This window comes from Tetrao urogallus, assembly GCF_951394365.1.
Source record: "Tetrao urogallus genome assembly, chromosome: 18".
In the NCBI taxonomy this organism is placed as follows: Eukaryota; Metazoa; Chordata; class Aves; order Galliformes; family Phasianidae; genus Tetrao; species Tetrao urogallus.
This window is the reverse complement of record NC_136831.1, coordinates 8,559,650-8,628,772: the sequence shown is the minus strand read 5'-3', so window position 1 is coordinate 8,628,772 and position 69,123 is coordinate 8,559,650. Positions and strand designations below refer to the sequence as shown.

At 54.1% G+C, this 69,123-nt stretch overlaps 4 protein-coding genes across 4 annotated transcripts in view; 3 read left to right on the top strand and 1 right to left on the bottom strand.

Annotated features, from left to right (window-relative positions):
• Positions 1 to 3,926, top strand: part of USP43 (ubiquitin specific peptidase 43) — a gene marked incomplete at both ends in the record, with an annotated part of 6,808 nt that extends 2,882 nt beyond the window's left edge. The window contains 10 exons of the mRNA XM_079544289.1: positions 1 to 13; positions 577 to 637; positions 713 to 818; positions 1,205 to 1,302; positions 1,382 to 1,459; positions 1,533 to 1,659; positions 1,765 to 2,083; positions 2,500 to 2,658; positions 3,126 to 3,263; positions 3,346 to 3,926. The exon at positions 1 to 13 is cut by the window's left edge and continues 111 nt beyond it. Coding sequence (XP_079400415.1) covers positions 1 to 13; positions 577 to 637; positions 713 to 818; positions 1,205 to 1,302; positions 1,382 to 1,459; positions 1,533 to 1,659; positions 1,765 to 2,083; positions 2,500 to 2,658; positions 3,126 to 3,263; positions 3,346 to 3,926 — 1,680 coding nt within the window. The remainder of the gene's footprint in view (positions 14 to 576; positions 638 to 712; positions 819 to 1,204; positions 1,303 to 1,381; positions 1,460 to 1,532; positions 1,660 to 1,764; positions 2,084 to 2,499; positions 2,659 to 3,125; positions 3,264 to 3,345) is intronic.
• A 1,751-nt stretch (positions 3,927 to 5,677) lies between these two features.
• Positions 5,678 to 18,971, bottom strand: ARHGAP44 (Rho GTPase activating protein 44; the record flags this gene model as incomplete). The annotated part of the gene is made up of 22 exons (XM_079544131.1): positions 5,678 to 5,820; positions 8,454 to 8,837; positions 8,926 to 9,041; positions 9,314 to 9,691; positions 10,590 to 10,811; positions 11,081 to 11,098; positions 11,542 to 11,722; positions 12,647 to 12,738; positions 12,992 to 13,105; positions 13,187 to 13,267; positions 13,657 to 13,738; positions 14,290 to 14,401; positions 14,512 to 14,639; positions 15,081 to 15,162; positions 15,270 to 15,338; positions 16,193 to 16,310; positions 17,047 to 17,123; positions 17,723 to 17,834; positions 17,916 to 17,992; positions 18,089 to 18,193; positions 18,665 to 18,704; positions 18,880 to 18,971. 22 exons carry the CDS (start codon positions 18,969 to 18,971, stop codon positions 5,678 to 5,680), a joined length of 2,823 nt encoding a protein of 940 aa, XP_079400257.1.
• Positions 18,972 to 30,858: 11,887 nt separating this feature from the next.
• Positions 30,859 to 41,865, top strand: FBXW10B (F-box and WD repeat domain containing 10B; the record flags this gene model as incomplete). The annotated part of the gene is given in 14 exon segments (XM_079544482.1): positions 30,859 to 30,871; positions 30,874 to 31,041; positions 31,424 to 31,630; positions 31,728 to 31,855; positions 32,295 to 32,417; positions 32,920 to 33,044; positions 33,504 to 33,707; positions 34,650 to 34,771; positions 35,190 to 35,338; positions 35,945 to 36,087; positions 36,834 to 36,989; positions 37,883 to 38,076; positions 39,020 to 39,130; positions 41,027 to 41,865. Coding segments are annotated over 14 exon segments (2,682 nt in total).
• A 1,536-nt stretch (positions 41,866 to 43,401) lies between these two features.
• LOC306953304 (Golgi apparatus membrane protein TVP23 homolog B-like) lies at positions 43,402 to 48,662 on the top strand (the record flags this gene model as incomplete). The annotated part of the gene is made up of 7 exons (XM_079544195.1): positions 43,402 to 43,413; positions 43,841 to 43,923; positions 45,259 to 45,403; positions 46,128 to 46,217; positions 47,375 to 47,506; positions 47,595 to 47,723; positions 48,630 to 48,662. 7 exons carry the CDS (start codon positions 43,402 to 43,404, stop codon positions 48,660 to 48,662), a joined length of 624 nt encoding a protein of 207 aa, XP_079400321.1.
• Positions 48,663 to 69,123: the final 20,461 nt, after the last annotated feature.

The window sequence follows — 69,123 nt, the reverse complement described above, 5'->3', positions numbered from 1 at the left end:
GAGGCCCCTGCAGGTACTGGGCACTGTGTGGGGCTGGTGGCATTGGTGGCGTCCTACTGGTGACTGCTGGGAGCCCTGTCCCCATGCCGTTGGTGGGAGGCAGGTGTGCTGCGCTGGGATTGGTGGGAGGAAGGTGTCTGCCCCACTGGGATTGGTGGGAGGCTCCAGCCCCGTTGCTGTGATTGGTTGGAGGCAGGTGTGCTGTGCTGTGATTGGTGGCATCTGTGCCCTCTCTCCCAATGACGGGTGGGAGCTGTGCCCCGTCTGCTGTGATTGGTGGGAGGGAGGTGTGTTTTGTCGCGATTGGATGGAGGCAGATGCATGCTCTGCTGCAATTGGTGGCACCTTTCTCCTCCTCTGCTGTGATTGGTAGGAGCCTTTTCCCTCACGCCACGATTGGTGGGAGGCAGGTGTCTGTCTTGCCGTGATTGGTGGGAACCTCACCCCTCGCGCTGCGATTGGCGGAGCCGTTGGCGGGAATTTTCCCACGCCCTTCGTGTCACCCCGGTGTCCCCATCCCTCCCCCCAGGGGGTTCCCACGGGCATGGCCGCACCGCGCTCACCCTCTGCCCGCAGGCGCCCGCCCTGTGCTGCTGCTGCTGTGCCACGTGGCGGGCACCGGTCCGCACCGCGCCAGGTACCGCCCTGCCCTGCCCCGCACACGGCCCCCCTGCGTGTCCCCATGCCCCCAACCACATCCCCACGTCCCCAGGTTCGGATCACCGCTGGTGCTGTGGGCGGAGCGTGGTGCTTCTTGGGCACAGCTGCAGCGCGACGTGCTGGCCCCGCTGCGCGGCATGATGAGGAGCGCCGTGCAGGTGGGTGTCCCCATGGGTTGTCCTTGCGGGGGGCCGTGGTGACCCCACCAGTGGCCATGGTGTCCCTGTGAGCGGCGTCCCTGTTGCCCTGGTTGGCCATAGTCACTGGATGTGGCTGCAGTGTCACCCATCCCTGCCACATGGGTGCCATCGCCACCAAGGTATCCGCAGGGCTGACGGGAGCCCGCAGTGAATCACACACTGCAGCCCCGTCCCTGTCCCTCTGGGTGTCCCCACCATGGGTACAAGAGCAGAACTGAGGTCACATGGGGATACTGAAGTGTGGGATAGTGCTCCGGCCCTGCTGGCACTAGCATCCCAGAGTGAGGGCGCTCCCCCTGAGGGACCTGAGGGTCCTTATGTCCCCTCACTGTGCTGTCCTGCAGGGCACGGCGCCGCTGTTCCGCATCCACGTGGCCAGGGAGCCCAGTGCCTACCTGTCCCCACAGGACCCACACCCGCTGTGCCACGCGGCCATTGACAGGTGAGGGGGGGTCACACCACAGCCCTACAGGGATGGGGAGGCCGCACTCCACACCTCCCTTTCCCTTTGGGGCGCTCAGGGCGCTGCAGCAGAGCCCCGCTGGCGGACCTCCCCATGTCGCGCTGACAGTGGACTGGGACATTGGCACCAAGGAGCGGTGAGTGCAGCGCTGGGGGGGGACCACAGCCCCGTGCTCCATCCCTGACCCCCCCTCACCTCCCACCCTGCAGGCTTTTCGGCAGCGTGCAGCAGGAGGTGGTGCAGGATGCAGACAGCGTGCGGCTGCAGCAGGTAGCACACCAGCAGCACAGCTGCACTTTGGATGAGTGCTTCCAGCTCTACACCAAGGAGGAGCAGGTGGGTGCACCCAAAAAAGCCTCAAACGCCCTGTGGTGCTGGGCAGGGAGAGGAGGGGGAGGGACAAGGCACTCCTTTTGGGATGCTCACAGTATGTGCCTCCAGCTGGCACCGGATGACGCATGGCGCTGCCCGCACTGCCGGGTCCTGCAGCAGGGCACAGTGCAGCTCCGCCTCTGGACGCTGCCCGACATCCTCATCATCCACCTGAAGCGCTTCCGCCAGGTTGCCCAGCGCCGCCACAAGCTGAGCACGCTGGTGCGCTTCCCCTTGCGTGGGTTGGACATGGCCCCACACCTGGCCCCGGGGGGGGGAAGATGGCAGAACTCCCTGCGCCCAACTCGGAGCTGCCCCCCGGATGCTCTGTATGACCTTTATGCCGTCTGCAATCACCATGGCAGCATGCAGGGCGGGCACTACACCGGTGAGCGAGGGGTGCTGTGGGGCGGCAGGCATGGCACAGCCATGGGGGGTGGGGCTAGGGGTGCTGTATGGGGGTGTGCAGTGAGATAAGGTGTAGGAGTGGGGGTCGCTGAAAGGAGAGTGCCATGGGCACGGCTTGGGGCCAGGGTTGCGCTGCGTGACAGCAGTCAATGGGGGAAGGATGTGGGGCTGGGGTGCATGGTGAGGACATGGGGTGTGGGGTCACAGGGTGCTGCAGGGGAATAGTGGGATAAAAATGTGTTGTGTGAGGGGTGCAGTGGGGAAGAGCATGGGGCCGGGGGCATTGCAAGGGGTGTGCGGTGCGTCAGAGCAGCGTGATGGGCTCCATCTCTGCTGTGGGGAGGGGAGACCCGAGGGGCCCTGCTCCCTGCTCCCCCTCCCTCACCCCTGCCCCAGCGTACTGCTGCAACTCCCTGGACGGGCGCTGGTACAGCTACGATGACAGCACGGTGGAGGGGGTGCGGGAGGACGAGGTGAGCACCCGCAGCGCCTACATCCTCTTCTACCAGCGCCGCAACGCCATCCCTGCCTGGTCGGCCAGCAGTGCTGCCAGAGGTGAGCAGTGTCACCCCCCCCCATCACCACCTTGGCAGCACCCGCAGAGCAGGCACACTGTGCGTGCAGAGCACAGCCAAATGCACGTGCACACACAGCACGATGCGCCTGCACGCAGCACTGCTGGATGCACACTCGTGCACTCAAGATGTGTGCGTGCTCTCACAGCACAGTTGCATGCAGCTACATGCGTGCACCTGGACACCTGTGCGTTGCCATCCATGAGCAGTGCAGCAGGCAGGCACATATTTGCATATAGCAGGGCTCCATGCACACACATGCTGGTGTGCATCAGCGTGCACAGCATTGTGCAGATACCGCACACATCCGCATGCTTCTGTGCACACCCCTTGCATGCCTGCATATGCACACTGCTCACTGCAGCTCCTGCATTGCTGCACCCCCCAGCAGCCCCCAGCCCCACTCCCTGGCACTGTGCCCCCCCATGCAGCTCCCATTCCCCACAGGCAGCAGCAGCTCGGCCCCATTGAACCACTGGGCAGCCCGGCTAGGGGGCACCAAGCAGCACAGCGCAGGATCCCAGCCTGCAGCTCCCCGCCCATCCCCACCCTGCAGCCCGGACCTTGGCACCACACAGGAGCAAGGTGAGCCCCCCCCCCCGGCCCTGAACTCCGCAGCAGCCACGGTGCAACCACCCCCTACTTCCCTCATGCTCTCTCCTTGCAGGTGGCTTCGAAGCCCGGCCGCCGGTGCGGGTGGTGCAGAGCCGCAGCCTCAGCGTCAAGCTGCCACCCCCCGCCCGCTGCAGGGCCCCCCCCAGGGCTGTGCCCCTGCGGTGGTCCTTCGCCTCGCGTCCGCGGGTGGCCCCCGGGCAGCTGCTGCCATACATCCCCAAGGGGCCGGTAGGTGGGGGCAGCCCCCGTGTGGAGCAGAAGGCCGTGCTGGGCGATGCTGCAGGCAGCACACAGAGCACGGAGCCCCTCCGCTGCACCCCAATACCACGCCGGGCCCACAGCGCCGGCCCCACTGGGATCTCGTGCCCCAAAAGCCCCCTGTGGAGTGGTGAGCAGGAGACAGGCCCCCCCCGGGTGGGGCAGGAGGGCACCCCTCGGGCACAGCACGACCCCCACAGCCCTGACGGGCCCATCCGGCGCTCACAGAGCTCAGCCTGCCTCCCCCCACGGCCCCCTCACCCCATGCGGCGCTCAGCATCGCTGGGCCGGGGAGCGGGGGGCACTGCGGGGATACGGGGCAGGGAGCGCACGGCAACCCTGCGGCACGGGGCCGTGCCTGAGTCCAGCTTCTGAGGAAGGGAGGGGATGGTTGTGGGGCTGAGCTGGCAGTGGGTGGCACCCAAAGCATTGTGCTGTGGGGTCGGGGCATCTCTACGCTGTGGGCATCCCACACCTGGGTACCCAGAGCCTGGAGCATTGCACAGCTGCATGTATGGTTCTAGGAGCATCCAGCACCAAGAGCGTTGTGCAGGGGGGGGATCTGCAAACAAAGCATCCTTGTGCTGGGAGCATCCTGCACCTGGGTACCCAGCACTGGGAGTATCGTGCCATGGGCCGTATGCAGTCAGGGCATTCCTGCATCATCAGCATCCTGGGGCTGGGTGCACGGTGCTGGGGGCATCCAGCGATGGGAGCATTGAGCTCTGGGCTATCTGGAAGCAGGGCATCCCTGCGCCAGCAGCATCCTGCATCAGGGTATCCATCACCACCTGTGCTGGGATCATCATGCAATGGAGTGCCCAAAATCAGGGCGTGCCTGCACTATGAGCATCCTGCAGCTGGGTACCAGCCCTGGGCACATCCCACTCAGGGATCCCTTCGCACCCGGCTGTGCTGTGCTGAGTGTCTGCACCCTTGGCCCTGTGCCTTTCAGCCCACGCCTTACTGGGAGCAAGCAGGGGGTCTGCAGGGCCGAGGGGCTGTTGGGAGAGAGAGTATTTATTCTATACAGAGAGTTCTATGCAGAGATGCTGTTTGTTTTCTACAAGCTACTGGTGCTGAGGGTTGGGCTGCGGGGCTGCTTGCACACTCAGGGCTATGCAGTGCGTGGTTCTCCCGCAGCCATTTCTATTAAAGACATGAAAGGAGCGCGCTGTGTGCCGCGTCCACCTGGGGGACGGCGCTGGGGGTTTCTTGGTGCTTTCTAGTGACTTTTCTGGGACCTTCCAGTGTGGTTGCTTTGAGGTTTGGGGGTGGCTGTGAGCCGAGCAGCCCCTGTGCTGCTTCAGTTTCCCTCTGTGGGTGATGCATTTGAAGCTGGAGGGGCACATTCTGTCCCCAAACCCGCACAGCCCCCCTCGTGGAGCGGCCCCTTCCCAAGCGCGTGCAGAGCCGCGGGAGGCGTTGAATGAAGGCAGGCTGGGGGCTGAGTTCCACAGCGATGTGCACGTTTATTCCAGCTGCTCCTGCCCCCCACACCCGTCCCCGTGCTGTGGGTGACGGTCAGATCGCGGCGGTGCAGAAGCAGTGGGGCCGGGGGGTCGGGGCAGTGCAGCACAGGGGGGCGGAGCGGGGCCACGAAGCGTTCCCATGGACATAGTCCGTTTGTACACCAAGATCGGATGGAATGGCTCAAAATAAAACAAATATATATATATATATTTCTATATATACAAATATATAATATATATATATCTATGCCCACCAGATATATATATATATGTCATCTCTCTGAAAAGGATAAAAGGTGACTTTGTCTTTGCATGCACAACCAAAGCCTCTGCTCCACGCCACCAACCCACGACGACAGCAAACAGGGGACGAGGCCGTGCCCCACACCCGCCTTATTGCTATGGGGCCATCCTCATATCCCAGCCACGGGGGTACGGAGCGGGGAGACGAGACCCCGGGCTGCTGCCCCACGTCGGAAGGGAATGGGGCTCCGGTGCCTCTCCAGCCCCGCTGCCACCACGAGGACGTGCCGGGGGGGGACATAGGCACCGAGTCACAAGGCAAAGTCTGGATAAGGCGAACCGAACCCCACTACGGAGCGGCAGCACCCGGTGCGGGGCTGGGGGCCGCAAGGATGGGCGGAGGGGACGCCGTCATAGGGCCGTGCTCTCCGAGTCCTCCTCCTCCTCTGCAGGGCCCTTCAGCTGCACTCTCTGCGCGGCGTCCAGCGGGTCCCGGCGCAGCGTGGCCTCCGCGCCCCCCAGGTGAATGGACGGCAGCTCGAAGTGCAGCAGACCTGCGGCAGGCACAGACAGCGGCGTGAGGGGCTGCCGAACGCGGCGAGGGGGGCAGGTACCGTTGTGTGCCGTGATGGGTGCTGCGTGCTCAGCACTGTGGCCGGAGGGGAAGCGTGGGGCTTTTGTCCCCACCTGTGTGTCCCCACACCTGGCAGCACGTTGCTGGCCTTTGCTGAGCCTGGAGAAAGCCGCCCCAAGGACAACTGCTGCTCCTGCCTGGCTCCACCAGTAGCTGCTGGCTTCAAGGCAATGCCTGCACGCAGTGCTGGGATGCAATGCCTGAGTGTGCCAATATGGGAATGCAGTGCCGGGGAAGCACTGGGTGCAATGCTGGAGTGTAATGCTGGGGTTACACCAGTGCCTGGCTGCACCAATGCAAGATGGTTGCACCAATGCAAGAAATGCTGGGGTGCAATGCCGGGGTTGCATCAGTGCTTGGATGCAATGCTGGTGTGCAGTGCCTGGCTGCACCAGTGCGGCACTGCACCAGTGCCTGGATGCAACACTGGGGTGTAATGCTGGGGTTACATCCCAGGGGTCTCTGCCTGGATGCAGTGCAGCGCCTGGGTGCACTGACGTGTGGATAGAAAGCCGGGGTGCAATGCTGAGATGGCACCCATGCTTGGATGTACTGCCATGGGGTGAGCTGCTAGAGCACCATGCCAGAATGCACCCTTGCCTGTGTGCAGTGCTGAGATGCAGTGCTGGGGCAGCACTCATGCGTGAGTGTGCTGATGGTTGGACACAATGTCTGGGTGCACCCACAGCTGGGCACAATGGGGACAACAGCAGGGACACACCAGTGCTGGGCTGTGATGCCCACCAAGCCCAACCCGTCTCCACACAGCTCCCCTGTTCAGTCTGCCCTCACAGGCAGGGCTGCACGCAGAGGACACCACCGCCATCCCAGCTGCCAGCTGTGTGACCGGGACAGCGTCCCCAAAGCATCCCCACTGCCAAAGCGTCCCCATGGGCAAGGCATCACTGTGTGATGCTGAAGCTGCACGTGGGGGCTCGCTCTTGGGGACAGCACTGCTTAGGAGATGGGGACGCTCATGCTGACCCCGGTGCTGCCCCCCACACTTGGCTCTGCAGCACAGACAGCACAGGGGGCACAAAACCCAGCGCCACCAGGTTGGCACACAGTGGTTGTGGCATCAGAGCTGTCCTGGGGACCTTGCCAACCTCCTAGACACTGCCACCTTCCTGGGGACACTGTCACCTTTGTGGAGGCATTGCCACCTGCCTATGGGACATTGGCATCTTTCTGGGAACACTGCCATGTTCCCAGGGACACGGCCACCTTTTGTGAGGACACTGCCTTCTTGTCTGGGAACACTGCCACCTTCCCAGCGATGTCACAACCTTCCTGAGGACAATGCCACCTTCCCAAAGATGCTGTTACCTTTCCAGAGACATTACCACCTTCCTGAGGACAATGCCTGGACCTTCCAGGGCACAATTTCCTGGGCACACTTTCCTGGGCACACTGCCACCTTTATTGGGGCAGTGCCACCTTCCTGAGCACACTGCAACCTTCCCAGGGATCTTGTCACCTTCCCAAGGACACTGTCATCTTACCAGGAACCCTGCTGTCCTCCTAAGGACACATTGCCATCTTATTGGGCACACTGCCATCTTTCCAGGGGACCATGCTACCTTCTTGAGGACCGACCTTGTCATTGTCCCATGTGCACTGCCACCTTCCCCAGGACACTGCCACCTCTCTGAGCTCACTGCCACCTTCACAGGGACCTTATGACCTTCTCAGAAACTTCACCACCTTCCCAAGGTCACAGTCACCATCCTGGACACACTGTCATCTTCCTCAAGGATGCTGCCACTTTTCCAAGCTCACTGCTGCCTCCCTGGGCACACTGTTGGGCACAGTGTCACCTTCCCAGGGACCCTGCCACCTTTCCAATGTCACCGTCACCTTCCCAAAGATGCTGCCATCTTCCTCAAGTTGCTGTCACCTTCCTGGGTATATTGCCATCTTCCTGGGCATACTGTCACCTTCCTAGGGGCCTTGCCAACTTCCAAAGACATCGACACTGTCCAAGGATGCTGCCATCTTCCCAAGGTCACCGTCACTTTCTTGTGCACATTGTGACCTTCCCAAGGTCACTGTTACCTTCCTGGGCACGTTGCTTCCTTCCCAAGGACCTTGTGACCTTCCCAAGGTGGCTGTCACCTTTCTACGCACACAGTCACCATCCCAGGGACCCTGACACCTTCCCAAGGATGCCACCACCTTTCTGAGTACATTTCCAACTTCCCAGGAACCTTGTGACCATGCCAGGGACTTTGCCACCTTCCCAAGATCACTGCCCCACTCTCGATGACTGTCCCTTTCCCAAGGTGACCATCACCTTCCTCGACACATTGCCACCTTCCCAAGGACTCTGCCACCTTTCCAAGGTGACCATCACCGTCCTGGGCACATCATCACTTTCCCACGGATGCTGCCATCTTCCCAGCCACGCTGTCACCAAACCCCAGGGCGCAAACAGCCATCCTGCAGACTGGGCAGTGCCGCAGGGTCCCCACGGTGTCCCTGGGCAGCGGCCGTGCCCAAGAGCGCTCTGAGCTCCCGGCACAGCCCGGCTGCGTCCCGCGGCGGCTGGGTTACCTGTGGGCACGCTCTCCCCGGGGGCCACGGCGTCGAGCAGGGGGGGCTCCGTGGGCTGGGGGCTAGAGCCGGACGCGCTGGCCGTGGGGGGCTGCGGCGGCGGCAGCGAGGGCCTCTGCCTCGGCTTGGGGACGGGTCGAGATTTGGTTACAGAGCTGCCCAGGGGAGGAAGAGGAGGAGGAGGAGGAGACGGGGAAGGTGCGGCGGCTGGGGACAGCTGACCTGAGGCCAGGCAGTAGCCTTGCGGGTAAGCGAGTCCATAGGGCGCGGGGGTGCCTGGCGGGGTTGGGGACAAGCTGCCGGGGGACGGCTGGCCCGCCGGCGGCTCCGATGTGCCCCCTGAGGAGGGCGCCTTGGGTGGGATGGGCGCCAGCTTCTTGGAGGCTGCGGGAGAGACAGACAGACAGGAGGATGGAGAGACGGATGGACAGCGGTCAGGGGACTGGGGGGTGGCACACAGCCGGGTACCCACCTTTGCGTGGGGCGCGCGGGCTCTGCTCGGCGGGGGATGGTGGCGTGGCCATGGGCTGCTGCCCCCCACCCTTCTGTGCTGTGGAGATGGGGGATGGCTCCTTGGGCTTCAGTGTGCTGTGGGGACAAGGGATGGCAGTGAGAAGGTTTGCTCCCAAAGCCCTGCACCCAAAGCCCAGCACCGGCAGCATCCTTGTGCAAAGCACGCAGCTGGCGTGCCATGGGGCCACGGTGCTCAAGTGCACCCACTGAGCTGCTGTGCTTTAATTGCAATTTAAAGCAATTTCTTAGCACAAAGGCCATGCTGCAGCCAAGCCAACTCATGTCCAGCAGCCATCTCCCTGGAGACAGCAGGGATAAGGGACAGCCATGGTGGCAGGGGTAGTTACCTGGCCAGGTCGGCTCCCGCAGGCATGCGGCCGCCCCCGGGGGGAGAGGGCAGCATGTGGGACCGGGGGCTGGGGAGGAGCAGCGGGGCAGAGATGGGGAGCGGGCAGTGCCATGGGGCAAGAGAGCGTGGTGTGGGGACCAGCAGGGAGCAAGGCTTGGGGCGAGGGTGGGGGGTGAGTGGACGGGGGGAGCAGGAGGAAGAAGAGGAGGAGCGGGAGGGAGGAAGGCTCTGGCTGCAACCTGGCCAGAGGCGCAGTGCAGGTTGTGTCCAGGGCAGGGGACAGGGATGGGGACCAGGGGCCGGGGGCCCCCGCTTGTCCTCAGGGCAGGGGAGGCTGTAGCAGCAATCCGGCCAGGCGGGCGGCACACCACGCGTGCTGCAAAATGTCCAAAAAGATCACAGAACAGCAAAACGATAGAACAACAAAATAAAAAGAGACGTGAGCAGAAGCATCAGCAGGAGGGGGAAGTGAGAGCAGCAGCAAGGCAGCAACACCAGGGGAGCAGGAACGGCCCCAGCAGGGCTCATGGGGCTGCTCAGAGGGGAGGCCAACATCAAAACAGGGGGAGCCTGGGGGACAGCCCCTTCCCCACAGCTGCAGAGCCCTTTGGACTGGGAGCTCCATCGCTGGGATGGAGCCCTTGGCATGTCCCCCTGGTCTGCAGGTGCCACCAGCAGCCCGGCACAGGGATGGAGGAGGAATGGGGTGAAGGCAGCAGCACCAGGATGGGTCAGCATGTTACAGGGGATGAGAGCAACGCAGAAGCAGATTGGCACAAAGGGCACTGAAGCGAGGCAGCAGCGGCACAGTGGAGGCAACCTGATGGGCATCCCCACTACAGGGAGAGGCTGTGGGGTACCCAGGGTGGGACTGCTCTAAGCATTGCCCTGTACCAGAACACAGCTCTTGGGTCCCTAACAAAACCCATGGGTGCTTGGCCAGCACTCTGCCATGCCACACAGCAGTCCTGCAGGGTGGCAGGAGAGGAAGGCTCTCCATTTTGGGGCAGGATGGCACAAGATAGGTGCTTTCTTCCATTTTGACCTACATGAACCACAGGAGGACATGGATTTTGGGTAAAGAAAGAACTCAGGGAACACTAGGCTCCTTTAGGATTTTGCTCTGATCACTGCAAGCCCAGCAGCTTACAGCTCAACACTGTGAGTGCAAGAGCCCCGTGGGGAAACCCAGCTCAGCTTGGTCCCAAGGGGGACACCAGAGGGACACCACGGGGACAAGCGTGCCGCAGACACATAGGGACACAGGTCCATACCTTGCCCGCTCGGCTGCGGGCGGGAAGCCAAAGCTGGTGGCAGGAGATGAGGGGCTGGCTGACACATCAGGAGCCTGCTCAGGGATGGGTGAGTGCGGCGTGGCGGGCAGCTCGGCGGGCGGTGCAGGTGGCTGCGTGGCCGGGGGGGTGGCAGGTGTCTTGCGTGCTCCTGAGGTGCCTCTACGTGCCACCCACGAGGTGTCCATCACCCTGACACCCATGCTGGGGACAGAGATGGAGCCTCAGCATCCGCACGGCAAGACGGGACCGCGCTAAGGCACCGCCGGTGTCCCAGCCCAATGCAGCTCCCATTGAGCCCCTGCAAATGTTTCTTCCACTGAGAAGCTGCTGGAAATAAATCCCCATGGCAACAGGGTGGGATGGCTTTGCAGGACGGGCTGGTGACACCAGCCATATCACCCTTTGCCTTGGTACCAGGGCACCAGCATCCTCCCAGCACCCGCCCGGAACTGTTGTAGAGAACACCGTACCTTTGGATTTTCCTAAGGCTGCATGGACAGAAACAGATGGTTATTAGTGGTAAATAACCTAAAACCAGACATGAGGAGCTTGGAAAAGGAGCTAAGAAGACATGGGGCTCGGAGTGTGGGCACGGGTAGGACGTGGTAGGAGGAACATATGATGAAGATGGGGAAGCCTCGGTGCAGGTTTCAGAACTGGGTCCATAGCACAAGAAGGGCACAGGAGGTGACACAGGGGCCAGCCTGCTCCCACCCCCAGCAGGTTTGGGGCTGCGACAAGCCCAGGTCTCATCCAAGCATCCTTAGATCTTATCCAAGTGCTCCCATATCTCATCTCAGCATCCCTGGGGGAAGAGTGCATTCCCAGCACGGGCTGCAGGGTCCTCCCATTGGAACCACCCATCTTGCAAGCGAATCCAACCCTGGGGAGCAATGCCAGCTCCCCGTCCCCAGCCCCAAACAGGCCCTACCCATCCTTCTTGTAAAACTCCAGCATCATGTTATCCGTGGCCACGCTGAGCGGCCGCCGCGCCTGGTCGTGCTGCTTGCGGTCAGCATGGTCCATGTCCGGGGAGGGCATGGAGCTGTAGTTGGCATTGTGGTTCACGTGCATGGGGCTGCCATAATTGCCAGTGACATTGAATTCAATGTCTGCGTGGAAAATGAGAGATGGACATCAGCCCGCTTGTCCCCAGCAATGGTGCTGGGTGCAGCAAGGATGCAGGGTGGAGGTGCTCCTGGCACTATGTAAACCACAAGGTTGCCCACAACGGAGCCATGGAGTAGCTGGGTGCATCCCACTGCTCGCATAAATCACGTTGGTCCTCTCACCCACCCTAGACACATGAAGCTCATCCAATGCTATCCCACCCCATTCCATCCCACTGCATCCCATCCACCTCATTCCATCTCACTGTATCCTATCCACCCCATTCCATTCCATTCCATCCCATCCCATTCCATTCCATTCCATCCCATTCCATTCCATTCCATTCCATTCCATTCCATTCCATTCCATCCCATCCCATCCCACCTCATCCCATCCATCCCATCCCATCCCACCTCATCCCATCCCATCCTATCCCATTCCATCCATCCCATCCCATCCCATCCCATCCCATCCCATCCCATCCCATCCCATCCCATCCCATCCCATCCCATCTCATCCCACCTCATCCCATCCATTCCATTCCATTCCATTCCATTCCATTCCATTCCATTCCATTCCATTCCATTCCATTCCATCCCACCTCATCCATTCCATTCCATTCCATTCCATTCCATTCCATCCCATCCCATCCCATCCCATCCCATCCCACCTCATCCCATCCATCCCATCCCATCCCATCCCATTCCATCCCATTCCATCCCATTCCATTCCATTCCATTCCATTCCATTCCATTCCATTCCATTCCATTCCATTCCATTCCATCCCACCTCATCCCATCCCATCCCATCCCATCCCATCCCATCCCATCCCACCCCATCCCATCCCATCCCATCCCATCCCATCCCATCCCATCCCATCTCACTGCATCCCATCACATCCCAAAGCAGCATGGGGCCCAGCCCACCTCCAGGAAAGAACCAGTCGGCGTGCTGGATGAGCGGCTCAATGATGCCCACAATCTGCAGGGAGACGGTCGTCATCATCTCCGTGATATTCCTGCAACACAGCAGGCAGCAGCTCGATGGCTTGCCATCTCACCATGCCCCAACCCCGCTCCCTGCTGAGATCTGCAGCCCCTCATCCCTTGGCTCTACCACCTTCTGCTCTGCAGCACCTCCTGGAGTGCAGGAGCTGCTCCCACATTGTAGGAACAAACCTTCTGGCCCCACACCCATGGCCCAGAGCTACAGCTTCACCCCCATCACCCCTTTGCACCCTTGTATCACGCAAGCCCATGGCCATACGCTACCCTTCTGCCTGTGGCCACAGAAGGTTGGGACCCAGCACGATGGCCACGTTGCTCGGCGTCATTTTGTTCATGTCCTGGTACTCAGTCAACTTGGCCAGGAATTTGATCAGGTACCTGGAGGGGTGAGCGCAGGCACGGTGAGGTGGGACGTGCCCTCTGCAGCCCCAGCACAGCCCTTCACCACCCCACACTCACCTGATGTTGTTGTAGTTGGCCTTGGGCAGCTTCTCGCATGCATTCCATAGGGCCTGCAGCCTCTTCTCCTGCTCTGGGATGCTATGGGAGGGGAGGAGCTGTGTGTCCCCAAGTCCCCGAAACACCAACCCACTATGTTTCGTGTCAGGGCACTCATTCCTTTACCCAGCCACTGTATAGACGATCATCTACATATATATCTACACCAAGGCCACCCTTGCTGCTTAGGCATGGCATGCCCAAGGAACATCACTAAGAGCCCCTGGACACTAACGTTGGCCACTGGGTCAGAAAAAAGTCAAGGAAATTGCCCAGATGGATGCACAGGAGTGCCTGCAGACTCTGCACATGGGCTAAAAGCCCTTGTTCTCAGCACCCTCGCCCCAGGGGGAATTGCCATGGGTCAAAAATCTGCTTGTTAGGACCCTCCTGAAATTCAGTCCCAAGACCACTTCCCGTTCTGGACTCACTTGGAGGCCTGGATCCACTCCTCGTACAGCTCGAATGTCATCAGTGGCTCTGGCAGCTCGCGCAGGTAGGACTTGAGTGCTCCTGCAGCACATTAGGTTTCATGGAGGCTCCTTGAAACCCAGCACCCTCTGAATTTTCACCCCACCTCTCCCCTCGTAGCTTCCCCCTCTCACTTGTACCTCCCCCAGCCCGTCTCCTTTTTGCCAGGCACATGCCCAGCACTGTCTTGTGCTGTGGGCACCCCATGCCCTCCAGCTCAGCACAGCCCCATGAAGGCCCTCGGTGCCTTCCCTGATAGGAACCAGAGCCCACATTTTGCAGCGCAGCAGGGAAGGGAAAAGCTCATTTGCATTTAAACCAAACTACGGCTTAACACAGCGCAGCAGGATGGGCTCTGCATGGAGGGAGCATCCTGCACCACCACAGAAGCAGCAGAGATAAGACTGTAAAATCCATGCATGTCCATCCTGCAGAGTGTCTCCTGCTCAGCACAGCCACATGGGGAGGGAAACTGGGGTCACTTGAGGCACATGCACCCAGTGAGATTTGGGCTTGAAAGCAGCCCCTGGGTGCAGAGCAGCACCCTTTGGGGACTGAGGCACCCCCCCAGCCAACAGCCCCACAGTCCCCACCTGCAATGGCATGCGGGTCAGCCGAGTACTCCTGCACGTCCACCACGCAGCAGTCCAGGGCAGCCTTCAGCTTCTTCAGCTTGGAGGCAGAGGGAGCCACACGGAACAGGCCCTTGGCACAGCACACGGGACAGCGTCGGCGCCGGGGGAAAACCCCCAGATCTCCCCTGGCCACTCATCCCCCTGCACGGGATGCAGCCAGGCCGTCCCCACGGCACCCACCTCCTCCTGCATGCCGCACTCCAGCAGCATGGTGACACAGGCCTCCACTGGGAAGGCGATCTCGCGCCCGCTGACAGCCAGGTGCTCCTCCAGTGGCTTCCCAAAGGACGGCTTCTCCATCCACGCTTCTGTGAGGGCACAGGGCTGACAGGTCGCACCCTGCGTCCTCCTCACCCTCGCCCTGGGCTCCAGCTCAGGTGTTCAGCAAGTACTGAAGTGTTGTTGCAACACCACAACCCTGAGTTTTCAGCCCAGCCAATTCAAAAGTGTCTTGTAAAGGTGAAATCCATGCAAAATGAAATCACATTTCCTGATCCTAATGCATAGGATCGAGAGGGAAGAACACAAAGGTCACTCCCTACCCAGACCTGGGTGGCTGCAGGGGCGACAGTGAGGTGACCCCATGGGATGGGGACATTCCCCCAGCTCAGGGACAAGGGGGATCACGGCTGCATCATGCCACACTGCGGGCTGATGCCTCAGCCTCCTTGCAAAGCCACCCTGCAAGGCGAGGTGATGGGCTCTGCACCCCCAGCTCACCATTTGCCTTGAGCCCTGCATGCACTCACCCTGCTGGGCCTTGATCTGAGGCAGCACGTTCTGCAAAAGTGCCAGTGACTTCCTGTGGTACTCAGCTTGCACCTCGATCAGCTGCGGAGAGATGGCACAGACTGCACCCAATGTCACTGCCACGGCAAGGGCACGGGGTAGGGCAGCTGCAGAGCACAGCGGGATGGGGGAACCAGCACAGTGCTCACCGTTTGGAAGTAGTTTGCATAGTCTATTTCTTTGGCCACGAAACTGTACATGTCAGCCGAGAGCTGGTCCTGTGGGAACACGGAGGCAGGAGCTCACACCAAGCACCAGGATGGCCATCGCTGCCCGTGGGTGACAACGTGAGCACTGACCCCAGGCTCCCTCCCTGCATCCGCAGCGCAGAGCTGTGCCCAGATGCCACACAACCAGCAGCATCACTTGACTTTGCCTTGTGCTGCACTTCATCCTCCTATACTTTGGTGTTTGCAAAGACCCCTGCCCTCATGCCTTCTCAATACACTGTGCAGCTCCTTCATTGAACTACAGAACATCCTGAGTTGGAAGGGACCCACAAGGATCAAGCCCAGCTCCTGGCTCCACGCAGGAACACAATCAGCATGGGGATGGAGCAGATTTCTGAGGCCACTACAGTACTGGCCGTGTTCCTGTTAGGGGCAATCTGTCCCCAACAGAGCTCAGTGTAAGCAGTGAGGAGCTCCCTGACCCCTGGGGATGCTTTCAGACTGCTGAAGTCCATGGGATGCAGGTGACAGAGGAACCACAGCTGGCAAGCATCACCCAGATCTGGGATGGCACCTACTTTTGAGGGTGGCACATGCTGTGCACAAACACCCTACAGTGTCCAGTGAGCGCAGGAAGAGGGTCAGGGCTGTGACAGGGCTGCTCTGGACAGGGGACCAGCAAGGGGAGGGGTTTCTGGTGGTCAATGGGTTCAGCAGAGGCAGTGGGGTGATTCACTGCAGGCTTCCCACTGGGCTGCAAACGGGATGCTACAGCCCTGTCTGCATGTGGAGCAGGTTTCCCCAAAGCACAGTGCCCAAAGTGCCCCCAGCACTGCACCCTTCCCCCCCACACTTCTGTCACAACCCGGGCTGACCCCATCCCAAGCCCTGGCCAGCAGTACCCTGCAAATCTCCACTCTGTTCGCTGCCTCCTCCATCTCCTCCCTGAGAGCATCGGCTTTGGCACCCGACGGCTGCAGGTTGCTCGACAGCCCCGAGGACTTTGCAGACTGCTGCCACCTGTAGGCACAGGGCCGTGTCAGTGGGACACAGGGGACACACAGAGCTTGAGGGCAGCCTCAGGACCCTCTGCCAGACCACAGTGGTCCCCAGGGCTGAGCACCATGGTGAGGGTCTCAGCCTGTGCTGAATGCATGCGATAATCCCAGACACAAATATCTCCAGCTTCAATTCAGCAATCATTTCCAGAAGGAGCCTCAGGCAGGTGGGATGAGAAAGGGAAGTAATGGGGCAGCAAAGGGGCACTGATGCCCCTGCCCTGCAGACAACCCTGCACTTGTCTCCTTGTGCAGGAATGGGCGAACTCAGCAGTTTTCCAGGTGTTTGCAAACTGCCTCAGGAACAGCCCCATCTGCAGCCCCCAGGCCCCACCACAGCATCACCCAGAACATGGGGTGACACCAGAGGACATCCCACAGCCCCAGCAGAGCTCTGCCACCCCAGCACTGCTCTACAGCAGTAGACGCAACCGACTCTGTGCCTCCATGCAACAATTCAGCCAGACAGAGAGAAGAGTTAAAAATAAAGACTTGGGCCAGAAAAAAACATCTCCTCTGCAGCGTGCATGGAAGGAGAAGAGCAGAAATATTGGCTCATTGCAGAGCTTGACTTCAAGGCACACAGAAGCACAGCTGTGATCTCCCAAGGCTGCTGGCCCTTGGCCAGGGCAGCACTGGAGAAGCCCCCACACAAGGAATGATGCTGGCCCTGCAGCCAGCTCAGCCACGGTTCCCACCTCGTCCTCGAGGAGTCCATGTCCAGCACCAGCTTCGCTAAGTGCTTCCTCTGCTTCTGGATATTTGGGATTTCCACCTGCAGCAACACACGGGTGGAGGAGGAGAAAAAAAACCGTGGAATCACTGCAGCATTAGAAAGGCAGTGCAACCAACCCCTCCTCTGTGGTGTACAAAGCCCCTTGATCCCAACACACGTGCAAAAACCCCATCCCTAAAAGAAGCATCCTTTGGTCAGTGGGGCCTCCTGTGCCAGGAAGGCCAGCTGAAGGCAGAAAAAGGCTGCCAGCATGTGCCAGCACAGCAGCAAGTCTTGTCATGCACCAACAGTGAGTGCCAAGGGCTTTGCAACGCTCGAAAGCCCCAGAGCTCAGCCTGGCCCTGCTCGCCTCTCCCGGTGTCAGCTCCATAAAGTTGAGGGAAGATGAAATCAGAATGGAGCCCATGGCATTTCACAAGACATAAAAGAGGGGGGGGGGAAAGAGCATTTGGCAAAATTAAAAAGAAAAAAAACCCAGAGAGTTGGCATCAGGAGGAAAAAAAATCTCCGAACAACAACCTTGCTTGGAAACGTGTTTCAGCAATACAAGCGCACACGCCTCTGCCTTCAGGAAAGCAGAAAAGAGCAGCACAAGGAGGACAGGAGAGCCCACAGCGGGGACAGCCAGCCATGCCCACCTCAGCCAGCACGAAGAGCGGCTCGATGACGTCCCTCTCCACCTGCAGCTCGAATTGGATGAGCTCCTGCGCCAGCTTGTCCTCCGCCTCCCCGCACAGCCGCAGCATCTTCCTGCAAGGCACGCACGGCTGGGGCAGGGGTGGGCTGGGGACAGCAGTGACACGGGGACACGGCGACGCCAGCACCTCTTACCCCAGCAGGGAGTCATCGCCCAGCACGGCCGAGCCCTCCGTCAGGCACTGCGCCAGCGTCGTCAGCGGCAGCTTCTTCTGCAAAGGGAGCGCGGTGCCGTCAGACCCTGCGCACCGCAGGCAGCCCGCGCCTCGGGCACGGCACAGACATGAGCACCCGTCTGCAGAGCTCACCGAGCGCTTGTCGGCATCCACGCCCTGCTGGCCTTGCAGGCACGCCGTCAGCTTCTTGTGGGTGCTGTGGGACACCTGCTTCACCAGCTCCAGACGCTTCTCCACCTGTGGGCACAGAGGTGGCCGTCACCGCCCTGTCCCGTCCTGTGGGGCTCTTCCAACCAAAGGGAGTTTGGCTGAGGGCTTCTCTCCCCAGGAGGACTTTGCTTGATCCAAACTGGTGGACCTCCCCACACCTGGGGCTGAGAGCTGCCCGGTTTGCCACGGCCTTGGCTGAGCTGGGAAGTTGATCCCAAAGCTCAGTGAGATGAGTCACTGAGGATCAGCAAACACGATCTGCCCAAGAACAAAGCCGGGAGCATCGAGGTGGGGGGGTGGAGGGGGAACAAGCAGTGAAGCAGAAAGCACAACATCTGGAGGATCATCTGGGAGAACAACCAACCCACACAGTGCCACTGTACCCCAGCATCTCCCTCCCCAGGTGTGACCCCCCCCCAAGGACAGCCATGGCCAAGAACTGCACCCAAAGCCGATACAGCCACGTCCCACACCCAGAGCCAGGCAGCAGCACTTCACCTGCAGGAGATCTTCACTCAGCACCTCTGTCTTCTCAGCCCTGCAGGAAAAGGTTGAAAATTAGAGGTTGGTGATGGGACTGTGTGAAGTCCTGAGGGGAGGGGACTGTCCCCCTCTGCTCCAGATGGGGCAGTGTGCCCAGCCCCGGTGCAGTGCTGAGCTCCCCTGGGGATGGGGCTGTTTTTGCTGCAGAGAGGCAGATGTGCACAACTTACCCGCAGACCCAGCAGCCCCTGCATGCACTGATGCTGCACTGCTGGGTGATAAGGGAACAGTTACACCATGGCACGGTGTAATGTGCGTTCATAACCTGAGGGGCTTTTTTACAGCTTTGGTAAATCATTACTTCTTTAAAAACCAATCTGTGCCACGATGCGCTTGGATAGAGTGTGGAACTGAGCTAAAATGCAAAGGTCAGTTATGCTCTCCATGTTCAGCACTGGTTAACATGAGGCTGCAGCACAGCCACATCCTCTGACCTCCGTCCTAACAGCACCCAAACTGTCCCAGCTCTCCTTGCCTTCCAATATCTGAGACTGTTTTCTCAGCAGTGAGAGACCGAGCTGCAGAGGTGAAGCACTGAAAAGGTGGAAACAGAGAGCAAGAATGAGGAAATGAAGAATGTGAAAGTGGAAGTGAATCATAGAATGATAGAATCATAGAATGGCCTGGGTTGAAAAGGAGCACAATGCTCATCCAGTTCCAACCCCCTGCTGTGTGCAGGTCGCCAACCAGCAGCCCAGGCTGCCCAGAGCCACATCCAGCCTGGCCTTGAATGCCTGCAGGGATGGGGCATCCACAGCCTCCTTGGGCAACCTGTTCCAGTGCAGTGAAGAATAAAGGAAAAAAAGCTGAAAGGCTGTGGCAGCAGCACAGCTCCCAGCAGGGCAGGGATGTCTGTGAGGTCGTTGGTGAGCACGCGGAGTTCAAAGCCTTTCTGGAAATGTGAATTAACGGTGCTAAATCTGGCTTGCATACGAAACTTGTCACAGTGTCCAATTTAAGGCAGTTTATTTGAAGGAGGCACAGAGAGCCCATCTGGTTCCATTAAAAAATTGGATTTAGATGCACGCATTGCGATCTCCTGTATTTGGAAAGCAATGGATCAGCTCTTCAGCTGTTGGGGGTACGGCCCCATGGGTCCGGATGCTCCTCTGGGACTCCCAAGCCCTTTCAGGGAGCTGTCACTCTGCCTTCCAGAATGAAATCCCTTTGGTCATCCATGCCTTGCATTATTTAAGCACCTTCAAGGCACTGTGCAAACACCTGTGCCCAGGTGTGGAGATGGATGAAGGCAGCCGTGTAGAAAAGCAAAGATTTTTATGCCCAGCCATAAGGGCAGGTGAGAAATGAGCCATTGGGGAAGGCGGTCACTTTGGATCCCTTGCATTTAAAAAACAAAACAAAACAAAAGCAAGAGCTGCTCAGATTTTACTCATTTCCTGCAGATCTCCTTCAGTTCTTTTGGGCAGAGATGGAAACTGTACAAAATTATCCCGAATATGAGAGAAAGCAGCAAAAACCCAAAGGCAACAGAGGGCAAACCCACGCACAGCACCCACACGGTGCTCCCCACCCCAGGCACCAGGAGCAGAACACATTCAGCATCGTGTACCTGCTGTACAGAAGCAGATAGAGCAGATGTGGTGCTCTATTCTACTTCCATGGAGAGGAAGGAGAGAGCAGAGAGACATGAGAGCATCGTGCACATTCACCCATTCACAGCTCTGGGAGCAAAGCATGGCTGCCACCTCCTCAGTGCCCCATGCCCACTTCAGCCCCAGGTGCACTGAGCAATTTGCTCCTCACTCACGTCCATGCAAACAGCCATCACCATTCAGAAAATGCTCCAAAAAAAGCAACACTTTTTATGTGCTTTCTCCTTTTCTGGACAGCATAACGGTGGGTTTGCACTTTGCCTGGGGCTGTCCAGCTCCAGCAGATCTCTCCCAGCCGTCACAAAATGCCATGTGCTAGGCTGTAATGCATGTGCAGGAAGCAGAAAACAACACTGCACATGGGCTAACAAAATCTGGCCTTGTTCTGCTTTCAAGCACTTGCAGCACAAGAAAACCTCCATGCCCGTAACACCCGGCCCAGCACCCACACCCTGCCTGACCGCAGGGCTCTGCGTGGGTTGGGAGCCCACCAGCAAACAGCCTGGCTGTGCAGAAGGGGGAGAAAAGAAGGCTGAGAGTCCTTTTCCCGCTCCTCTGTCTGAAGGTTCCTGTTTCTGTTCCAGAACACTGAGAAAAACCCAGAATCGATTCATCTCATCCCTGTTTGCTCCCACCGGCAGCGCTCCAGAATGTGGAGATGACACCCAGGGGTGTGAGAACCAAGCAGCATCTCCAAACGCACATCAGCCCGGAACGAGCCGTTCCAGATTGCTTTTTCACACGTAAAGACTATAAGGAAAAAAATAAATCACATCATCTTACTCCACTGACATCAGATTGTATTGCAGCTCTGAGCCGGAAAAATCCCATTCTACCCGTGATGTTTCCAGCACCTCAGCCTATAATGAACACGGATTTGGAAGGGCTGCTGTGCCTCCTTCCTGCTGCGTGCTGGCTTTACTGTCCCCCACGGGTGCCTCCAATAACGCTGCCCTACAAAAACTTGCTCACATCCAAAGGAACCCATTGGGAAAGCAGGCTGGCAGCAGCGTTGCTTCTTGCAGATGAACCCCGTGCCCCAGGAATGCCCCCAGCCCCCCCAGCGCCCAGACTACGCACTGTGCTGGGCAGGGGGGATTAGCAGCTCTGTGCACTCTCCCATCTTTCCGCCAGGCACAGAGCACGCTCCTCCCCTTCCCCTCCGCACTCCCACCCCAGATCTGTTTTTCTCAGCACAAATCCAGGCAATTCTCAGCCTCGGTCACCATGCAGACTCTTGGGTCGCTGCGAGCATCTGGGAGAAAGGGGACAATTAGTACATGGAGCTGGAAGCAAACGAGCGGGGGATGCAGCTACAATTTGCTTGGCGTTGGCTTCTGTGAAAACTAATTGTTGCCACCGGAAATCAACACCTATCGAGCAAATTAATTTGATTTAGTGATAAACACGACATAATCTCCCAAGACAAAATTGCGCACTGAGCCAGGAGCTGCAGCGAGCCGTCTGATTCCCTGGAGCATCTCATCCCAGCGCCAGCAGGCAGAATCCAGGCTTCCACATCACAACATGCTCCCAAACCGGGGTGAGATGTCTTCCCCGGGGCTGAGCCCTGCTGCTGTGGCACTGGGAGGGGTGGAGGAGCGCTCCAGATCCTGCCACGATGCCCCCATGTATGGGCATCACTATACAGCTATGCTTCACCACAGAGTGAGCTCTGGGGATGAACCAACCAACCAACACAAGAAGCACAGCCTCGTATTTTGGCCATTTCAAACCCCATTCAGCATTTTGCTGCAATATTCTCCCCAAATGGGAAAACCATCCCCCAGAGTCCATGCAGCTGGGATACGGGTCTGTCAGCCGCGGGGGCTGCATTGCATCCCACGGACAGCCTGCAGTGCCAAGGACGGGTTCCCAAGGACAGGAAGGAGGGCAGGGTTGAGCAGCTCCACACCTGCCTCCAGCAGCTCCACCTGCAGCCCTGGGTGCCGGCACCCCTGGGTGAGGTTTTGCCACGCACGGTTCAGCGTGCAGCTCGGGTAACCCAGGGCACTGCTTGACTCTGCTGATGGGGAATGAGTCAGAAGGAGGCTTTAATTAAGGCGCAGCCCTGCGTGCAGAGCTGCTGCCAGGACCACGCAGAACCAGGGCCAGACCCTGCGTGCATCTCCTACCCCCACCCCAGCACACGGATTTGGTAAATCCCTGCAGGTTCGGGGAGCCGGGAGGAGCGACGGTGATTTATGTGCAATTTGGGGACAAAACATTCAGACTGCTCCATTAATATTTCATTGCTCCATTCGCCAGCGCTGTCGGCTGAGGAGGATAAAAATACCCGGCTGGCTGCCTGCGTCCTCTGCCACCACATCTCTGCTCCCCGAGCCCAGTGAGCCCAGGGTCTGCCTGGGGTGGGCAGTGGGATGAGGGGCTGCAGGTTGACAGTAAGCTGCACCCCACAACACACAGCATGCCGAGCCCTGCTGCAAACCCCATCGGAAAATCCTTGGTGATGCAGCTCGTCCTCACTCCCTCCATCCTTCCTTCTTGCAAGGCTGCATGCAGAAAAAAGCCTCTCTATTTAAAGCCTGTAGCTTGAAGCGTAGGCATCCCGATGCTTGAGGAAAAGGCTCTGCCCAGGAACAGAGCTTGCTGCCCCCCAACGCCATTCCAAAACAACCCCAATGAGGACACGTCCCCCCGCTTCCCTCCCTCCACGACTGCATTCCCAGCTGCCTGCTGTGCCTTCAGGCACCCAGGAGTGTCACTTTGCATGAGGCTGCTGCTGCCCGTTTCCTTCCTGACAGAGAGAAATCGGCACTCAGACAGTTCTGGAAAACTGGCGGGTGCTGCGTGTGCAGGAGCAGCATCACAGCCACTCCCCATGGCCTTGGCAGCCCCACACATGGAATGGGGAAGCACAGGAATAAAGCAGGAACACTCAGCGAGCATCACAGCCACTCACTGATCTCTCTTCCCTCTTTTCACCCCACGGAGATATGTATTACATCCCCTACAGACCAGCCACATCCAGGCTGGGTGATGCTCCAGGCTGGGCACCGAGTTCGTCCCAGGGATGAGCACCTCTGGTTCTCCACCTCCTTTAAGCAAAACCAGGATTCTCACAGCCCTGTGTGTTTGTTTTTATAAGAGGGCTGGGAAAAGGGCTGTGAGGGGCAGCAGGGACAGAGCCAGCCTTGAGACCAGGAAGGTGCAGTGGAGCAGGAGGGGAGGCAGCAGAGGACAACGGGAGAGGATGGCGGAGTGGGACAGTGCTGTGCCAAGTGGCCATTTCCTTCCTCACTTCTGCCCTCTCTCCTTGCCCTTCCCCTTTTTCTCTCGTGGTAAACAAAAGGAGTAAACGGCGCAGCGCAGCCTTTGGCCCCCATCCAAAGCTCGAGGTGCTGAGGAAAGGGCAGCTGTGTGGGGAAGGGGCAGTGCTGCTCCTCTGGGTGCTGCTGCTTCCTGGAATGGGGAGCCAAAGGGGCTTCCCCGAGTTACAGCACTGTTCAAAACATGATTTTAATACAGGTGCACGGCTCAGGTGCTGGCTAGGTAAAGTAATAACGGGGACAAGTGTGGGAGTGGCAGGACGGATCGGACCATTAGCTGCAAGCCTAGCACAAGCCATGGCAGCGATGTCCTTAAAGAGGGGCACAGCACCCAGCTGCCTCCCAGGCACACCCCATGGCAGGAGCACGGGGCTGGGGATGGCAGCTTTTATCCCCTGCCCCCAGCCCTAGTTCACACTCACTTGGGGAGAAGGAGAAGTGGGACCAGCACTCCTCCCATCTTCGTGGCACAGAGCAAACTGCCCTCAGCATCCCCACTGCCCGTTACAGCAACTTGAGGGATGGCGTCCATCTGCAGCACGGACCCTCCAGCACCCATCCAGGACGCAGCCCCATCCCCAGGGTGGCAGCACCGCAGGGATGTGAGCCCCACACCCACAGACCCAGCAGGTCACAAGACAGTGCTGCAGCAGAGCACGGCAAAGGATTACTTATTTATTTGCCTGCTGAAAAGCCTGTGCACGAGCGGGAATATTGCAAACATGGGCGACAGGCTGGCTGCTGCGTGTGAGCCCTACGGAGCAGAGCTTCCCCCTGGTCGGTCCCCAGCCTGGAGAGCAGAGCACAAACCGCCCTGCAACGCTCCGAGCTGCGAATTCATGCTCCTGCCTGCGTCACCTGCCACGAGCATCTCCCAAACGGCCGTTACCCGGAGCGCTGCGCCCGCCCCCAGCCCAGCAGCGAGGCAGGAGGGCTCTGGGGCTGGCGGTGACCCCATTTTGAAGGCTGACGCGTGGGACACACAAGGTGCTGGCAGCAGCTGTGTTCCTCCAGCCCAGTCCCTGCTCCTCTTGAAGGAACCGAGCCCGGCGCAGCCCCCTCCATCCATCCCCGTGCTCCTGCTGCACGGCGCCGGTGGGGAACTGCGGCCATCTGCGGCCGTGCTGTGGGGATGTGTGACTGCACAGCGCCGTGGGATGAGGCACAGAGCTGCTGCCACTCGTCCCTATCACTCATCTCTGGAAGGAGGAGAATGGAGGGATGATGGATGCAGGGATGGATGTAGGGATGGAGGAGTGGATGTAGGGAGGGATGCAGGGATAGAAGGAAGGTTGCACGGAGGGATGGAGGGATATACGCACAGCCATGGGAACACGGTGGCAGCCCCACAGAGGACACAAGGAGCAGCCCCCTGTAATGGGGTGCCCGCACACAGCCCTGCCCCAATGCCGGTGCCACCCGCCCTGGTGCCGTGTTGGAGTCGCGAAAGAAAAAAAAAACAATAAATCCTTCCACCCCCCCCCCCCCACCGCTGCAAAATCTCAGGAATTACACAACAACCGCCTGCAAAGCCGCGGGTCTGGCCGTCGGCCCGGAGAGCATCACAGCACCCACACACCCCCACAGGCACCCCAACGCGTGCCACCCCGCACCACGCCGGCCCCAAAAACCCCGCGCTTCAGCCGGGGGGAGCCCTCGAGGGATGGGTGCGGCCGCATGCAGGGATGCCGGGGGGAACACCGGAGGGTGACGGAGGGCTGGGGTTGGGGTAGGGAAGCGGTGGTGTGCGATGTGCTCCGGAGCTGGGGTGCGGGGAGGGTGCGGGCAGGGTGCAATTAAGGCGCAGGCAGGGTGCGGGCGGGGTGCAAGTATGCAGCAAGGGGTGCGGGTGGAGGTGCAGGGCAGGTGCAGGCGGGGCGCACGGCCCGTCCCCGTCCCTACCTGCCCACGGTCTGGTTGGCGAGCTGGCGCATGCGATTGAATTGCTTCTTCATGGTGGCGGCGGCGCGGGCGCCCCTTACGCGGCCGCGGGCGGGCAGAGGGGAACCGCTCCCGGCGCCCCTCCCGCATCCCCGCCCGGCGCGCACCGGGCCGAGCCGAGCCGAACCGGGCCGAGAGGGGCCCCGCCGCCCCCGCGCCTCCCTCCGCCTGCGCGGGCCCCGCCGCCGCTCTCCGCGCCCCCCGCTCCGCGCTGCCCGCCCCGCGCCGCACCGCCCCGGCCGCGGCGGAGCTGGGAAATGTAGTCCCGGAGGGATCGGCCGGGAGAGGGGATTTCAGCCGGCCAGGCTGCCCCTCGTGTCCCTGCGGAACCCTGCGGCGTTCCTACAGCATCCCACCGCATCGCCAGCACCTCCCCGTGCTCAGCATCTCCCTCCGTGCGGCGGAGGGAACTGCGGAAACTTAACCTGGAGAAAAGGAGGCTCGGGGGGCACCTTACTGCTCCTTACGACGACATCATGAGGTTGTGGCGAGGTGGGGTCGGTCTCCGCTCCCAAGAAACGAGCGACAGGACAAGAAGGAATGGCCTCACACTGCATCAGTGTAGGTTGGGCATTAGGTAACATTTCTTTGTGGAGAGGGTCGTGAAGCGGTGGAACAGACTGCCCGGGGACATAGCTGAGTCCTCGGGATCCCTGCAGGGATCTAGAAGGTGTGCAGATGTGGTGCCTGGGGACATGGTTTAGTGGTGCACTTGGCAGTGCTAGCTTAATGGTTGGACTTGATGCTGGAAGCCTTTTGCAACCCAAATGCTTCTAAGACTCTCTGGATCTATTCCCCTGTGATCCCCAACATCCTCACAGCATCCCACCAGCATCTCTCAGCATCTCCTATTGCCACTGTTGGAGCCCCACAGCTTGGAGTTCTGTCCCTGCATGGTGCAGGGTGAGCTGGGCGTTTCCCTCTGCTGGGACAGTTCCTAAGCAGTGATCAGTGCCAGCCCCACTCCTTTTATTTCCTGGAAACCCAGGGCAAATTCAGTGCTCATCCAGTGGGAAAAGCTGAGAACTGCAGTGCTAATGGACAGCACACACATCTTGGCAGCTCAGTGCGGGCAGCACCGGCCCTGGGAGTCCCACACTGTGCACTCTGCCATCCCCCCCTGTACCAGGTGCCATCTGAGGACATTTGCAGGTGGAGGGCTGAGCATGTTTGCCAAGTAACTGTTGTCCCTCCCTTCTCCCCTCCCTCATTGCCACTTTGGCAAAAATCTGTAGTATTCTTCCCCATGGTTTCATTCCCTCCCAAGCCAGTGTAATTCCATGCCACGTGCTGGTACGATGGCTGCATCCCACACTGTGCACCCCAAACAAGCTCCTTTGGGCCACTCTGTCTGCCAGTGTACTTCTGGAGTGAGCTTCTGGGTGTCTCCAAGGCTCCTTCTTTTGCTCTGACACTGCTCTGACTCCTCAAAGCTGAGGCTGCACTGTGGCGATGCTCACTGGCCATGGCAGGGCAGAGTGCTGCTCCAGGCTGGCTCTGGGGCTCACCAAGGCAGCAGGGCACCCCTCTGCCTGCAGGCTCATGGCTGGCCCACCTCTACCATCCCTGCCTCACCAGCCCGTGCTGCTGCACCTCCAGGATCAGACAGCATCGGCCCAGATTGGTCAGAGCCCGTTAGCATCAGAGCCAGGCATGCCAGTGGGAAAAAATACGGGCCAACAGCCCCATGTGAGCAGGGCACCGTCCCACTGCCCACAGCCTTGGGCTCCTCCTGACCCACATCTGCTCCTGGGTAGTCAGCTTGCCACCAAAATATGTCACAGGCAGATGCAACACTGCAGAGAAGTTCCCTGGAATGGCTTCCATGCACCTCTGTTCTCAGTTTCAGGAAGCAGAGAAAGAGGTGGTGAGAGCAGTGCCCTGCAGTCCTGCAGCAGAAGGGTGGGAAGGGAGCAGAGGTGATGGGCAGCAGAAGAAGCAAAGCTTGCAGCAAGGCTGCCCACTGTGTCAGCTGGGCAGTGTGACCGTCATGCAGCATTGAGACCTGACTGGGCCTGTCTGCATCCATTGTGCTGTGACACCACAGATCCTGAAGTGCACTGGAACTGCAAAGCCTCTGCCTGCTGCATGGCACTGCTCTGCCACATCTGGGTCACTGTGCTCAGCTTTCTGCTTCATGCAGTGTAAATAACCATCAGACCTGTAGCCGTGAGCAAGCACTGGCAGGGCACGTTCCCAGCCTGCAGCAAGCATCCCTCCCTTCCCTGCATGCCTGGCTCTGCTGTGCCCAGGGCTTGGCCCTGCCATCTGCTGCCCTGGCCGGAGATGCCCTCCTCACTGTGCAGCACATGGCACTGCAGCTATTGCTCTATGGGTATTTGTGCAGCCCCTCTGTAGGAATCCCACTCACCCCACGTGCCACCAGCAGCCACACGGGAGCCAGGACCAAACCCCTGGCCGAGGGCTGCTCTGGAAGCCCCATTCCCAGGATGTTTTCCCTATTACAGAAATGCAGAGGAGGGTGTTTGTGTTTCCAGCCAAGGCTGCAAAGCCTCACTTACCGCTGCTCTGCTCCCAGCACCTGGATTGTGCCCGGCCACAGCTGGGCAGCACAGCTCACAAGCACACACAGGGCTGCACGCTGCACCCCGCTGCTCGCAGAGGGGCAGGGAGGCATTAAGGTGCTTTGCAGATGATTTTGTTCTCGCTCTGCTATGCACAGCCAAGGCCTCAAGCAGAGCAGCTTCAGCATGCCCTGGCTGTGGGCAGCTGGCAGGGGAAAATTGCATTAGAATGGTATTAATTGCCTTAGTGCAGCACGACAGCTCATCAGAGCCTGCAGAGCCAAAGGGATGCATGAGGTCAGGGGAAGCCAAAGCTCTGCTTTGTCCCAAGGCTTTGCATCAGCACAGGAAACGGATTGTCCTGGAGTCTGTGCAGACCTCATCCTTGGAGATATCAAAGCCCAACCAGGTGCAGCTGCTGGGGATGGCGAGGTGACCCCGAGGGGCTTCAGCCTTGCTGGGTTTGTTCTGAATGACAAGCCCTTTTTTTTTTTTGTGGTGATGTCACATCGGTCTGCCTGTGGGGCTTTTTAGCTGACCCTTTCCTTCTATCTCAGTCTTGGGGCAGAAAGGTCCCATGCATCCCCTAAGGGATCCCAAAGCCCTGCAGCATGCTGGCTTTCTTCTAATCCCTGCTCTCCCAAAACCACTGTACGGAAATCACTACAACGATGTAGCAACAAAGCCTGAGGTCCATAAAAAGTGGATGGCTCACTTCAGGTCCCAGTCCTTCCAAGTGCTGAAGCAAAAATGCAATGAGTGTGAGCTCTGCCTGCAGAAAAGGGTTTCCCACTGGATTTAAACTTTGCAGTCCATGGTAATCCCCTTCCTCAAGGCTGTTCTTGTGTGGTTCTTGGGCTGATGTGGGAAAAGCTGTGCCAGGCACTGAGCGGCTGCTCGCCCTGTGCCAAAACCTGGATCATGGCATCAGCTCCCTGAGCAAAGTCCCCACTGCAGGCACTGGAGCCAGGAGAGCAGGGCATTCCGTGGGGCTGTGCAGATGGATGGGATGGGGTAAATCAGTAACTGCTGGTGACTCGTGGTGCAAGAGAGCACAAGCTGTACTGCTCTCTGGCTTCCTCTACCTGCAGCAGGATCAGGGCAGTGACACTGCCACCACCAAATGCCAACCCCTGCAAGTGAAGCCAGTGCTTCCAAAACTCGTGCAAACTTCGTGGGGTGAGCAGTAGGTCCTGATGGCAGCTGGACATGCTGTGTGTAGGGAACTCCGAGCCTCAAATACCCAAAATACCAAATACACAGTAAAGCCCTCCATCTGCGACATCTCTTGTCTGAGAACCACATGAATTCCTGTTAGCCATCAGCACAGGCTTCCAGCTTTGTTGTGGGATCCATTTGAGACCCTCAGCCCTTCAAGGATGCTGCACACACAGCAGGAATGTCCCACATGCCATTGGGTAGATGAGAAAGAAGTCCTACCACCTCCCTCAAGGCTCCACCTCCTGCAGTGAGACCCTGCCAGCACAGCCATTAGTCCCAGCTGTAGGTGTCTGTGGAGGACAGTGAGAAATCTGCATTGCCCTGCCCAGAAAGCACCAGCAGCCAGAAAACACAGAACCTGCTGTTCCCCAGCCCAGGTCCAGGAGGAGATGCACATAGAGCTGTGTGCTCCACATGGAGGACCAGCTGAAGATGCCCTACACTGCATTAGTGATCCATGAGCTGCAGCTTCCAGCCAACCCACCTCAAGAACCTGCTGCAGACATGGAGTTCTGGGGTCACAGCATCCCCAGGGTGATGTAGTGGTCCTCTGTGCCTCCGAAGGGCTGGCAGAGGAAGTTTCACAGTAGAACTTGGACTGCTGGCTCACTCCAGAAGGTCAGAGAATCACAGAAACACAGAACATTCCCAAACTGGTAGGGACCGATGGGGATCACTGCATCCAAACCCCCGCCCCACACAGCATCATCCAAACCCTGTGGCAGAGAGCAGCATCCCAGCACTCCCTGAACCCCAGCAGATTGAAGCACCTGCCCAAAGCTTTCAGCATCCCAGAACAGCCTGAGCCAGGAAAACATTCACTTTGGTTTACCTGATTTGATTTCTGATGTTTCTGGCAATACCAGAGAGTCAAATCAGGTAAATGAATGAAGTATATTATCATTATCTGGTAAATGAATGTCAGGAACACACTGCTTGCTGCAGAACACAGACCCCAAGCTGCAACCATGGGGAGTGGAACTCCAGGAAAATGCTTTCAGCTGGGGCAGGAGCACCAGAGCCAACAAAGGGGCTGAGTCACAGCCAGGCTGTGCTGTGCTTCAGTGCTGTGCAGCAGATAAGGAGTGCAGCCTGCTGCCCAGCTGCTGGGCTCAACTCCTCCATGTCCTGCACTCAGTGTTTGTCCCTGGCACGTACCCCCAGGTACGGCTCAGCACGGTGCAAACGGAGAACTCCCTCCAGGTATTGCTTTTGGAAGCAGATGGCAGAGCAGGGCACGGTCACGGCTGTCTGCAGGGAGGTGGGGATGTCCTTTGGGGTCCCTGTGTGGTTTTGGTGGTTGCTCGTACCTTCCTGCCTGCGCGGAGCAAGAAACCTATGACTTAATGGCACAGTCAGGCACGCGCGGCACATGCAGGTGTCGGGTGCTGAGTTTGCCTCGTCAAAGGAAAACAACGCCATGGCGGAGCTGGAGCCCTGCTTTCCTCCGAGCGCCAGAGCCCTGCAGCCCACGAGAAGCTGGCACAGCACGGCCCTGGCCTCTGCCCAGCACGCACGGAGCTGCCGTCCCTCCTGCTGGGTCCGACCCCGCACGGACGATGCTCGCAGCGCCGACCGGCGCGTCGCGGTTCCCCGGCAGCGCAGCGCGGTGTCCCGGCAGCGCGGGGCGGGGCGGACCGGGATGGCGGCGGTGCGGGGCTGCGGGTTCGATCCGCGCCTCGGCACTGAGCGGGGCCGGGGAGCAGCGGGGTCAGGAGGCACCGAGCTCCTCCTCCGGGCAGGTGGGAGGACGGGGCTGCGGTTTGTCGAGAAGGGAAGCGGCTGTGTTTGCCTTAACGTTACCTGGGGGACGGCGGGGAGGTCTGTCGTGCTCTTTTCTGCAGCAGCGTCATGACAAAGACTTATTTCTACTGAAGGAAATCTGATGGCTAAAGCGGGAGTACCCCACTCAGAAAACATCCCTTAACAAGAGGCTGTTTTGATATTTCCAGGACAGACAACCCTCCCTTCACCTCCCTGCTTCCCCCTTCCCTCCCCAGTGCTGCTAATTGGGAAACGTCCCATTTGCAAGGAGAAAACTGTAGGACTTCACTCCCACCAAGCTCAGCCCTGGCTGCACTGACAGCTGTCCCGTTGCTGTCTGTCCCTTCCAATGTCTTCTAGGTGGGCAAACACCAGCAGTGCGCTTCTGTCCCCCAGCTGCCAGCTGCCCCATCCCAGAGGGCCCTGGTGCAGAGGTCGCTTTGCTTACTGCATCCTCAGCCCATGGGGACATCCCTCCCTGTCCTACATCTCTTCCATCACTTTCTCGTGTCGCATACAAGGACTTCATTCGCTGCCTGCCGGTTCATCTCTCCCGGTACATCCTGGGTAAGGCGTTTCTCATTTTCCAAGGGTGGTTTCCCCTGAGGGTAACGGGTGGCTTCTCGTGGATGTTGTTCTCTGCCCTGTCCTCTTTGTTCCTCAGGGCTTCTGGATAACAAATCCCTTAAAACATGTGCCAGCGTGAGTAAATACTGGGCTTTTCTGGCCAAAGAAGTTGAGAAGGAGCACGTGTGCCAAAAAGCAATACAGAAGAAAATCCTGTATTTGCAGGTATGGTGCCTGGACTTCTGCCATCATTGTGCCCTTATTTTATTCTTTCCGATGTTGTTGCCCAAACCATGAGATAGAGGTGCCTTTCTGGAGGCCACCTCCCAGCTTCATCCTATTCCTTCCCCCATCTGCAAACTTGGGCTGGATGTTCATGCAGTTTCAAACACAACGGAATAACTTTTAGCCATGTTTAGGGAGCCTGCAACTCTGAACGTCGATCAGGACACTCTAAAATCAAGATTTGGTGATTGGGTCATTTTAGCTCTGCCCAGCGAACTTTATTTGCTCCACATAGGATGATGGAAATGCTAGGTTTCATTGTGAAAAGCCAGAGCTGGGGATTGGGATGCAGTACAGCAGAGCTTGGAGGAGAGGTTCGCTCTGGTTAGTCCAGACCAAGCTCTGCTATGATTGTGTTGCCTCTGTTGGTTTCTTCCAGGGGTTGTGCCCTCAGGGAGCAGTTTCCAACTATGCTAAAATAGTCAATGTAGCAGTTCCACAGTTAAATGAAAAGGGATGTGTCACCAAAGTGAGAGACCACAGCCCTGGAAGTAAAACAAAGGTATGCTGGAGGGGGTTTGCCTTCTGTGTCTCTTCCATCTCCGGGAGAAGGGAGGACACAGTTGTCTTGGGAAACAGAACTGTGAATTTGGAGTTCCTTTGCTCTTCTGCTTCTGGCTTGAACCACTGCAAGCAGCTCCTAAGGGCCAGTTCTTGCACGGGGGGAAGCCAGCATCCATGTCCAGAAGGATGTTCTGCTTTGTCCTAATGCTTCCCCCCAGGCACAGGAGTAGCTTTGAGGCCATAGCACTGGCAAGGCTGGGCATCATCATGGGGGACACGGCCTTCATTCCAATGGATAAAGATGGCTGCCACTGAGTGAGGCAGAAGGGAAGAAGCCTTGTTTCTGTGCTAACCAGGGAGTTACTGCATGCTGGTTGTTCTTTACTGGCACTTTCCATCTCTATCGTTCCTGCAGGGAATAAGCTGATATGGCTAATGCTAGGGAATAGCAGTGTGTTTCTGCCACTCCTGGGTAATGCTTCCCTATTTCTTTCCACCAGGAAGACAAGGAAGAGGAGGAAATCAAGCTGCAGGCAGCCTATTGTGATCTGCAAACTGACACAATCCAGCTGGAAGAGAGGAACGTATTCTGTGGCTCCTACAGTATTCGTGTCCTCACTGACCGGTACGTGGGCTGCACCTGCCTGTTTTCTGCACTACCTCTGTAGGGCCAAACAGGGCTTCTGAAGCCCTGTCCCCTTCCTTGCAATCCTTCTGTGGGTGGATCTACGGCTGGAGAAGGGTCTTGGTGTCAGTGATAAGCAACTCACAGTATCAAATCTTTTTTTCTTTCCCCTGTAATAAAGATACCAAATGGAATCACCCTTGAAGACACAAGGGTTAGGACCCATGGTATATCACAAGGCATGTGGAGCTGGAAGGAGCCCTCTCCCATTTTTAAAGCTTACCTTCCAGATATGAACCTAGGAATGCAGAGTGAGGACCATGGTTGTGGTGCTCTGCAAAGGATCCACATCCCCAGCAGGCTGCCTATCAGGTTGCTCTTTGAGGATCACTCAGCACTGAGTACTGCTAGAGCTTGTCAACTGACGAAAGCTCATCTCAATCACTCTTCTTCATCCAGATCAGACCCAGACAGAGTAATCCACTATGCTGGGGGAGACTTGGTAGCCATTGGTTCTGCAGATCAAAAAGTGAGGATTTTTAATGTGTTGTCAATGAGAGAAGTGCCACCTCTGCTCTCTGGGCATGCTGGAAGCATCAAAGCACTGCTGCTTGATGAGAGGAAAGGGCTCCTTCTTAGCACGAGCTGTGATCTCAGCATCAGGTGAGCAGCCCTGGGACTGTGCCCTGGATCCCACCTCCCTGGAAATCTAAGAAATTAGAGCTTAAATCCTTCCACTCCAATCTTTATGAATCCTCCTGACTGTCACTTTCACCATAGTAATGAAGTAAAGCCAATAAATTAAACACATCCACCATAGGACTGCTTCTGTTCTCCAGTTTCACCCAATACTGAACGATAAAGTCGGAAGATGCTTTCATATAAGCTGTGTATCACTGTACCTTAAAGCACCAGGGCTGTGTGTGGTAGGTGCCAGCAGTGAGGTTCTGCACCTGCTGAGGTCTGCACCAAGTTCCTCCATGACGCTGCAGGAGGTTTGTTGTGCTGAGCAAACCCTGCAGCCTGCTGCTGGGGTGCAGCTGCTCCTGCCCAGGTCCTGTGTGTTGACACAAGGGGGTGGAGATGAGCAGCTGCTTCATCTTATTTACCACTGAATCTCAGGAGTGTTACGCCGAGGGGTGAAAAGCTCGAAAGCTCTGGCATGGCGCGTGCACAACATCCACAAAAACAGCATTTAAAAATAAGGACGAGTGATTCAGGCTCTCCTGCCTGCCCTTCCCCTCCCCAGGAGCGTTGTTTGTTGAGTGTTCTCAAGACAAAGTCAACCTAAATCATTTTGGTACCCACCAGCAAAGAAATAACCTTACCTGTAAAGCTCTCCGTCTGAAGGTCAATCTGACACAGCCATGCCAGAGCTGAAATCCAACTGCAAATTTCCAGGCAGTTTGAGGATGGAAGAGCAGACAAAAAGTAAAAATATAATGATAAGCCTGATTTGATTGTTCTGAATCCCTCATTAACTCACTGGGATGTCTCCTGATCTTAATGTAGCGTGGATTTGAGAAGAGCTGGGCCTGTTAAGTAGGAAGTAATTAATCATCCATAAATGATATCATTAACCACTGTATTTCCTTTACCATATAGATGCTGGAATATATATAGTGGTGCTTGTATGAAAATCTTTACTGGTCACTGCAGGACCATCACCTGCTTGGATTTACACAACAAGAAGTTTGTGTCGGGGGGCACAGATGGGATGGTGAAAGGTGAGAGCCAAAGCTAGGAGCTGTGCAGCCAAGGGAATGGCAGAGAACTGGGGAGTTCTGGAGTGATACATGTGATAGTCCGAAGACAAGTGTATTAGGGTGGATTTTTATTCTTATTGTTGCTTATTTTGTTGTTTTTTTTTAATGGCTGTGTGGCTATAGGGCCAGAACAAATCTCAGGAAAGTGGTACAGCTTGCAGCTTGTTATTCACTTGCAGATTAAGCATTGAAACGATGTGCCATGGTCAGGGCTTTGTATTGAAAAGGTTTGCTTTGTAGTCACACTCTTTATGTCAACACCTGGCTCCAGGCAGAGCTGCAGGTACAAGGGGCAGATCCTTTTAATTCATACAAACAAACCAAAACCATCCAGTAGGGACAGATAATTGTCAGCATTTCTCCTCTTCAATCCTAACAGTGTGGAACTTGGACAGCGGGGTATGTCTTAAGACCCTGAAACACAGCAATATTGTTTATGCTGTTAAAATGCATGGAACCCATGTTGTCAGTGGGTGTGACAGAGGGCTGGTGAAAGTCTGGCATGCTGGCACAGGCACTCTGCTCAAAGTAAGTTTCTCAGGTGGGTAATCCTGTGCTACTTTACTGCGCTAGTTTATCATCGCTAGTTTCTGCTCCCGAGACTCTCTAAAACCAAAGCAAAGCAAAGAAATAAAAGAGAGTCCAAACTGATAAAAGGAACGGCGGAATTGTTGGTGAAAGAATAATATGAAAACTGGTTTGCAAATATCTAAGTTCTTATCTGGGATATTGCCTTGTATTCAAGCCCCTTCGTTATTTAAACTTTGTAGGTACATTTATCTCTGCTCAGTTGGAAGCATTGAGAACCTGAGAGGGGCGTGGGAGGGCTGGACTAGCAGCTTCCAGGGTTGGAGGTGTCATGGGTTATCCAGAATAGGAGGTTTGTTGTTCTCAGAAGCAGCAGCAGTTTATAAGAAGCTGGGCGGCTGCTCTGCAATGTAAAGGTTGAGGCCAGAGCCTGCTAATTAGCTTTGCAGGTGTCCAGAAGCAGCATGAATCCAGACTTCTGAGAGGAATGGCATTGAGCTGCCAATTGAGTTGCACCTTGAGAGCAAGATGACCCATCTCACCTGGGCTCAGACTGTTTGCCCCTTCCGCCACAGTCAGTTTCTCCCCTGTTTCTTTTACTCTCAGGTACTAGAAGGGCACCTAGGCCCAGTGAGCTGCCTGTCCTTTGATCAGTGGCACCTTGTCTCGGGAAGCAGTGACAGATATGTCTTGGGATGGAGCATGGTGGGAGAGCTGAAGAGGTGCCTCACGGCTTTCCGCCACCCGAAGTAAGTGTCCGTGTGTTTCGAGGTGTATTCTAAAGCATGCTGTAAAAAGAAAAACAATAAGTCTCCCTTACAGGAACACAAAATATCTTACAGTGGTCAATGCTGGAATGTGAAATCTCCTTTTCCAACAGTCCTCCACCTAAAAAGTGTTAGGCAGGGCATGGTCATAACCAACATTTGTCAATTGTGAAGATGCATGACAAGCTAGAATACAAATACACAGCTGCTGGCTCACAAACAGAAGTGACTGAAGACAGAGACAGTGCACAGTCCAAAATTTGAAGGATCCCAGCCTTCACTCAATTAGGTGTCATGCAACTTGGTCAAGAGTTGACTCTGTGCATGCTCATGGTGGCTGCATTGCATGCTGAACCCCACCTGCTGCATATTAGATCAACTTGTGGTACTTGCTTGTTACAACTACGAGAACCACAGCATCTTATTGTTCTATTTACTTTCCTAGACACAAAAATAAAATATTAAAGGTGCAGACAGCTGTAATCACAGTGGTTACTCTAGGACGAGCGTCGGCTTTGCTTGTTGGCCATGGTCACTTTGTTGATCTTCACAGGACTGGTTATGAAGAACTTCTGCAGGTCTTCCAAACATCTTGATTGCTCCTGTTGTGTTTTTTAAGCCTGTTGATAGAGGCAGGGCTTTGCATCCTTGCAAAACAAGAGGCAGTTGATTGTGTCTCCTGGTGAAGGCACGGTGACTGCTACAACGTTTGCATGTTGTGTTTTCAGGGAAGTTCTGTCTCTGGAGTTGCTCTATCTCAGAGTTGTCAGCAGTTGTGCTGATGGGAAGATCCGTGTGTTTAACTTCCTGACTGGGAGCTGCCTGAGAGTGCTGGTGGGCAGTAGCAGAGGGGATCCTGTATCTTTCTGTGCTTCTGAAAACAGGTTGGTGACAACAGCTGCAGTCAGACTCTACCAAATTAGGTAGGTGAGGTTGTAGTTTCAGGAATGATGTATTCTGCCATCTCTCTCTTGCAAATAAGCTTTAAAGGACTCTGCTGCTTCAGGACTGCTTTGACAAATTGTTTTTTATTAACAGTGGCTGAAAATGATTTGTTTGGTACTTTCAGCAGTCTAAAATTTCCCATTTCTGTATGATTTAAGATAAAATCTGAACTGTAAAGCTGAATTCAAATTACTGAGAGGCTGGAGAAACAAGCCAAGGACTGACAAAGCCTTTGCTCGCTCCCTGACCCGTCTCAGTAGAAAAGCCAACAATGGAAAATGCTTCCAGGTTCCTTCATATCTGCAACTCTAAAGGTGGCTCCCAACTTCTGGATAAGTGAGAGCTGAATCACCAGTGTGCTCTGAACACTCTTTTGGTCATGACCCTAAAATGCAGCACTAGGTAGGTGAGCTGCTAGGAAGAAAACTAACTCCATCCCAGCCAGTCCCAGGACAGCCCCCTACGTGAGGTTTAAAGCCCCTGATAACACGGTGTCTCCAATTTCTTGTGGCATTACGTTGGTAAAATTCAGTCCACTGTTGGGACATTTTGATTTTATTTCCTTAACTTTCATCCTTCGTGGCAATGAATTTACCATAAGTGGGATGAGAGGAGCTGCGCAGAGCTCAGGCAGACGACCTGAGTTAGAAGCGCGGTACGTGATTGACGGGACTAATTGCTACTGCTTTTTTCTTTCCCAAAGAAGTGATCATTTTCTCAGCTCTGTTTAATTACCCTCAGGGTTTGTATTAGACAGAAGCAAACCTGTTAGGCAGCACCTGCTGCGTTAATGATATTCTTGCTTTTAAGAGCCTCCCCTTTCCTCCCCCAGGATGGTGATCAGTGCACCCAGCAGCCTGCTGATGTTCCAGTTTGAGGATGTCACGTGGGACTACATGCTAGGAGCTGAGCGAGAGCTGGTGTGGAAGCAGAAGCAGGAGAGCTGCCCTTTGGACACAGCATTGACTCCCTCCCAGCAAACCAAGAGCCACATTGCCAGCCAGATGCGTCACCTGAAGATACGAGGTGCTGGCCTTCTCGTGCTTGATCCACTTGCCAAAATGTTCTGAGTACCTCAAAGCACTAGATATGGCCTTTGCAGCGCTCTGGCATGGTTTGCTGAAGTGGGTTAGAAATAGCATCAGGTACCTGCTGTCTTCATATGCAGGCTCTTCACTTTTTGAAGCGCAGCCGAGTGGACATACTGCTGCATTTCAATGGGTCTGTCGTTTCCAGGCTTTTGTAAAACCTTTGCACCTTTTTAGAAAGGTCTGATATAAATTCAGCTTGCTTAAGACAGTTTTTGTCATTTTCCAGCTGAGTAATCCATCAGTGATATTATTCACGTCCCGACAGCTGGTGTGCATGGAAACATGCTGCTGATTCAGAGCCTGAATTATTAAAATCCCCAGAAAATCATAGGACACCTGCATCCAGAACTTGCCATCACTGGGATTTGCAATTGCACATAAGCAGGCACCTTTTAAATGATCATATTGTGGTGTGATTTTTGAGAAATCAGCAGTTATTTAATACAGTACCACAAATCTACAATCAAACAGCACAGAAGCAGATGGGCTAGGTAGGGAAGTTTTCATAGCATGAATTGCTAACTTCCTTGAAGCAGCTGTGCCTGGTGCAGGACGTGCAGTGGGCAGCAACAGGAAGCAAACTGATTGTTTTAATTGTAGTGGCAAAAATCTGGGTGGTGTATATGCACACATAACTCTGAACATCAGCACTTACTGCCACCTTTGGCTCCTGTGATGCTTTCTGTTAATCAAACACGAGTGGGTTGTTTCCAACATCCAGCTGTGGTAAGAGGCAAAGCAGTGGCCAGAGACTTCAAGTCTCATAATTTACAAGGATTTTTGTTTTAAATGGAAGTTTAACACCAACACTTAGATGTATTACTAACACTAACACTTAGATGTAACACCAAGCTTAGATGTATTCTTCTGCTTTCTAGCTCTGTGCAATGAACTGATAAAACCTGCAGCTTGCCAGCAACAGGAGCATTTGCTTGAGAGCAGGAGGTCTTCTCAAATCCGGGCAGAACAGCAAGAGCTTTTTGCTCCTGGTAACAACCAGCCCCATCCTCTTGCTTTGGGACAGCCAGCAAAGGCATCTTCTGTAAGGAACCTGGCAGATGCTGGTGAGAACTTGTCATAGCACGGTAGGATGTTGGCTCCTTGAATGAGTGCATCTAAGATAAATGAATGGATTAAACAAGAAGTAATGATCTGTAGGAGGCAGGCCAATTCTGGATGAGAGGTTTGCAGTGGCAAAATGGATCCTTGTAGAGGGTGCAGTGGTTACAGGAGCTGTATAAGATCAATCAAATAGGGAAAGCAATGCAGTCCAATGATAAAGCCAAGCTCTCTGGTATCTTGGCTTTTTTCTTTTTTTTTTCCATAACCTTATTCAAGCTGTGATTGCTTTATCACACGTAGGAGATACGTGTAGGAAATATCTTCAAGTAGTTAGTAGCTGCTAAGAAAAACATGCTTAAAATAATATGTGGAAATCATCTCAGCCAGCTTGACACAGCAAGCTGTAGTTTGAAAATGGCAGCACTGAGATCACAAATATGGTCCTTGGCCATGTGGTATTTCTCTCAACTTACAGTTTCTCCCAGCATTCAAATTCAGAGTCTGTTGGATTTCTGAGTTGGGCAGACGCTGAAATCTCGCTTCAGAAGTGTTGAAACCACCAGAAGTCTTTTACCCCAAATTCAGGGTGTTTGTAACTGAGATCCAGAGCCACCCGTATGCAGACTGAAAAAACTGAGTGAGCAGTGATCCTCATTAGTAGTGTTCAGGCTGCTGGCCACTTTACTGGTTGGGTTCCCCAGGGCTCCATTTTGGGGCCAGCTCTCTTCAATGTTTTTAAATAATCCAGAGGTGGGATTCAACTGCATACCAAGTCAGTTTGCTGATGGTAATAAATTAGGAGGAGCTGCTGACTCCCTTGAGGGCAAAGAGACCTTGCAGAGAGATCCTGAGCAATCACCAACTGCACAAAGTTTAACAAGTGCTGAATGTTGTGCCTGGGATGGGGCAACCCTGGCTGTAGGTACAGGTGGTCCTTGTGGGTCCCTTCCAACTCAAGATTCTGTAATCAGTCTGTTTTGCTGTGTTCTGCCTTTGCAAATTAAGCTTATTATTCTCTGAAATATATTTCCAGAAGGCAGAAGTATCAGTTAACCAGCTTAAAAAAAAAAAACAAATAAACAAAAAAGAACCAAGCAGTGATGTGCAAATGGCATGACACTGCTTTGCAAGGTGACAAATGAAGTGTTAGAGTGAGGCCATGGCTCTGAGCGTTGTACAGTCTTTGCTGAAATCCTAATTTAGTTCTCAATTAAAGGTGTAATAATGAATCCATCCTGATGTGTCTGTTAAACATGCAGGTCAGCCTTGACATCACTTCAGACATCAAAGCTAGAATGCAAAATGTGTCCTGTGATTTCAAGCTCAAGTGCAGGTCTGGGTAGAAGTACTTCATAGTGGTTCTCAGATGTTGGCTCTTTCACAGATTTCTGCTGGGAAACGACTTCTCTTAAAGCCATTTCCCAGTACACAAACTGAAGGACAAGAAAGGGGTACACGGGAATCCAAGTTGGCTTGGATATCAGGCCACCCCCACACGAATATGATGTATTTTATAGAATCTGGCATTCATTTGACTGGTACGGAACTCCTCTGGTACAGATCACTCCTCAGGTCACCAGGACAGAATTCTCTCTGATACTGGCAGTGCTGCTAGCAAGGCTAAGAATGAACAAACTGAAATGGGCATCGTTAGCACAATGCTGCCTGTGTTGCCTGTTGTGTAAATCAACTTGGACTGTCCATATGCCTACCAACACAGCACCTGTCCCTGGTCTTACCTGGGGTACTTCCATGCAGTTAATGACCTCAGACAATGTTCTTGACTCCATTTATGCTCGGTGTTGTTTTGTTTTTGAAAACAGATGGCGCATCTGAATATGGCACTTCTGTACTTGCACATCCTGACAGACAGCAGGGAGAGAAAAAGGGCTCGCTGTCCTCTAACAAGTTCCTCTTGACTGTCAGCATGCTGCAGAAGAGTGGCAAGCCGTCCTTTGTCCGCTCCACTACAAAATATCCTGCAGCAACCGGGAAAGCATTGGAATGTCTGCTGCAACAGCAACAAAAAAGACAAATATACACAACCCCTCTGCAACAGAAAAAGGATCTGGCAGCCCAGTTCCAACGTGCGAGATCTCACAGTGATTCTCTAACTATGAAAAGGATTTCTGTACCCTTTGAAACGAAAATGTTGCAACTCAAGCTGAAAAATTCTTTGCATGGGCCCACTGTGAATTCCTCCATTCCTGCTCCCTGCATTGTACGTCTCAAGACTTGCAGTGCTTCGCTACAAGGAAAGAAAGTTCATGGTGCTCAAGGTAAAGGCACTTCTCTCCCTGAAGACAGAGTTCAGCACAGTGGTACAGACCGTACAGCTTCTGAACAGATCAAATCAACACGTGTGATGATCCCACAAATGAAAAATGAAGCAGTTTGCAGGGGAAAAAAACCCTTTTGTCCATATGCTGCAGATCCTTCCCAGGCTGACAGTGGGTTCAGACTTCTGACAGGACAGCAAAAGGAGGCACATGCTGCAGCTGCTGTAGCTCAGTGTCAGGCAAACCAGGCAAAGCTCGTAGAAGATCATCAAAGAGCACGCAAGAAGGCCTGGTTAAGGAAAACTAAAGGCCTACCTACAGTCTCTTTTACTAAGGAGGGGAAGATATTTGCTCCTGAACTTGGACATAATACATTTATCTGAGGTAACCCATTAGTCCAGCAAATCACCAGCATCCGAGGCTTCTCTAATGTCACAGCTTCCTTGGGTATCCAGCTGAGCCTTTCTGTGGTTTCTGTGTTAGTACGAAAGGTGTCTCTGCTGTTCCAGTGAGATACTACTGGTGCTTTCAGCACTTTCTCAAGGCAGTAAATGGAGTGACTCCTCTCCTGGGTTTTAAGTTGCTAGATTTGTCGTTATTATAGCACATTCAAGACTAATAGAACAAAGATATGGCTCAACTGTTTGAATAAAAATTCTTCTTGTTAGAGTTTGTATAGACTGATTAGAGTTTATAAGCTAAAGAAGTATGGGCTGGATAAATAGACAGCGAGGTGTACAGGAATCTGGCTGAACAGCCAGAACTGGAGGGTAACCAAGTAAGGTCTGCGCCTGGGTTGTGGCAAGCTCCACTACCAATACAGGCTGGAGGATGTGAGGGTGGAGCACAGCCCTGCAGAACAAGTCCTGGGGGTATTGGTGGATGGCAAGCTGGGCATGAACCAGCAATGGTGCCCTCACAGCCCAGAAAGCCAACTATATCCTGGGATTCATTCAAAGCAGCATGGCTAGCAGGGCAAGGGAGGGGATCTGCCCCTCTGCTTTGTGCTGTGAAACCTCAGCTGGAGTACTGTGTCCAGATGTGGAATCCTCAGTACAGGAGCTGGTGGAGAACATCCAGAGGGCTGTGAAAATGGTCCCAGCAATGGAGCACGTCCCTTATGGGAGTCCTGCTGCCTGCCAGCCAGGGGAACATGGCCAGGCTGGAGCAACAGGCTCAAGGAACCTCACGGAGATCAGCATGGAGAAGTGCTGCTGGGCTGTGGTCCTGGGCCCCTGCTGGGGTGTCCCTGCTGGAGCAGGGCTGGGAGCCGCCGGTCCCAGAGATCCCTCCAGCCTCAGCTGTGCTGTGGTGGAGCTGCCATCAGTGCTGCACAGGAACAGCAATGGCGGTGCAGGGGAAACATTGGGATTTTATTCTCAGACCTTTCTTTCTGTACTTTCTGGTAGTGCAGAACAGCAGAACAGTTTCATCAGCCATATGCCGGTAGAAGGGTGCATAAGAAATCCAAAGCTTGTAGCACTGCCTCAGAAAAAAATAACTGCTGCATTTAACCAAACTGAACTGGTGGCTTTGCATTCCTTTATTTCTGGGGGTAAAACAAGTGTTCATGTTTTCCGCTAGTCCAGCTCCTGATAAGACAGAGCAGTGTCCGTTGTCTGACCCTGGGCACTGGGGCCAGCGTGCTGGAAACATTATTTTCTCGCATGAGAGGTTTGAGGCCGGGCTGTGGCAGGAGGGCTGCAGCTGGACGGAGCGGCCATGCCCAGCCCTCACAACACAGCATCGCAGCCACAGCTGGGCGCTCAACAGACCCCGCCCCTCCCCCACGGCCTCCCTCTGGCGTCAGAGCCGTGCCCCAGTGCGCAGGCGCGGCGCTGCGACTCTCGCGAGATTGGCCGCGGTGGTGACGTGACGTGGCCGGAAGTGGTGGTGAAGCCGGAAGTGGTGGTGAGGCCATGCTGCGGCAGGTGAGGGCTGGGGGCTGCGCGGAGCTCGGTATGGCCGTGGGGCTGCGCGGGGTTCCTCTGGGCTCGGCCGTGGGGCTGCGTGGGGCTCGCTGAGGCTCGGGTGTTGCGCTCTGTGGGTGCTTGGTGGCTGCTGCGAGCACTGTGTACAGGGAGGAGCGCAGAGGCTGAGCTGGCTCCTGGCTGAGGGGAGCACGATCGAGGCGAGGAGGCCTCGCCGCTCCTCCTGCCTCTCTTCAGCACGGGAGGCGCTGCCTGAATTAGCAGTCGTAGGAAAATCCGGTTCCTGTGTCTTTTCCTTATAGCGTTTGCTTCGTGTTTAAATCTCTAGGCGCCATCCCAGCACTTCGGTGTAATCAGAAGTGACCCGGGTTGAAGTCGAAAAGCGATTCTCTTTCTCTTGTAACTTTGCGCTTGTTCCTCTCGTTAGGGCAGCAGTGATGACATTGAGGATGTCTCTCTCTTTGATGCCGATGATGAAGTATCCAGGAGATCAAAAAAGTCAAAAATAAGGTCAGTGACCTGGAGAGAGTTCTGGAGAAGGAGGGACTGTCCCATCCTGTTGTTTCTGTTGCTGGACACTGTCAAAATGACCCTGGCCCCATTTTCTTGGCTGCTGTATTGTGTTGAAATACATAACGGCTAATATCTTTGTTTTGTTAGAAAGAATAGTAACTTTAGTAACTTCTGCTTAGCTGAGAGAGGTAGTTCCAGAAGCTCAGCTGGAATCCATGTATCTGTGCCTTTGTGCTTCTGAGTGTCCCCACGTTAAATGTGTGTAGACGTTACTGTCTCTGAGCTCTCTGTAACAGGTGGCTCTCTCTGTGCTGAGTGCTGCTGTCTGGGCTGGTCTGTTATCTCTTTGCCAGTCTCTGTTTCCTAGTGTGAGTGGCACTGCCCTGCTGCCTGCCACGTCCTGCTGTGGTCACACCAATGTTGGGCAGAAGCACCAGCACTTCTGCATAAGGTTTGCTAATCCTGAAAGAAAGTATGTGAAGATGAGCTCACATTCATTGATTTGTTGGGGAGGTACTGATGTTACTGGCAGCAGCTGGCTGATCAGTGTCTGCCAGGCCTTCAGTACCAGCAGTGTCCAACCAGTATCATGTCTGCCCTGAGATTTCCCTGGGACATACATGTACCAGCAAGCTGGCAAGATGTCTGCTGTGAGCCCTTGATGCTGTTCCCATATATATAACAGCCACAGACCATAAAGCATCAAATATCAGGATTAGCAATCATTCATAGAAAGCAAGGAGAATAATGTACAGCTACAGAGCATTTTCTCACTAATATGCTTTTTCTAGCTATAAGCAGAAGCTGGAGGTGGTATACTTGCATCCCCAAGCTAACGTGAGCCCTTTCCTACACAGCAGTCATTTGTTCAGGCCATGATCTCTGTTTTCCCACACAGCTGGTAGTCTGAAATCCTGGTGTGGTGATGTTGGCTCTACTGTACATTCCTGAACAGGGCACTGCACAAGTCAGAAAGGAGGCATGTCTGTTGTGTGATGCAGCTCAGTTTGCTGTTTCTTGTCAGAACCCTTTTTAAATTTACCTCAAAAAAAATTGTCTTATGTTGAACATGAGGTTAAATAAATACTTGGCTCCTTCATCCCTAGATTCACATTGTGTTGGTTATGTCTGTGAGTGGAACGTTTCCTCCTTAGGATAATCTCCCAGTTAACTTTTTTTTAACCCATATTTTCAGCAATAATAACACACTGGTTTCATATAATAATGCTGATCCTTATCCTTGGTGGGAGAGGATCACTTTGCAGCGTTGTTTCTCTGAAATTGCTTCAGTCCTGTCTGAAAGAACTGTGACCGTGCTGTCCTTCATTCCAGGCATCCAGTGGCATCATTTTTCCACCTGTTCTTCCGAGTCAGTGCGATAGTTGTCTATCTGCTCTGTGAGCTCTTAACTAGCAGCTTTATTGCCTGCATGGTGACAATCATCCTTCTCTTGTCGTGTGACTTTTGGGCCGTAAAGGTAAGTTCCTCTCATGCTTTTTGTTATCATGTCTAACCTATAGGAATAATTGAGTAGAGTGATATTTGTTCCACAAAAAAAGAACCTTCTTTGTGATTTGTGAACCTTTCCAACAAAACTATACCTGAGATGCACTCAAGTACTGCAGGAAACAGCACTGTGTAGCTGATTAGCTGCTTTCTTTTTGAAAATCAAATGGAGATCTGTAGCAGACTTATTCTTTTTAAGGCAGCACAGGCTTCATTTTTAGAAAGGTCACTTCTGAGTCACCAGTATGCGTCATTTATGTTAGTACAGCAATTTGTTGTTGTGCTGAGTGTATCAGAAAATGGGTTTGGATATGAGAGCCTCGTGGTCTTGTTTGCCCACATGAAGCAAATGAACAACATTGCAAATAGCAACCCAAATAGCCAAGCTTTGGCAGAGTCAAGAGCAGTGGAATATGAGGTCTTTGCAGGGTGTGATGCCTCTCTTTCTAAAATACAGCTCGCATTGTAACTTGTGCAGCCACTGAGAGCAGATTGCTGTGAAACCAGCAGCTGCCAATATATGAAAGGGAATTTGCTGCCTGGAGAACTGAAAGCTTCTGAAAGAGCTAACAGCAATAAAATCTGGGGCTGAAAAACCTTAATTTCTTGTGGGTGCAGCGTTGAGGTGGAGTATTCCCAAGGATTCGTTTGGCTAATGGTTTCTCCTGGTGGCCTCTTTGTTTTCTGTCTTTCAGAACGTCACAGGGCGGCTGATGGTTGGCCTCCGCTGGTGGAATCAGGTGGATGATGATGGTAGAAGTCACTGGAAATTTGAATCTAGAAAGGTCAGTCTTCTTTTAGGTGTTTCAGGTTTACCAACCCCCTGTTAATTACCAGTTATGTTTGTGGTGGTGAATTGCAGAGTTCAGAGCTTCCAGCTGCAAGTCTGTAACTGCTCGCTTGTTTCATGGTGGTACTGAAGGATAACATCATCTTTTATGTTTTTTGCTTTATTTAAAAGCCAGATCAAGACTTGAGAAAAATGTTTGTGTACCTTCATTTTCACATAAAATGTTGTAAAGGTTCCCAGGTCTTATCAAGAGCACTGAAATGTTCTGGTGTGAGCACAGAACAGCTGACGTATCTTTTACTTCCTGTAGAAGATCATTGGAACTAAGCAAAACAATCCAGCATTGCTCATAGCATTACTGCTCCCCTGTGTTCATTCTGCCTGCTGCTGTGTGTCTGATCTGCCTTCTGGTGGCACCTCGTGTCCTGTCAGTTACCCTTTTGATCCCTGCCTGTTGTCTCTGTGTGCACTGGGGTAAGAGCACTTCTGGTGCACAGATATGGAGTGAGGTAAAAGTCATTTCCTGTGCTCACATTGGAAATCTACAGTGGTGCAGAGTCTGGAACCCAAAACTTTGTCCAGATGAATTTGTGCCCCTGCAGATGAATTCTTTCTCAGAACTGTGCTTGTTGGAAAAGCTATAATCTGCTAGGGAGAGGATAAAAAATATCTAAACTGCTGGTAATACATTAAATTGAGCCATGAGCTCCCTCTGTTCAGATGAATGATTGCTTGGGATCTTCTCAATAAAGAAGATCAGTAGTGCAGTGTGAGTCATATCTGTGTAGAAATTGCCTGACTTGATGGCTGTAAGCATCAATATTTAGTACTGGCAGCACTCAGTGACACTGGTTGTCTGTGCAGTGGTGTTAAGGTAGAAGGTGTTAGTCGTTCTGTGTGTGGAAACTGAACCATGCAGCACATGTAACATTTCTCAAACTTACTGAGGCTTTTTTGCCCCAAATATTCCAAGACAGACAATTTGTTGCTACTTCCCCCCTATGGAAACATCTTTTGTCACAAGGTATGGAAGCTGGTCTCCAAAGCATCCAGTACTGCTGTGTGGGGACAAAAGCCAGGAGACTTGTAGGTGCTGGGCTGTTTTGTAGTGATGGTGAGATCTGTTAATCTCCATTTACTTTGTGTTTCTAGGTATCAGCACAAGGGCATAAAACCTCCTCAGAATCAGAGTCCCGAATTTTCTGGCTAGGTCTGATTACCTGCCCTATCATCTGGGTGATATTTGCTTTCAGTGCTCTGTTTTCTTTCAAAGTGAAATGGCTGGTGAGTTGCCTCCCTCAACTCAGTGATGGACTTTGTTTGTTGCCAGTAAGGCGATGCAAATCGGTGACAGTATTTTCTTGTGCCTTAGGCAGTAGTTATGATGGGAGTGGTTCTACAGGGAGCCAACCTTTATGGATACATCAGGTGCAAAGTTGGCAGTAGGAAGAACTTGACAAGCATGGCAACCAGCTACCTTGGAAAGCAGTTCTTGCGGCAGGTGAGATATTGGGGTTTTGAAGCCCTCTATTTGTGTTTGCTTTTGTCTGTAAGCTTCCTTCCTACCTGACCCATGAGAAGAAAGATTGAAAAAGGTGTCATTTGGAGTTCTTTAGTGGGACTCCAGTGAATTTGACACCCTCCTCCCAATTCTGCTCGTGAAGTCACAGATTAGCATGCTAATTGTGCTCCAAATGGAACTCCGTGTCAGCTTGTGTTATTCACTGGTGTCACGGACTAATGCCATAGAAGATACTGGAATATGGCTGGTCTGTTAGGAACACGAGTGGAAAACAGTGACTGAGTGAAAGGATTTCTGATCAATTTTACTGCTCATGGAGAACTCATTGCTAAATTACTCCTTGTATTGCAGTACTTCCCCTTCTGGTTGCACCAGCCCCAGAAACACTCATCTGGAGGCACGATGGGTCATTGTGCTTCTGTGCACGGCTGCACTGTGTGTATTCCTAGCTGGAATCATTGCTATCATTGCCTTCTATATTCTTCCTCACCTCCAACCAACTCTTCTCATCAGGGCCTCCTCAGCCTGCTGTAGCTCCCTGCAGCAGTCGGCACCATGGGCGCTGTTTGACTTCTAGGCTGTCGTTTAACTTCTTCTTGTCCCAAGTTTCCTAACTGTGGCTCCCTGTTGCACACATGGTGGGTTGGCCGCTGCAGATTCCCAGGTGTCTGTTGTACTTATTGCCATCAGTGTGATAAGAAGCTTAAATATTGGCAGCACAGTCTGTGTTAGGTTTGTGTTCATTGCTAGCTTCTGAGCGCTAACCAAAGGCCCAGAGCAGCCTCAGTCTCTGGAAAAGCATGAAAGCGTTGCTCCAGAATCATGGCAGTGAGTCACACAGTTCTCCTGTGATGTACTTGATTTTTTTTTCTTTGCCTGTTGCAGACTGTGGCTAAAGAGGACCAGACAGCATCCTGAGCACGGTAGAAGCCTCAAGCTGGATTGGATTCACAGTAGTGAAGCACAGAGAATGTTGCTGTGACCATGAGATTTGGGAGCTGCTTAAATGAGGTGTGAATTAAAAGAAGTAAATACATTGTGCAAGACTTCCAGTTAACACTCCTAGCAGTTAATATTCAGTTTTCCACTAGCAGTTTGTGTTTAAGTCCTTTCTTAATTTGATTAATTAGAATTATATTGCCTGAACTTTGAATCAGAAGACATCCTAGGTAGTGCTATGATGCAGGTTTATACTCACTGGATACGTTAAGAGAAAAATGCCAGGTAACCTTCTAAAAACCATGCTCACACGGGACCTTCTGTTCTCCAAGAACCATCCCCACCTCCTCCAGCAGTTGGTACCTCAGGTAGTTTTCGGTTGTGGGCTTAGCTGTGTTTTGTTCCTGGAGGTCTGTTATGAAGTTTAGATAGCTCTCTGATGGCTCTGCGTCTCTCATTCTGTGATTTGAATGGCGCTGAGGTTGTTGCAGTGAAGGAAATCCAAAGGAAGTGTTGCTGTTGGCTGTAGGAGGATTTCTGAAGTCAAGTGGAAACTGCAGCAAGTGACTGCTGAGCAGCTCCAGACTTATTTTTCTTAAGTGTTGTTGGAGGTCTCAGTAACATTTAACCAGGACTTTGATTAAATCTGAGTTTATGGAGAACCCCTGTTTTTCCTGCAGGCCTGTGTCTGTACGAGGAGCACAACTGGACTAAAAGTAGGTTGCAAGGAACGCTGTACACAGTTTCAGAGGTGGAGGGAGTGTGAGAGCAGGTGATGGGCAGAGCTGTTAAAATGATGCCACCTGGTGTGAGCTGGTGCACAGGGCAGCAGGGAACGTCACTGCTGGGGTACCAGGACAGGAGGTTACACAAGCAGAACTTCCTTCCACTCAGTTATTCACCTATGCAGCGGATTTGGGGGTAACCATTAAAACAAGAGCTGAGGCTGAGTTCAGGCTGCTTTCTACTGTTCCATGACCAAAAGGCGTTTCACATAATCTTAATAGAGTTGCCTGAAGACCTGGCATCAGCATGCTGACTTTGCAAGACATTTGCATGTCTTGAATCCATGCAGCACACTGTGTTCCCCTAGGAATCTATGGGCTGGGGGGAAAAAAAACCCATTTGTATGACGGTGAAATGTTGGCTTGCAGTGTTCACCTCAGTGGCAGAAATTGTGTGTTCTGTGTGCAAAGCTGTACGAAAGGGCTCAGCTCCTTCTTGTCACGTCGTGCTGCTCAAGGCAGGTTGTGCTTTCACAGCGGGAGGTATTGTAAACTTCTGAAGAGGTATTTTAAATTAAGAATGTGGTTTCTTTTTGAATAATGGGTATTGTAAATTGTGGGATTGCATTAACATTGTATGTCTCCCTGGACCGTAGCAATACTTGGGAGCTGTACATTTGTTTAACTCTTTGGATCGATACCTTTCTTTTGTAAATATATATTTATAAAATCTTGAGATTAAAATAATGCTTTGTTTAAACCAGACCGGGTGTCCCTTCTATGACTCATGGCTGAGCTCTGTTTATATCCAGTGTTCTTGTTTATGGTGGGTTACGTGTTAAGTTAAACACGTGCTAATGAGGAGCTCTGTCACGGTTGCTTTCACCCCAAGAGTCCTGGAAAGCTTGGCCTGTGTAAACACCTTCACAAGTGTGCTGGGATTGCTGTCACACACAGCCAGGTCAATCTGTGAGACTCGGCTGGTGTGCTGACACCCTGAGTGCTCTCCAAAGGTCCCCAGCTCTGGGGTGTGTTCTGCAGGTGGCAGTGTGTGCCAGTGCCACCACACAGCTGGCACTTCTATTCCCCATTGGCCTGGAAGAGGTGATTTCATTCTAACTGATGGAGATGAAACAGATGAAGTGAACCGTGAAACCAAGGTGCTGCTGCAGCCACGGGGGGACGCACCAGTGCAGCCTCTGGCCCCTGTGGCATGGAGAAAGGAGATCCTTCCTGCTCCAGCTGAACAAGTCCCTGTTTGCCCTTGCTGTCCCAGGGATTGCACTGCCTCCAGCAAACCTGCAGCTGCCAGGAAGCTGTTCTGAGATATGTTACATCTTTTAGCCTTCGTGTTTATTCCAATGTTGCCAAAGCTCCCAACAAACTGTTCCTGGAAAATAGAGAGTGCTTTTCTGGAAATTGGAGCGTGATTAATCAAGGACAGAGGCATTTATTAGTGCATGCCTTTAAGTACAGCCCTCTGTGGCTTATTTTTAGTCTCTTGGCAAACAATCAGTTTCTGGCTTCTGAGAGGGCAGCGTTTTATCACATTTCTCTGTGGTGTGGATCGGAACCAAATTTCTTATCGCTACTCCAGTTGGGTGTGATAGTCGTCTGATTATTTGTTTGCTTTCTGCCAGAGTTTCCTGTGGAAGAGGAAGAGGGAGTAGCAGCGGAAGAGGGAAATTCTCAGAATGTGCTTTTTCAGACAGGCCTCGGGGATCCACGCTCAGCTGAGTTCTTTGAGCATTAGCTGTGTCACGCCGGCCCCTCCTAACAAACACCTCCCTGCCTGGGTGGTGGCTGAGCTTTCAGGGCTTACAGAAGCAAAAAGAATCCAAGAACAATCATAGTGGAAAAAAAAATGCTCTCTGCTCTGAAATAGGCACATGTGCTGCTGCAAGTCCAGCTGTAAGGTGGGCTTGGAGTCCAGTACTCTTCATTCAGGACTCAGGGCCACTCTGTGTCCTTGGCACGTAGCTTCCCCACAACAGTGGCTGCGTTTCTGTGCTTTTTGTGGCCCAGTGCTTTAACACAATGTGATGGATGTATCCTCAAAACACAGAAGCTGTACCGGCAGTTCTGCCCTACCTGGTGTGTCCCCTGTTCCGTGTGCCGCCCTACCTGCCCCAGGGCAATGTTGCAAGGAAGAATGAAGAGGATGTGATGTGGGAGGAAACTGTGCTGAGTGGGCGCTTGGAGTCTGTCTGTCTTTTCCTGCACTGTTCTCATGGAGACCTGCCTGGCCCAGGGGCCTGCAGGGAGATGTCTATTGTAGCAGCTTGGCAGAGGCTGTGGTCAGAGCTGCTCACACGGGACAGGACATCCCCACTGCTATTTCCTAAACAAAAAGCTGCAGTGAGTAATTGAGAGTGACCTTTGGGGAGACCAAAGGGAGCAGGGATGCGGGTGAGAAGAGTGGATGCTGGCCAGGGCCCAGCACTGCTTCCAGGCCTCCTGGCAGGAAGGAATTTCTCGCTTCCCTCCTGCTGTTCTGTGCAAGCAGAACGTTTGTGAGCTGGCGTCCCACCTTCCTGCACGCAGCCCTCCCGCCCCACCAGCCTGCAGCAAGTTGAGAGCCTCCTGCTGCCCTGATAAGACAGACAAAGGATAGAGAGCAAGGAAATGCTATTTCTGGTCTCCTGATAACAGTGTTTTTATACACAGAGAGGGCGCAGGCCCTTTGTTGTCTGCCTTTGTGTGCTGGAAGCAAACTCGCTTGGATGTGATTCCAGTTCCTCCGTACTCTCACACCCAGAATTGCCCTGGGCAGCAGCTGATCAGGTTCTGGCTATGCTCAATGATGCTGATGCTTACCTCCCTGTAAGTCTGGCAGTTGGTGGGACAAGATCTCAAAGGCTGTGTCTGCATCTTTGTGTTTAATAGTGACGAACTTGTCCCAGAAGTTCCTGGCATCACTCCCTGTGAAAGGAAATTGTAAAGAAATGAGGTGTTCCCAAGAAATCCCTTCTCCTGGTACAAAACCTCTCACTTTAATCCTATCCCTTGTTTTGGATTCTGCCACATGCTGTTAATTTATAAGCTCCAATTAATGGCTCTAAATGCCAGATCACCTCGTCCCCCAGCTGCTTGCTGTATATTCCACAAAATCCATCATTTTCCAGGTGGGACTTCCCTTGGCAAAAGCCCCAAGAATGCTCTCCAGCTGCCTCTTCTCTCTCTGAATTCTGCTTTTCAGGAGTCTGAGCAATTTGTTCAGTGAAGGAGTTTGATTTCCTGGTTGGTTATTCCTCATATTCCTCCCAGAGCCTTTCTAAAAATGCAAACCCAGCTCGGATTGCCCTTGCTGCCTCCCACCTGGCTGCAGCAGGACAGGCAGCGTTTGCCCAGGGCTCTGTGGCTCAGTGGACTCATACCTGAACCCCTTGTGCTCCTCCAGGAAGCCTGCCTGGTCCTGTGAGTTATTGCTATTTGTGTTCTCCTCTTGCTCACACCTCTTTCTACGTAGTTCATTTTGGGTGAGTCTTTAGATATTTTATTTTTTTGTAATCACAAAGAAATGTGTAAACAGCTCCATAGTAACCTCTGGAGTAAATGAGTCACAGCCCTTCTGCCACAGGACGTTCTCTTTGCTCCTGTCTGCTGTTGTGTTTTCAGACCCTCAGCAGCTCGAGCTGTGAGGCTGTTACTCACCGTTTCCTGCGCAGAGCTGTGTGACTTCATCTGCAGCTCCTCTTCACCTATGGAACCCCCACGCTTATCATCTGTTCCCGAGCTGCAAGTATTCCAGTTTGAAGAAGCCCTGGGGGGTGCTGGCATTGCATGTGGGACGTGGTGCCTTTGCCACTGAGCATTGCCAGCCACGCTGGGTTGCTCTAAGTGGGATAGCAGAATTCCACAGCTCCCAGCTACTGCCAGAGCATCAGCACAACAGGAGGAAAGCATGGGTCCTGGACCATCCTGGTGTGTTTTCTCTGTTTGCAGTGAGGTACAGAATGCTGGAGGACCGGGCAGCCCAGCAGTATCGTTAAACCACCTTTTAATTAGCACCTGCCCAATGATTCCCTGGGTTAAACCCTTGGGTCTCGTGTTTAAGGACAGCTCTAGCGGACATCAGGAGCAGCACCCTGCTTTGGAGCCCGTTCAGTCTCACACAATGCGTTCACTTGGTCTGAGCCCTTATGGCAGCAGAGGGAGCTCTCACGCTTGGCTTTGAAGAGAAAAAATAAAGGAGCAGAGAAAGTTTTCAGGAGGGGCTGCTGGAATCACCCACTTGCAGAAGCGCTCCTCCAGAAGTGGCTCAGCCCTGCCCTCCTTCCCTGCAAAGCAGCCAAGCACGCCGTGCTATTGAGCTCTGGAAATTCAAAGCATCTAAAGCATAAATCTCACCCACCCCAATCAGGTCCGTGCTGCTGCTCAGCCAGGTTTGTGTGCTCGTGGTCAGCCCCTCCTTGATTAATCATTTCATGTTAAGTACGCTCTCAAAATGAATGTACTGACACGGAAAAGACAATTGAAAATGAGAGTCCAAACAACCAATGGAGGATTTTGCATCTGCATCCAAGTTGGCAAATGAACATGGGCACTGGTAAGGAATAGTCACCCTCCAGATATTTCTGCAGAAAAGCCCAGGCAGGGAATGAATGATGGGAGCATGCAGGGACAGGGCTGATCCAGGAATGGGGAAAGCAGTTTGGCTGCAGCTCCACCTTGACCTATGCAAATCTGTTTGGGTAAAAGCAGGTTCCTAGGGAAATGAAAGTTTCTGGTGTGGCTGTTTGCCAGCTGAAGGCTCTGGGGAGGAGCCCAGTGTTGTGGTGGTGCTCTGGGTTGAACAGCTTATGTTGGGCAGTGTGATGTTGAGTACTGGTGGGTGCAATCTGAGGGGGTTCTCTGCTCCGTGAGCAGCGGGTCTGGCTGGGAATAGGCTGTGGCTGTGCTGGATGCTGAGGGCTTCAAGGTGGATTATGCATCTCCTGGGGTCACCAAGCTCCACACTGCAGCACAGATGTGACCTGGGTGCAGGGTGTGTGCGTCCAGCACAGCCATCCACCCCCATACTCACCAGGTCAGCACAGTTACTTCTGCTCTGTGTGTTGCAGCCAGAGGCAGGGCTGGGCTCGGGGCTGTCAGCACTCCTCGGGGAGCCACAGCTTCCAGCTGCAGGGGATGAGCTCAGCATGCTGAGCCGCCACCTTTGGAAGCCTTTTGAGCCAGGGCAGAGCTTACTGCAATCCTGACCAGGTGGTTTTCTGCTTACAATGACACCTGCTTGGTGCTGAGCACAGCCAGGTGAGGAGCTTTGGGGCCACGCTCTGCACAGCTGTCATGGATTTGCAATTGCACTGCAAAGCAATCTGTGTGCAGGATTTGCTGTCCCATGCATGCAGTCTCTGGCGTTGCTTTCCCCACAGGCTGAGTCCCCGCTCAGCTCACGGTTGGAGCGTGGACCTCTGACTTCCAGCTGCAAACATCTCCTCCTTGCACAAGAGGAAGCAGCCGAGCTGATGTGCATGGGAATTATCCCATGTCTTAGAACTCCTTCGGGTTTCGAAGCCATCTGCACAGCCCTGCCCGGGTCAGGGTGAGACATTCCGTTTTTCCTGTGTCATTCGGGATCCAGGGCCAACTGCTGGCCGTGCCTGTGTGCGGGGCGGCTGTGAGCCGTGTGCTGTCAGTGTGGTGTAGCAATCCTGCTGTGTGGCCAACACACAGTGCTGGGTCGGTCACGTTCCTGCAGGAAAGGGGCAAAAGAAGAAGGAGCACGAGTGAGGGGTTCTGGGATCCTGGGTGAAAGCGCTGTGTGTCTGCAGGCACGGTGCAGGAGGGACGGTGCAAGTGTTGCAATAAACGTTGGTGATTTGGGGGCTCGGGGGGGATTTGTGAGAGCATGGATACAAATCTGTCATGGTGCTGCTGCGCTTTGTTAATTCATCCCATATGCTGTCCTGTAAGTGTGTCAGCAGAAGTGCTGCCAAATGGGAACTGGCAGCCCCCAGCTTCCCAAACCCTCTAAGTCAGGGCACCAAGCCCCGCATCATGCTTTCTTCTCCCCACAATAAAAATCTTGAGCTGTCACTGAGGATAAGGAGGGTCCATAACCCTAAATGTTCCCTCTGAGGGCTCCTTACCCATGTGCACTATGCTGCAGGTGCTCAGGCATCACTTGCAGCCAAACCTGGGCACGCAGCACCCATCTCCCATCTCTTACCATAGCGTGGTGCTGCTGGCGGTGTGCCCACATCCCACGTGCTGCAGCTCTCCCTGACCAAAACACCTCTATCTGCAAACAGTCAGGGCCGTGGATACATCACACATCCAGCCACTTCTGCCCTGAGCAGGGCTGGGGCTGCTGGGCTGGGACACCAGAAGTGACCTCAGTGCCGAAACTTGTGGCTGCACTGGGAGGGCTCTGCCCTCACCGCGTGTGCTCTGAAATCCTCCTTATTTACGATGTAATGGGAAAACAGCGAGCGGCAGTCAGAGAGGCTGCACAGCGCCCGCCTTTCCTGTGCTGGCCAGGAAATGGGTGGGGGGCAGAACACACCCAGTGATGGAGACGGGATGGGGATGCAGACACGAATGGGGATAGAGAAGAGGATGAGGATGGGGCTTGGGATGGGGACAGGGATGAGGATGCTCTACTTTCCTGTGCACTGCCCATCCCATGAGAGGGACCAGACGACCAGCCCTGATCCCTGCTCCCAGGGCTGTTTGGGTGGAGCTGTTGGCCTTGGCTAACCTCCCCATTGCCTTGGAGCACCCTCACTTCTCTGCATCCCTCTCAGTGCCTTCCTGTTCCCACCCCTCCCCACCCTCAGCCTTCACTACAGGTGTTCCCCTTCATTGTCTGTGAGCAGCAACTTGCAGCCCTCATTCCTGACATGACCGCACTAAATCAGAACATCAAACCCTGCCATCTCTCTTACCCTGCTCCCAGCCTTCATCCTCGGATGCTGAGGGGCATAATGCGGGGGTCACAGGTCCCTTCCTGCAGGTGACCCTGGTGAGGGTGGCAGGGAAGGGGCCAGTTCAGGGAATGTGGGAGCAGGATGGGGGCAGAAGGTGCATGGAGTGGCAGAAGGGGGGGGAGGATGGGTGCATGGAGTGGGGCTTTGTTATCCCCCTCCACAGGCTCTCAGGGCACGGGATGAACAATGACACACTTCCCAAACTTGCCTGCCCCTTGCCAAATGCATTACTCAATGCAGAGAAGCTGTGGGCGGCTGAATCCCTTCCCTATGAGCAATGGGGCAGTGAGCAGTGCAGCAGGTCCCCATGGGGCGACTCTCCCACCTGCTGCAGGTGCCAGCACAAAGCTTGCTGCGAACAGCACTGCTCCCATCCATCCCTTCTTTGCCAGGGATTTGTTGCAAGCAACAAAGTGGGAGTGCTGGGAGGAACCACAAGCTCCCAAAAGCTCAGTGCAGAAAATATCCATGAGGTCAGCCTGCTCCTACTGCTGCTATTGCAAAATACTGTGGGGGCTCTTCAGTGCAAGGTGCAGATGTAGAATTTGCCATGGAACCACATGTCTCACACGTTGCCTAAAATGTGTGTATGTGGATTAGAAATTCCCTGCCCAGGTGCTAACAATTGTGTGCAAACAATGGGGTTGCAGCCGGCGCCTGCCTATTCCCTGTGCCACTGTGCCCAGGAACTGGTGAGGGCAGGGCCACAGGGAAAGGTTGTGGGGTCAGTGGTGGGAGAGTGGGAATAAGGGTGCTGTGTCCTCTAATGTGCTCCTCTGGGACGAGGAGGAGAAGGGTCTCAGTATCGGCCAGGAGGGGGGTGGGGGCAGAGGATGCCACTGAGCATCAGTGCAGGGTGTTGCCAGTGGTGGCTGGGGCTGTGCTGATGGCCCCGGGGCTGCTGCCAAGGTTGGAGGGCTGCAAAGCTGTCCTGTGCTCTACGTGCTTGCTGTTCTGGCAAAGCAAAGTCATGTATTTGAGACTGCAGAGAGCTCAATGGGGGGAAACCACCTTGTGCCATGGGATCACTGGGGCTGTGCCAGGCCGTGTGTGCCCAACGCAGGGTGAACAAGCTCAGCTTAGCTTGAGCAAAGGCAATCCAGCCTGCCCACTGCTGCTAAAGGATGGTGAGCTCTGTGCAGTATCCAATGCATGGGAGCAGGTTCAAACCCTTTGCCATCGATGCATGCTTGGGCTCAGTGCTCAGGGCAGTGTGAGGCTGCAGTGTGACATCTCTATAGAAACCCCATGTTTGTTGGCAGCACAGCAAGCTGCTGCTGGCCTGCCTGCTCCTCAGAGAGAATGAGAGAAAAGGTTTCAGCCCTGCAGCCTTTTGAGGATGTTTTGTTCCCAGCTTCACCATGTGCTCAGTGACGGGTGTTATTTTGAAGGAAATCCTGGAGCCTCTGGAGCAGAACACTTCTGACCACTTGATGCTGATGGAGAGGTCTTCTATCAACACCTTCAGGAACTCACGTGCAGGTGAGTGCTGCCGGGGCTTTGGTGCTACGTGTGTGAGAGCTCAAACCTTCTCCATGCTTGAAGCTGAGTGCTGTGCATTGCTGAAGGAGTCTGCAGCCCTGCTACGTGCACTGGGTGATGCTGAGCTGTTTCCCAGCCCCGTTCTCTGGGCAGGAACCACAGCTGCTCCATGTTCAGCCTGGATTTTGTAGCCCAGCTTTTTCCCAGAGGATGAGGCATATTGCTTGAAAGCTCTGCTCTGCTCCTGCACGTGGTGCTGAGCAGAGCCTGAGGCTCGTGCTGCATGCAGACACACAAGATGCATACGTTACTTGGAGCACTGCCCGGGAACATGGAAAGCAGATGTTGGGCTGCGACCCGGGATGAGCCGTGCTGCTGGTTGGTGGGATGGAGGTTGGCAAGGAGCCGTGTCTGGAGATGCAAACAGTGCTGAGGGGGCTGTGCTCAGGCCTGCTGACTGCTGTTCTGGAGCTCAGTGGGAAGCAGGCTGAACCCTGGGTATTTTGTCCATGTTTCCAGATGAGGGTTTCTCTGCCTTGCCTTCAACAGTGCTTCTGCCAAAGGTTTTGTTGCATCTTGGTGGAACATGTGCCAATGGAGCTGTGGAGGTAATGTGGTGGATGCAGCAGTGGCCAATCTCTTTGTGTATGTGAAGTTTATCTATTTGCTGTTATTATCTGTGGCAAGTCTGGGCTGTTCCAAAATGGGATTGGGTGAGCCCAGCCTCCTTGTCTGTTCCAGAGCTCCTGGGCATGGGGCATGACACAGGTAATGTGGTTTTAGGAGCATCCTTTGGTCCTTCCCAGTATACCCTGTGGAGCAGGGAGAATCTGGGAAGCTGGGACTGATCTTCGGATCCATTTGAGCTTCAGACCCAAAGGAAGGCTCCCATGGGCTGGGCACTGAGCTCCCCGACTCCAGCAGTGGGGTGGCAGGAGCTGTTTGACTCTGTCATGGAATCATAGGTTGGAGTTGGAAGGGACCCCTAAAGGCCATCTGGTCCCACCCCCTGCACTGAGCAGGGACACCCACAGCTCCTTCAGTGCTCACAGCCCATCCTCTAACCTGGGCTGTCTGCAGAGATGGGGCACCACCACCTCTCTGATCAAACAAGCTTGAATAGTAAGGGTCTTCTCCTTATATCCAGTCTGAATCTCTGCTCTTGTAGTTTGAAGCCATTTCCCCTTGTCCTATGAAGAGTCTGTCCCCTTCTTTCCTGCAGCCCCCCAAGATTCCAAAGGCAAACAGAGGCAATATGTATTTGCAGCAACAATTGGAAGTGCACGGCCAAAGAGAGGCTGCAAAAAGTCTCTCTCGAGGAGGCGCGAGCAGCGCTGTTGGGAAGGAAAACAGCGCAGTTCTGGAGCAGCTTCCCTTTCTTCTTTTCTTCTCACTCACACGTCACACATCTCGGGCCCCTTCCTCAGCTATATTTGGCCACCCGTCCGCACAGCACTTCCTTTAGTGCCCAGGCTTTGCTGGCCCGCCTGCTGCCGGCCCCATCCCATCCCCGGCCGTGCGCTTCCGCAGGGCGCGCCGGGACCGCTCCCTTTACGGGAGGATTAATGCACGAGCTCGGTATTCCTGTCCCCAAGGCTGCCTGCTGGATGCTGAACATTCCCGCATCGCATTTCCAGCGTGTCACGGCCTCACAGCATCTTCCTGCTCGGAGCAGACGCTATTTTGGCATGGGGTCACATTGCACGCTGTGCTCAGAACAGCGCACGGAGGGGGAGCCGTGTGGGGTTGGGCTGCATTTGGGGCCGAGGGTCCGTGCTGCAGCAGGAGCACCTCGGGACGCGCCCCGCAGCAGCGCCACGGGGCGGGCAGGGAGGGGTTCTCCTTTGCTAAGGAGAATCTCATGACAGAAAAAAAAAAACAAACAGTGCCGTTTTTCCATTTTGAGAGATCGTCCTCTTCTCTCTTGGCTGATCAGACACGAAGTGGATGCTTTCCAGTAGGCGCTGACTTTTCTCCAAAAAGTAAATTTCTTCCAGCAGAATAGTTAAGAGCTGAAGCTTTCCTCCTCCCAGCTCACTTCCAGCTGCTGCATCTCATTACTGCTGCTGAGATTGGATGGTGCCCGCTCGGAATGCTTTGGTACAAGTATCTTTTTCCATGCATAGCGACGAAAGGGTGGGCCCTTAGAGCAGGAAAGCAGAAGAGACTTTGAGAAGTCTCCATGCTCAGAGTTATTCCAAAAGCTGAGCAGACAGCCCTGAGCCTGCTCTGAGCCTCCAGCCCAGCAATGCCACGAGCTGGTGCAACGTACTTGCAGGCCCAGGGGTTGCCTTGTGGAAGGGAAATATTGGAAACCACAGAGGGTGACCTTTCACTTGGCGAAATTCCTTCTGGTCACAGCTGGAAGTGGGGATTTGAAAGTGAAGGAAGGAACAGTGCTTGCAGAAGTGGGCTGTCCTGCAGCAAGAGGGGGGTATTGGGCTCTGCAAGCTCATAGAGTTGGAAGGGACCCACAAGGATCATCAAGTCCAGCTCCTGGATGGACACAGGACCACCCAGAAATCAGACCACACATCCCAGAGAATAGCAGAATATAGAGACCATACATCTGAACTCAGTGCAGGCCTTCCCCAGACAGCTTCCAGGCTGGTTAGGAAAGAAAGAGAGGAGAAGGTATGGATGGAGGCTTTGCCTCCCCACACAGCAGCATGGAGGTGTGGAGAGGCTGATTCAATCTGTCAGGAAACCCTTAGTCCGCATTTGCTGGAGACTTCACAGACACTGGAGGATCCCTCCTGTGGGTGATGGATTTATATGCTGACACCTGGACCAGAAGATGAATAGCCTGCAGGTCTGCAACCCTGTTTGATGGCAGGACCCATGGCAGCTGCCTGCACAGTTGTGTTATAATGTGTCTCAGCAAAGGGAAAGCACGTGGCATCCCTGAGCGACCCACTGCCACTGTGGGAATGGTGTTGGGGCTGCAGATGACAAAAAAGGGAGGGAAGGGCAGGAAAGAGAGAAGCATCCTCCTCCCCAGCATCACTCCAGTTAACATCGCCTCCTCCAAGAGGACTTTTGTAACATGCTTTGACTCCTGTTGGGCAAGGCAGGGGCTGGGTCCCCCCCCGTATAATGGTCTGCATTGCTGCGTTTGCTGCGATGTTGCCTGAGCACAGCCGGGAACTGGTCTTGGAGAGTGAGGAGGGATGGAATACTGTTCTCCTTTCTGTGCAGCTGTTGTTTCGGTTTCATGACAGAGCCGTGCAACGTGGGATTATAGAATCACAGAACCATAGGCTGGGTTGAAAAGGACCACAATGCTCATCCAGTTCCAACCCCCTGCTGTGTGCAGGGTCATCAACCACCAGACCAGGCTGCCCAGAGCTACATCCAGCCTGGCCTTGAATGCCTGCAGGGATGGGGCATCCACAAGGATCCCATCCACGGGGATCACCGGTCTGATGTCTGCAGAGGGCTGCGCTCTGCTCCTGGTGGGAGTGCACTCCAGAGGGATGTGCACAGCCCTCAGTACAGTCCTGAACTCAGTCTGCAGACCCAGGCTCAAGCCTGGAACCATGACATTGTTCCATCCCTGTGACATGTCCTGGGCTGAAGGGTTCCCCTCTGCTGAAGCTCTGAACCTGAGAGCAGTGCCTTTGCAGAGCTGTGGGAAGAAGATGAACTTTCGACTCCTTCTGAGTAATCCTGGGAGCTGCTATCCCTCCTGAACAGCACTGCCAGCCTGGTTCCTCTCCCTTCACTTCTGTGAGTTCATCTGACCCCAAATCCAGCAAACCCAGCACTCGCTGTGTGCTTTAACCACCGCCTTTGGGGTTTGTAGTGCTTGCCAAAGCCTGGAGGTACTGGAAGCTGTGGCACGATGCCTGGGAGGGGAAAGGAGGTCAGTGTGTTGCAGCATCCCCAAAGCAAACTGACTGCAGAAAAGGGGCACCGTGACAGCAGGAAGTCCAGTGTTTGCTGTCCAAATATCAGCCAGATTGTTTGGGGATGGTCTGCAAGGAGCTGCACTGCCAGGAATAGAGCATGGTCACAGGGAGTGCACTTCTGGTGGCCTCACTCCTTGTCACCGTGTGTCCCAGTGCTGTCCCCATGCTGTCACCGCTGGGTGACACTGCCAGTCAGAGCACATGGGAGGGAGCTGCAGCATTCCTGTGGGATTAACCCAGAGGAACACGAGAAAGCATAACCCCACATGGCTTGAAAGCTGCACACCCTGGTATGTATGGTGGCATTTCCAGCAGACCTGCCATAGGAGTGTCCCATGCCTGGGCCATGACATGGTGCTGGAGAGCTCTGAAAACTCTGCCTCTGTGCAGACTGCAGCATGAATGTGGGTCTGTGCATGGAACGGCATCTCCCTGACCTCCCTGGCAATGCTTGGATGGGTGAAGCTACACGCCTGGCTTTGCTTTTTGCACGATCCAGCTCACAGCAAGGCTGGCTGAGCTGCTCTGCTGTTGTGAGGGGTAGGAGATTTGCAAGAGCCATCACAGGAGCTGCACTACAACAACACCCCATGGCAGCACGTTGCCAGGCAAAATCACAGTCACAGTGTAGCTCAGACTTTATGGTCCTTAGGATTGCATTTATTTACAAACACATGGAGTGTTGTGGCTTTTATTTCAGTCCCCAGGGTAGAACAGCCCATAGGGCTCCTGTGGAGGTTGCTCAAGGTGCTCAGCTTGGCTGCAGAGGGTTTGCTTCTTATGGCCAGGGCGTTTACAAACATCAGAACTGCAATGAGTTGTTTTGAAGACTTGCAGTGTAAAAACCCCATCCTACTGTGCTGGGGTCCACAGACGAGGTGTGAGGCATGAGGTGGGGCAACGCAGGGTGCAGGGGGAGGCAAAAGATGTGGGGATGTGGTTCTGGCTGCACCGCTTCCCCACCATGAGCATGCACTCCTTAATGGAGTGCAATGGTTGGGCTGCTGCTCAGCTTCAGATTCCTGCTCTGCCTCCTGGTCTGTGTGATTGTCTTTTCAAAATAGACAAGATTTCTGTGGATGTCGGATTTCTGTGGATGAAAGCTTTGCCTGGCTTTGGTTGCTGATGCTCTGCATGCAGCAGTCACGCTCCCACCCAGGCACTGCGCTCACGGATCTCTGCAGGGCGCTTCCATCCCTTTGCACTGCAAGAGCTTCTCAGTAGGTTGTGCATGGAAGTGCGTGGGAAGGATGGAAGCTCAAGCAAGAAAAGGGAGTTATTTGCCTATTGCTTAGGGCTGCAAAGGGTTAACTCTGCCGTGCTCATAGTGCTGTGGAAGTTGAGCAATCTTGTCTTTATTACGGAAAGTCAGACTGGGAATTAGGAAGGAGACTCCAGCCAGCCAGGGAGCTTTCCCAGAGGTTTGGAGCCTGAGCACTGACTCCAAGCCGCGATGCCAGAATTTCTTTCAGGGGCCTCTGGAACAAAGAGGAGAGCGGGCTGGGCTTTTGAACCGCCCCACAGCTCCTCGTGGCTCCCATTGCTGTGCCGCGTGCCCCCCAAGCGCGGGGCTCACAGAGCTCCCATTGTTCCCAGCGCTGCTTCCTCTTCTGCAGCCCTGGAAGCGGCAGCGCCCATTTCTTGTCACCGCCCTCCTCGTGGCTGCAGATCTGAAGCCCCCCCCTGAAAATGCTCAGTGCCCCAGAGCACAAAATCTGCCAAAGCGATGGCTTATGGCTGGGTGCTGGGGAGCGGGGAGGGCTACTCTGCTGGAGCTCTTCTTGATTGGAGAGACAGAGGTTTCGCATTCATTTGGGTTGGGTTTTTGGAGGCAGTCAGGTTTTAAGGTCCATCCCTGCTTTGTCCCAGGGCTTGCTGCTGCTGCTATGGAGGGCATGAGAACTGGGCATTTATTTTCTATTTGTCTTCAGTCTTTTGTGCAAAGCCTGTCCTGAAGTGACCTTAGGGCTGTGCCTCTTTAGGGAGACGTGGTGACTCCAAGCACACTTGGAAGGGCTGTTTTCCCCTTGGTGCCGGTTGGGTGAGGTGGGGAATTGCCTGCGGGCTGCACATGCGAGGGTGCTGATGGGAACCTTGAGCTGCTGTGTCAGGGCTGGTCCTGCCGGGCATTGCACAGAGCAGACGTCAGCTTTCCTCCCCATCCTGGCAGTTGTGCAGCAGCAGATCAGCTGCCTGAGGAGGACAGGCTGTTCTCCAGTGCAGGGTGGGAGCAGCTTTGGGATGAGCATCCTGCCGGGGTTGTGGGGGGGTCAGATAGCAGGCTCATCCTTAGCAAACCTGGGGAGATCTCTGTGTCTTTGGCACGATGAAATGGAGGAGATCTCCACATGCTGTGTCTGCAGTGCTCGTATGCCTGGCTGTTTCAGGCTGGTCCAGGGCCAGGTGTGAACCCGGTGCATCTCAAGGCTCTGCTCCTCTGCCATGAGGGCCTCTTGGGGACAAATGGTGGCAGCCTGGGGACAGAAAACATCGGAGAGTCAGACAGTGGATCCACATGTGAACATCTTGTCCTCTGTGTCCCGCTTTGTCCTGCACTGTGGAGCACGGCCCATTGCGTCTCCAAGGGGAAAAAATGTCCAGAAATTCCACAGACCCTTCAATGTCGTTTCTGTTCTGCAGTGAGACAAAAAAGCTCCCTTTGTGCAAAGGCTGAAAGAAATAGCCCAATCCCACAACGTTCCCAAAGCCTTAATGTCAACTATTTGCCTCCTTGTGCTTGCACATCAACAAGCATTCTCCTGCCTGTGCATTCTGGCTGCTCGCAGCTCGGTGTGCTTGGGCGCACTGGAAACAAGGGCAGGAGACTGGGAGGATGCAGTGCCTGCTGGCTGGAGCAACTCTGCTTTCTGGTTCTTATATTCCACTGACAGTTCTTCAGAGCTTGCTGCTATTTGCTTCTGGACAATCAATTTGCCCCATGGTTCAGCCATGCACCCAGTGCCCATTGGAGGCCATGGCTGGCCGCTCACCAGCTCCCAGAACAGAGAAACAGAACTCCTGTGCTGCAGTTTGGTCTTCCTGGGCTGTCCTGTGTTTCCAATCCCCATCCTGTTGCTTCCTTCCTCCCCCAGACCTATCAGAGCCCATGATCATCTCTTTCCATCTCAGTTGCACAGCTTCCCCCTTCTGATGTTTGGGGAGGAGTTTGGGTTGGAAGGACTTCATGATGAATTTCAAAGAGTGAAGTCAGATGAATGAATAAAGGGTGGTTTTGTTGCTCTTATCCTTTCATCAGCTTTGTTTGGGTTCCAGCAGTTCTTTCTGTGGCTGCTGTTCCATCTGGCTCCTCACAGAGGGGTCACATTAAGATCCTGCTGAAGATGAGTGAGTTGCTGAGGGCTGAAGCTGATGTCTGGCAAGGTAGAACTCATTTCTCTCTGCGCTGCTTAAACAGAGAGCCGAAATATCTTTGGCGAGGAACCCATAAGGCAGGAAATTCCTGTCCCCCAGTGATGCAGGCTGAGCTAAGGGACTGTAAAACACAGCAGGACGATGTGCCTGATGGGGTCTGTTGGTGTTCCTGAAGGGGTGGAGGTCCCCCACCCTGGGACCTAGGAAAGTGGAAGGGATCGGCACAGCATTGAAATGATGGCACTGAGCAGTCTGCAGAGATTGAGGTTTGCTCAGATCCTGGGCATTTACCAGTCCATCAGTGACTTCTTCCAGGGGGAAATCTGATATGAAGGGGATGTCTTCCCAATCCCATGTAGCAATAAATGGGAAAGCCTTGCAGTTACAGTAAGCTTTGGTTTAACACTTGCTGGCAACAGAGGCCGAGCACAGTCAGATGAAAACAAGATTCTCATCCCGTTAGGGAAATCAGCTGCTGATGTCTTCCCAATTGAGATAAGCATTTAGTGCTATACTTCAAAGACAACGTGACCTCCGCCCCACATCTGTGCAGGTGAGACCCTTACCACCAACGTTGGTTGCTGCAGGAAGACGTGTGTGTGGGTCCCCATGTGCACAGTGACCCCCCTGTGGCATCTGCTCCCTTCCCCACCCACCCTGGGGGGGGTCACCATGGGGGGATGGGGGTTACCATACCCTGGCTCCGAATGTGGGAACCACACGGCCAAAGACAAATGAATGGGAACCAGAGCCTGGGGCCTGTCAGCAGGGGCTGGCTTGGAAGCAAATGAAAGAAGAGAAGGGAAGAAATAATGAATTACTGCGAGCTTCTAAAAAACACAAAATAGCCGCTTTTTATTTCAGAGAATTCCCTTTGCAGCATGTAATTTCATTTCCCTGTCTGCTTTCACAGCGTGCTGCGGGTGCTGTCAGAACAGCCTGATTTACACCACAACTCTGGCTGTTGCTCACGCGGGTCCCTCTAAATATAATGGTGTGAAAGCTGTCCCAATGCCAGCAGTTCTTGCACGAGCTGCAGCGTGGAGCAGCATTGGATGCTTTGTGGCACGGCTTTCAACAGGAGCAGCCCTCCCTCCTTCCACTCGGGAAATCTGTGCTCTTATTGCACTGAACATCTCAACCTTGTTGGCTTTATGTGCCTTGCTGGTGGTATCTGAGGGTCTGAATGGACGGACTGAGCAACACCTAGCGTGTGTTTGATGCACTGGTTGATGAAGGCAAGGTGTGCTCTGAGCACCCCTACAGCCAAGAGATTGTTCCCTGTTTAAAATTGGCCATGTATCCTAATTCTCATTACTTCAGTCCCAGTCTCTGGAGGACACTGCAGTGAATGTCCTTCATACCTTGAAGGGTACGAAAAGAACTCCAGCTCTGGTTAGATAGGGATGATTAAAAACATTAATTAATTTTTAAAAATTCCTCATTGAATCCTGCTTTTGTGGGTGGATTTTTCCAAAACATTTGCTCCCACCAATGAGGAGAGAATTACACTTCAAGGGGAAAAAGTTAAACTAACACAGGGTGTTTTTCCAGTCCTGTTCTAGGTATTACATCCTTTGGGGCCCTCTTTGGAAGCCATTCAGGTGGGGGATATTTTAGCTTTCTGTTCTGGAGTTGAGACTTTCAGCAAAAGTGCATAAAGTTTAATGCTTCCAGGGTGAGTGCTGGCACAAGCACAGGGAAGCGTCCAGCTGGCAGGAGGTGCAGGAGAGGTGCCTGGTGCCCCTGACCCCTTGGTCTCATAATTGGCATTTTTAGTCATTTTATGACCTTGCTCCTTTGCTCAGATTATGTCTATCTATCTACTGGTTGGGTGCTGGGAGCCGGTGAGTTTGGATGTGTTTGTGGTTGGTGGGGCACAGCTGGAGACAGGATGGGATGTGATGGAAAGCCTGTGGGATGGAAAGCTCACTGCTTTGGCTGCATGCTGCTGTGGAGCTAGGCTGGCACTGGGGCAGAGAGGAGAGCTGGAGCTCTTCCCCTGGAGCAACTCACAATGGATTTCTCGGCTTCTGATAAATCCCAGCCTACGATGCCCACACTGACCCTCCCTTGGCAGCGGGGTCAGCCAGCTGTGCCAGCACAGCCCTGCAGGTGGGTCTCGCTATGAAGCAAAGGAGCTGCTCTTCCCAGAGGGCTTCCAAGGATGTTGTGAGCTTTTCTCCCCACGTTCCACAATCTCTCCCAGGCCGGTAGCCAAGTACAAGTCGTAAATAACCAACAGTGGCTGAGGACAATCCCATCTCGTTTTGCTGTGAGGTTCAGCTCTAGGCTCTCCTTTGGCTTCACCTCTCCAACCTCCTTCTGTGAGCCCATGATCTGTGCTGGCTGCTCCCCATTGGAAACGCTCTGAGCCTGGAGCAAAGGGTTACAACCTCTGAGAGCTGCATCACCATGGACATCGGAGGGGCACGGACCATCCTAGCTTATCAAAACAAACACATCATATTGGCACAGAGCATGCCACCCTCCAACAGCCCATAGCTCAGAACCGGGCTGGGTTTGGCACAGCATTCCCCAGCTGTGGAGCAGAGTGTGCGCAGCATAGGTATGGAACAGCAGAACATTATAACAACAGCATTTCAGTGAGACTATTTTGGTTTTTTTTTTTTGGCTATGGAAACTTTTTCCTGCTGCCACGTCAGGCTTCTCCTATTTATAAGAGCCTGTGGGGCTGCTCGGGGCCCGGCCGGGGGTGTGGGGCTCATCCCCACCGTACAGAGCGCCGCAGGATGCGGCTTGGGGCAGGACCACTAAAAATACACTTTCCCCCCTTCCTGTCCCTATGGTTTTGGCAGAGGATAATCCGAAGCGGCTCACTTTAAATGCTCTCACTTCTCAGAGCTCCAAGCTGCTTTAATTTGTACCAGCAGTGCGTGGCAGGGCTTGGGGAAGTGCATGCAGCTCTGTTCCCTACCATCCGCATTCCTGAGCACCCTGCTGTTGTTCAGACGAGGACTGGGGTATTGCAGCACAGCGTCAGAGCCCAAACATGCCCAAGTTTATCTTTTTTTTATTGGGTGCAGCTTGCTTATTAAAACTGACCCCTGGCAGGAGGGGGGAGGCAGAATCTGCCCTAGTTACAGAAAATAAAAAGGCGGCCTTGCTCTGCACCAGGACCACAACCACCCGCAGTCACCGCTTGTCCCTGCATGGTCTGAGGACAGTGGAGTGACCACCTCTGTTCGTCCTTTGTATCCTGCAGCTTGCTGCTCAGAGCTCACAGCAGAACCACGGCACAGGGTTTGTCCCTTGGCAGATCTGGCTCTCCAGGGCAGTCCTGGTCAGCAGGGTTCCTGGTGTCCATCTCATAATGACTGCTTGTGCTCAGCTCACTCATGTTTATGGCTGGATGACTCAGTTACACGCACACTGAGTGCTGCCCTAGGCCAAGGTGAGGTGTTAGAGTCAGGCAGGAAGTTCTGCTCTCGGCTGATGTGATTTTTAAACGATTGATGGAATCTGAGGGAGAACAAGCTGGTTTTATGAAAGATCTGTGTAAAAATATTGACACCAATGATCTGATTGGTGATGATCTACAGCTCCCTTCCTCATTCCCTTGGGATTTTCTGTGATGTGTTTTCCCTTGGGTGGGCATCTCCATAGGACCATAGTGAGGCTTGCATTGCAAGGGACTTCAAGATCATCCAGTTCCAACCCCCTGCCATGAGCAGAACTTCCAACCACTAAACGGCTTTTAAAGGTTCCTTCCAACTCAAACGATTCTATGATGCTAGATTAGGCTGCCCACGGCCCAATCCAACCTCATCTTGAACACCTCCAATGATGAGACACCCAGAGATTTTTTGGACAACCTCTTCTAATGACTCACCATTCTCTAAGTAAAGATTTTTTTCCTAACATCTAACCTAAATCTGCCCTCTTCTAGTTGAAAGCTGTTTCCCCTTGTCCTATCACTGTCAGACCATGTGAAAAAATCTTCCAGGGAAGACCTGCTCTGATCCCCCAGCCATTTCTGACAGTGCTACAGCCATAG